The following is a 72,089-nucleotide window of genomic DNA, read 5'->3' as shown; positions in this document are numbered from 1 at the left end:
CAGACCATATGGCATCATGCTCAGTGTGTAAAGCTGAGGAAAGAAATGTGTCTGTGTGTCTGTCATTCAGAGTGCTGTCATTTGTCTTCCCAAGTCACTGTTGCAAGTGCTGGAGCCCTGCTTTCCTGCAGGTGGCTGGATCCCCACCTGCTGATGGCGAGTGGGGAATTGATTCCTTGTTTTCTTTGCTTGTGTGCCCGGCTTTTGCTTTACCTGTTAAACTGTCTTGATCTCAACCCAGGAGTTTTCTCACATTTAGCCTCCCAGTTCTCTCCCCCATCCCACTGGGGAATGAGTGAGTGGCTGGTGAAGGGAGGGGGGTTGAGCTGCCTGCTGGGGCAATACATGAATTCTTTTTCTGTCTTTACATTAGCAAGCCCACTTTTCCATCATATCCATCATTTTACTTGAACAGCCTCAGTTCTTTTTTCTTCCTCTGGTTCTATCTGCAGTTAAGCATCTGTTTTGACAGCTTTGGATCCCCAGTAGTTAAGCATCCTATGACCTGTCTTCAGCTGTCACATTTCAGGTCCTTCAAAAAGACTCATATCATGCACTACTTAAAGCTTTTGTTTAGCTTGTTAGTTATTTAAGTGTAGCTTAATGGTACGCCAGATGCTCTCCAGTCAGAGAACTGCTTTGCTTGCACTCCCCCATCTGTGTGTGACTCTCCTTTTAAATCTGCTTTCTGCAGCAGACTTCCTTAGACAGATCAAATTGCTTCATGCCCCTGAAGAACTTGTGATTCAGCATCCACTTTTGTCCCGTTTATGCGGCTTTCTTGCCCCTTTGCACACTCCTCCTGGTCTCAGCCCAAAAAACCATTCTGCATGTTGAGTAACGTGGGGCGACAGAGCAGGTTGTTACATGGAGATCCTTGGAGGCTCTTAGGAGCTTTGGGGAAGATGGATGAAATACAACTGCAAAGCAGCCTCTTGCAAGGGAATCTCTTGGCTTTCAAGAGCACGGACAGTATCAGCTGTCAGAGATACTGATTTCCCTGAACATCTCTTTGCCCTTGGCATCACTGCCATCATGATACGCTAAATGTGCTACTTGCAAAGCATCCTTTTCCTTCAGCCCTTAACCAATGTAGTGGCTCCCTCCATATGCTTTCCTAACCAGAGAGAAAAATCTTGTCTTCACAGATTGATCTACTTAAGGAAAAGCAGTGCTGCTTCTTGCTTATTAAGATTCAGATCTCTTGTAGACTGCTGGCTTAAGCTCATCTCTTCTGTGTAAATTTCTGGGGGAGTGAATGAGAAAAAGGACTAGGAGACGGAAAGGATATTTTAGGCAGCTGTTCAGCAACCTGTGAAATAATCTGAGGTCTTAACCCCACAGGTGTCCACGTCACATACTCCTTATCACCATTTATAACCTTTCTGGCTTTACAAGCAGAGAGGACAGGAATGTGCACGGAGATGAAGCCAGATATTATCCCATGCCTAGATGTGGTTCTCCAGTGGGTGGGTAGAGATACTGGGAAAGAATATTGTGAAATGTGTGCATAGGGAGCTGGTGCTCTCATGCCTCACGCTGCACCTGATTTTTGAAGGGAAGGTGGGCAAAGGGCTTTCAGCCTTCAGCTTGCTTACTGTACAGCCTTTAATGAGAACTGTAATCAGTTCTGAATATTCCTCTTTCCAAAAGCCTTCAGAGATTATTTTTTTTCTCATATACAACAATAAAATTAATGTAAAAAGAGTTCATGTATGGGATTGAGCACCAGATTTTAAAGCTAAAACAGTGCCAGGGTGTGTGTGAAATTCGTTTCACGAATTTTATTCAGGAGATGATTCAATCAGATACAGCTTTTATATCTGCATCAGGTTCAGTGAACTGTAAAGTGAAGTGGTAAATTGGTGTGGTAGTACCTTTTAATTTATGGAAAAATGGACATTAGCTGCAATACTCAGTATGAGCCTGCTTACTGCGGGGAGATGAATAAAGCTGCCATTTTCAACCAGGTAACTGTTTAAGGGGTTTATGTTGTTAACATGGAAATTTGATCAACATTTGCCAATGCATTTAGCTATTTAAAGGATGTATTACTGATGGAAAATATTATCATCATCTGTTTGACAAGAGTCAGAAGTATAGCTAGTACTTAGGATATGTCGTTTTTGATAGCTATTTTCTGTGTACTGCACCTTTGTCTGTACATGGGCTATCATTTAAAAACCCAGAGTCCATTGCCCATCCTGGGTGCTGTTCCTTGACTTCTTTGGCCTCTATTTCAAAAGAAGGATGCTATAGCTAAAAACAGAGTGGACACCTCATTTGCTCCGAAGTCAGAGAGTCTTAAAAAGGTGGAGGAGGTTGGTTCATCAAGGTGTAAATCCGGGGTATGCTCTTCCAGCGAGACCAATACAGGCTGAACTCTATGAGAAGGCCAGGTGAGACTTGTGTGCAGCTGCACCAAGTCACATGTAGCAGTCCCCATCCATGGCTGTGGTGTGTTATGAGCAAGAAGATAGCTCAGAGATGAAGGTGGAAATAAAAAGACACTCATCTCTAATAAAATGGCTTCTAAGCCCTCCTCTCATTCCCTCCTTAGATGAAGGCATGTGGATAAAGGAGAATTAATAGTGAGTTTTGAATGATTCTGCATCAAATTTTATTTCCCTGTTTCTTGCAACTAGCTCCTACTTACTTTAATGCTCTGCAGAAGAGTGCACTATGGAAACCAGCCGTACTAGCTACATTAGGCAGTTTGTAAGACTTTGGCTTGAGCAAAACTGGTACTTGCAAAAAGATGTTCCTCTTCTAGGTAAGAAGGGGAACATCTTGCTTAATGGAAACAAAGTCCTTTGCTTTTTGTTCGCTTGAGTTGTCTAACTCTTGTTTGGAGAAGAGTGACTGTCCCCTAGTAATGGAGACTGCCATTGAAATATTCCATGACAGCGATGCTCCTGCCTCTCTCCCAGGCTACAAGACCAAGCCTGCTGGGTGTTTTGCTGGGCTGGCTGGGTTCTGTGAAGCCTGTGAGGGGAAAGACGTTGTGGATGAGAGGAGGGATGTGTCTGCTGACTTTCGTAGAAGGTGGAAGCTGGGTAATCTTCCTTCTTGTGCCCTTCAAGTATAGGACTTCCATACAGGTGGCAGTTCCCTTCAAGAGCTCAGCTGGCTGTCCTGAGCAGCAGCTGAGCTGTGCCAGCACAAATCCAGTGTGCTTTACTGGTAGGCACTTGATAGAGAGTCTGAAAGGAAAAGTGAGATCTCTGTGCATCTTGAGGACCCCCTCCTCCCTTTCCCTGTAAGATAACGCTCACAGGTTAGCAGAGTAGAAGCAAAGGTATGGCATGCAGGATAGATACTATTGTCACTGGCATTGCAGAATTCGTGGTAAAGTAGCACATAGATGACTGTAAGTACAGCATTATCACTGTTCTGCTGCACTGCCACTGTGTCTCTGTATATCGAAACACTGGGAGCATCCACATTAGCGTTGTGGTTCAGGAGATCTGAAGGAGTTTCACTTTGAGGTGAATGCCTTCATCATCCCTGTCTACCAGGCTTTCCTTCCCCTTGCCAAGTGGTGTGACAGCACATGAGCTGAACTCCTGGCAGCTGAAACTTAACTATAAGATGCTCTCCCAGCAGCTAGTGTGTGGTTAGTCCGCAGGAGCAAACTAGAGCCAATTAAAATCTCACCAGAACATGTATGAGCTTGAGTCCTTAGCACCATTCATTTAATTCTTTATATCCTCTCCTATTGGGATGCTCTACTTGTGGTCATCAGGAGAATACAGTAGAAACTAGCTGTGTTTGCCCGCTTTTCCTTAGGGAGCTGATTTATGACTCATTGACCAGCTCTCCGTTGTTTCTAACTTGCTTTTTCACTTCTCTTTTCCTTCCACTTACTACTTTGGCTAAGGGATTCTAGTCAGGATAGGAATTAAAAGATTCCTGGTCATTGTGTGGCTGTATGTAAGTGAAAGCTGAGTCATATGAAAAGGCCAGTCAGTGAAAAGAATCAATTGCTTCTCCACAGTTAATGTGGTTTTCTCTGGCCTTGCAAAATCTGTGCTTACTTTCTGACTTGAAACACCTTGTGTTTTATGCCTCAGTGTGCAATGATCATTTGGTCATAACGATTAAGCCAGGGATCATCTCCATCAGTTTTCACAATAATCTTCTATCTTATTTTAGCAAATGAGTTGAGAAATAAAATGGCCTTACTCTTTATTAGCATCATGCAGATGTCCTTTTAAAGTTCTAAATTGTACAACGCAGCATAATAACTATTAACTGCCTACAAACGCGTGCTAAGGAATGAGGACGTAAAAGCAGAATGCACTTGTTTCAGCTGACAAGATTTTTGAAGCAGGAGGAAAAAAGCCCTTATGTGAAGGTGTGGAAAATCAGTTTGTTGAAGTCTTATAACCTTTCTATAGGTTTGGGAAGGATGACTTACATGAATCCACCATAGAGGCATATCTTAGTCTTTACCTTTTCTATTACAGAATTTACCATAGGAGCTGAGAAATAGTTATAGCCCAGGCAACATAGATATAGCATGAACACAAAAAGATAAGCATCCTGTAAAGAGATAATAATGCTGTAGCCACATTACATTGTTCTCTAAATCCTGCCAAGCTGCCTCAGAAGTGAAATCAATAAAACATTCCTATCACAAGCAAAAGGCTCATTTGTATTACCCAATAAAATTAGCTCAAACTAAAATTGCACATTCTAATGGCATTGGTGTAGGTTCCTTATAAACTTCCTTATTGGATATTTCTTGGATCACTTGGGATATTCACTAGGGAATGACTAAAACATTTTACCCGTGATGTTAAAAGATTTTCTTCTGCTACTATCAGGGAGAATTAAGAATTTCTAGGCTCTGAAACACTGAAGGTGTTGATGCTCCATGAGCTTGGAGATCCCATGGTCGGCAGTATGGTACTTATACCAGTGTCAAAACATGTCTAATGCTGAAGTAATGGAAAAGCAGGAATTCTTTCTTCAGTAAAAGCACACGTTCCTAGGTAATAAATTCCCTTTTGAAAAGAAACACCTATCAGATTCAGGCAAGTTGTCCATTACTTTGTGATCTTCAAGAAAGTGATTGATATTTTCAACTTTACTTCCCATTGCAGTTTCTTGAGCTCACTTGCACTTGGCTGCTCCTTGTGAAGTTCTGTAGGAGTGTGGCACCTGATTAGGTTCTTGCTTTACTTACATGGTTCTGAATATGTAGCCCAACCAAAGGCTGGATGGGCTCAACTTGGCCACTTGCTACTTTTCAGTTCTCACATTTCATTTAAAGAAGTCAGTGTGTTTTCCCCATGTCATGCAATGGGGATGATTAGAAGTAGGTAACGTTGCTTTCTCGTCCCACTGAACAAGGAACTTGGTTCTAATAGGGCCTGTAAAATGAATTCATAAACCTCTGGGCAGGTTTGAGGATCAAGGCGATTTTAGTTAGAATCAGAGATAAGGTAGAAGCGTCCTTCTTCCTAGTTCATTACGTCTCTGAAGGAAGTTCCATGAAGATGATATTCAGGAGGGTTACTTTAAAAGAGAGAAAAAGAATGTACCAGGGAAAACTGGGTTTGATGCTTTGCGCCAGAGCTGTCAGGAAGATCTGTAGTGACAAACCTGGGTCCTTGGGTAGACACTGATGCGAGTCCCTAGCTGTTGTAAGGGCTTCCAGAGCAATCTGTGGGTGAGGGCCTGATGCCTCTTTGGTTTTAGTGGTGGCAGACAATGGGAAAATACACAGAAAGGTGATACCCTAGGTAGAGTGTCCCTGGGAAACCGATCTTCACTTTGCACCTTGGTGGTGAGTACTGAGCCCATTTCCCTAATAGTCCTTCACCCTAGATTGAGGCTGCCTCTTCACTGGACCAAAAGCAATGTAAAGGAAGAACTGAGATCCCAGATAGACAATTGTGCTGTAGCTCCAGACTACGCGTACTATTGCCCCTACCTCCCTACCCTGAGCCTCAACAGGGGGCAACAGGAACAGGCTGTACTTCATGACCAGCTGATGGAAATACCAGAGACTGAGCTGCTGATGGGGACAACTGAAATCATAACAATGAGTTCTGATCTGCTATAGCTGAAAAGCAGACAGAAGGGTGGGGAAGAAGCAGGTTTAGCTACTGTTGCAGCTGGCTCCAAGGGACTTCATTTGGGGGGAGCCTCAAGTGTTTATTCATGACCGGAATAGGTGCATTTTGATATCGAGCTTTTAAAACACATTTGTTGCCACTTTTCCATTTTGTTCCCTGAAAGGATTCTCTACTCATCTGCATGCATCTACTTGTAGAAGGCTTTCTCTGTTTAATGACTATGTTCCACTTCATTCAAAGATGAATAGCAGCACAATTATTAATTGCATATTTATAGCCTTTTGCCAAGGTGGGGAGAGTGTAACTTCTCATAAACATTAGCTCCAGCTGAAATGCCATGTTCAGGGTCTCAGCTGTGGAGCTATGCTTTTAATTAACATTCAGATTTCCCATTTGTTCTGAGAGTTATCACAAGAATCTGCAAACACACTCTTAATCTCCATGGGCTGCTTCCTGCTTTCATCGGGGGCGATGGTTTGTTTGTATGATGATTGCATACTTGCGCTCATCAGCACAACAGCATCAAAGGCTTTTGAAGACACTAGAGGTCCTTTCCACAAAATCCGAGGTCAAACAGGACCTGCTACCTCATTGGAGGATTTGATTGCAAAGAATGCCAGCCTAAGAAGCTGCGGTAAGGAATATGGGTTAGGGAAAAATGCCATCTAGAAAAGTTCATGCTGAGAGTGTCCTTGAGCCCATAACGTTAGCAATTCCAGTGTTTATATTCCTGTTAGAAATGGCTATGGAATAAAAATGTGTCTGCTTTCAGGTCATTTTTGCACTCAGATGAACATTTTTTGAGTCATTCTTCAGTAAATTGAGCTATAAGTTTCTGAAGCCACAAGTTAGAGGGTTTTCTTTTCCAGTAGCACCAGGATTTTCTTCTATTTAATAGTACAGCCATCTTTTGGGCTTGCTCCAGTTTTCCATGATTTATTCTAATAAAAATGATTTATAAACATTAGTGAACTGAAGAACCCTTCAGCTAAGCAATTTCAAGCTTTGTGTGGGTGTGGATAAGTTAACCAGACCTGTCGATTATTCCTGTCCACATTTAATCTTGGCAGATGTGGCCTTTTAAAAGGTTTTTGTGATGTTTCATATTAGATAGAATAGCTACATTCTCATGTTATAATTCTCATTATAAAATGTAAATAGCTGATGAACTTTTTAACTTCTCTCTGGTGTTATTTATGAATTCTCTCTGCATATCTTGAAATGTATTTATTCCTTGGTCAGACACCTCTTGTTCTTGAAAATTCCATATTATTGCCCTGAAATATTTTGCCTGTTGAGGTTTTGTTTGAAATTGCCATATGAGTTGCTCACCCCTCTTAGCTACTTCTTCAGTTTTTCCCTTCTTTTATATTCATTTCCTCTATATTCCTGTAACTAGGTCTCTTTTTTAGTAGCTTGGTTCTTTTTACTGGCAGTGCATGTTGTGTTCCTCCCCAGCACTCCACCTAAATGATGGTGGCTTTTCCAGGTTTCTCATAGTATCTGAGCAATTCGAATTTTATAGCTTTTGAAGCTTTTTAGTAGTCCTCTTAGCAACTATTCTAAACGAGGAAGTAATGGATTTTTAAATTTTTCCCTAAGTTATATGCTATGGTTGATTTTGTATTCTGAGTATACAGAGTGGGGACGTACGCCGACTGTGATTTTCTTTCATGGGTGAGGACCAATTTTAGCTAATGCTTCTTTTTTGCACATTACGGTGAAATTCAGTTTTAAGTCACCTTACATTAAAAAAAAAAAACAAGTTCTTTTACTAAGAAATTTGTCTCTTCCTCTTTTCTTTTCCTTTTTTCAAACTTGAAAATTGAATTCCAGCTTTTTGAGATGCGCAGCAAAAATTCTTCAGCTCAAAATGAGCCACGGCTTGTTCATTCTGCGTGCTGCAATTGGAAGTTTAAGGACTACTGTGTTTACTTTTCCAGTGGGATTTTCTCAGCTGGGATAAAGCTCACCCGTATCTAAATTTTATTTGAATCAGTTGCAACTTTAATCCTCAAACATTTAAAATGTATTAATCTGATTCAAATTAAGCAGATAAGTGCTAAAATAGGGGGCCCCAGCTTGCAGAGCTGCATTGGAAAATGGAGATGCCATGTGCCAACTTAATGGTATGTATTGTTGGTTTACTTTTTAGTGTGTGGTCTCTGTTGAAGCGCAGCATCTTAATGATAACGGTTTCTCTGACATTTATAAATTGTAATGAAGCTATGAGAAATGCAACAATGAAAGTTGTGGTGTCTGCGACATGGAAAACCATGCAAATTCCAGATTAGCTCTTTCTCCCCTGTAGCATGAGAAATCAGTACATCAGGTCTTTGTGTAGCCCCTAGATGAGGCTGAGCAGTATTTCTTTTTGCATGTTCACAGATGAGGCTCCTCACACTTGGTGTTACATTCCCCTAAAATGAAATAATGGAAAAAAGTGAGGGGAATGTGCTTGAAAATTAATTGATACGTGTTGATATTCTGGTGGTACTCAGATGTTGCTGCAGAAAAGGTCCTTTAGCCTTACCCTTGTCTGATAGGGAAGTCTGTACTTCATAGATGCCTCTGTGGCGCCGGTCTTGGCTGCTTTCAGCATTCTCTAAGCCTTGGTTGCAGGCAGAAGTTAAGGATAGCCTCATAGTTAGTACTTCTGCCTTTTTTGTGTGTAACAGCTTCCAGCTTAACCCCCTTGTTTTCCTGGAATTAACTTGCTCTTAATTTTTAAGCATCCCAGAATGAAGCCTAACAGGCATAAGGGCCCCCTGTTTTCTTCAAAACAATAGTCTCAAATACATGAGGGTTGCAAACAAAGCCATCAGGGTGTCAGCAGTTCCAGATGAATTTGGGCATCCCAGAAGCTGCAATGTGTTTCCTTGACGCGTTTCAAGAATCAGGGGAAGGCTCATAGCGTGGCATGCCAAAGGGCAGTGAGGGAGAAGTTATATAGCTCATTCCCTGGCACACAGCAGAGCATGGCAACTGCAAAAACAGCCCCCTCATAGTGGCAGGGGGTTCAAAGTAATGAAGATGCTGTAACAGGTAAAAGACCAAGACCCTTCCCTCTCATTCTGTGCCATGTGTGAGCCATTCATTTTGATCTTCCCATCATTCCAGCAACTTTTAGTTAAGTCTAATCAGATTTTTTTCCTCATGTGTGAACATTGCTAGGCCCTTTTGCTTGTTGTGTGGCCTCAAGCCTATATATACATGTGTGTGTATATATATGTGAATATACAAAACCCACATGTATATACAAGCATATATATATGCGTATGCATACATATATTAGAAAAATACATTCCTTTGCACTTAAAGTTACTATACATATAATGTTGTGGGCTGACACATGTTTTGTGTGACTGGACTGGTGGTGCTATATCCTCATCTTTTCCTTCAAACAATTGCTTCTGAGACTACAGTCCCCAGACTGGCCCAGCCATGGTTTAACCCCAGCTGGCAACTAACTAAGTACTGCACAGCCACTTGTTCACTCCCCACCACTTCCCAGTGGGATGGGGAGGAGAATTGGGGAAAAAAAGGTAAAGCCCATGGATTGAGATAAGAACAGTTAAATAATTCAGATAAAGTGTAATATAATACTAACGCTGCTAATGGTAATGCTAAAAGGGAGATGAAAAGAGAAACACGACAAATCACAAGTGATGCCCAATGCAATTGGGCATCCCCTGACTCAGCATCCCCTGACTGATACCCAGCCCAACCTGAGCAGTGATCAGTCTCTTCCAGGTAACTCCTCCCAGTTTATATACTAGGCATGATGTGCTGTGGCATGGAATACACCTTTGGCTAGCTTGGGTCCGGTGTCCTGTCTCTACTCACTCCTGGCTTCTTATGCCCCTCCTCACTGGCATGAGAGACCGAAAAGCCCTTGATCAGAGTGAGTGCTACTGAGCCAACAATTAAAACATCAGTGTGTTGCCAGCATTGTTCTCAGCACTGCACCAGCTATGAGGGAAAAATTAACTCTATGCCAGCCAAAACCAGGACATCTCCTTGTGACCTCTCTAGATCTGTGTCAATTGTTCTTATAGGTGAGATAAGTGCTTATAAACTGTGGTAAATGTGGGCACAAATTCCTTCTCGTTGCACTCAGATCCTCACAGCATTCTGAGGTGTCAAGGTGTATGTGAGGTTGCTGTGCTCTGCTTAACGTGAGGTGAATGAAGTCATTTTCATTTGTACTTTAGGGAAGGGTGGCAGTGCCTGCCCGAGATTTTTACAGTATGCAGGGTCAAAGACAAGGCTGAAATTAAAGCACAGTATGGATAACCCTTGATTGCTCTCTCCCAGTCCTAGGAAAGCCCTTCACTGGGGAGGGAAAATAGGTTTAAAGGAAAGTGATAGGATGTCTCCCTCTTAGAATAGATAATGATCTATTTATGAAAGCTTCTGCTCCTGGATCACAAGCACAGACCTTTGGATTACTTTTGGATGCAAATCATGCAGAAGTCAATGCAAAAAGCTGAGTAACTCCTCAAAATTGGCTTATTAAAGAAGAGCTCTGCTCATTGACTCAGAAAAACCAACAACAAACCCCAAACCCACAGAGCTTTAAAAAAAAGGTTAGTCTTATTTATCACCAGTGGTTTGTTCTGGTGTTTTAGTTTTCTCACTCGGTGCGCTATTGCCCCTCTTATCTGTCACTGTAGGTCATAGCTCCCACCTGCCTTAACCTTGGGACTTGTGTGTGCACATTGAAGCATCTCGTCTCTTTGGTTTTGGTAGCTGGCTTGCTTTGTGGAAGAGCATAACTTAGCTCTTGTATTGAAGCTGCTGCCGGACAAGTCAAACTGAGGAATAATCTCTTAGAACTCGAGTCCTGACCTACATACCTGCTTTTAAAATATCAACACATGACAGTGACTGTGAAAAAAAGCCATGCAGAATCCTGTTGCTGAACGCTTCATCCCTGGGCAGAATGACAGAGACTAGGGAGAAAAAGAGGGTCAACGAGGTTAGGAAAAGAAAAACCTTGAGGTTTTAGTGCTTTTGTAGATGTGATTCAAGGTCCTGCCCTTTCAGCCTCAGTAGCAGACAAGACCTCGACGACTGGCTTATGTTTTATAGTGCCCCCTGTTCTTGAAGCTCACAGCTCTTTTATTGAAGATGAATGATACTCAGAAGGGTTTTCTGAAGGCACTTACCAGCATCTGTTGATGTTAAATGGATTTCTTCCCTTTAAGACAGTGAGCATCGGGGAGGGGGGAGAAGGAGGAGGTAGTGATAGCAATTTGATGTTGAAACCCAATTGTATGCCTGTGCAATCATTTTCATCTCCAGGCTTAGTGAATACCAGCAAGGGGGGGGGGGAACAAAATGCTGGACAGTGAAATCCGCTCTGCATTTGGCACCACATTTGCCCAGCCCTGTGTACTGGAGCTGCTGCTATAGGGTTGGTGGACCAGCTTCCAGAGCTGTTTCTCTTCTCTACTGTGCATCTTGCACATGCTCTCCATGGTCACTTGCCAAGGCAGGAAATGGAGAAGGAGGTGATTTATTTGTGAGAAAGTAGAGTAATGCCATACATTCAGCTGGGTACGATCACTCACTACTAAGGAAGTATTTCCTCTCAGACCTGTCAGCAGAAAGCAAGAGTGTTAGATTCACTTTACAGGCAGCAGGCCTGGAGTCTCAGTTATCCAACGGTTTTGGTGGAGCTGGGCCAAAACTGTGCATCTCAGTTTGCATGGGCACGACCAGCCCTCCTATCTCTGCTACCCGGAGCTCTTGGCTCTTGTTTTGTGTTAAAATCTGGGTTCGTTTTAGGCCATCGTGTGCAAGAAACACGACAGCTGCATCAGTGTCTGTCATTAAAGTCTAAGAAGTTGAATAGTTTGTTGATGTCAGCAGGGTTATTTTCTATTTTCAACGCTATGAAAGAAAAGTCAGATCAATTATGCATCCCACTCCTACGCTCCTAATGGATGGACAGACAAGGGTGTTTTTCAGCTGACATCTAGTATGCTAAGTAAAGAAATAATTCCTCTCAGTTTGCTTCCTTCATGTAATGAATGATAAATAGATGAATCAGTGAGGTAAAATGTGTGACAGATAACAAACATGTTACAAACTGTGCAGTTCTGAGGGGATGTCCTTGCATGGGGAAGGTAGGCTTGTGCTGGTGGGCAGGCTTGGAGTCATTTCTGATTATTTCCATAAGCTGTACTTCCAGCTGATTTCCTAAATGCACAGTCTTTCCAGGGCCCCAAAATCCTTGGATAAAGTTTCTTAATGAGCTGTAAAACTAAATTTAACATATCTATTTTTTTTTTTTTCAAGGGATAAGGCTTTATTACAAATTCTAATATTCATTGTTAACTCCTAAACTTCTGAGCACTGCTTTGGCTCGAGGGGAACTGCTCTCAGGTGGCATAGGGGACAGAAGGAAATAATAGGTTATACTCACAGGAGGTCATTTTTTACCTGAGTTTATGGATTTCACATGTATTAAACATTTTTAAGTTTCCAGTTTGTCTTTGCTGGCCAAGTAATATTAAAACTTGCTTCCTGTATCCATATGGTTAAATTTAACACAGCCATTGTGTTAAGTGAAAAATGACACAGCAAAAATAGCACTTTGAGCAAAGGATGGACCTAGAGCATCTAACATTTAAATGGGGCACTGTCTTCCCCTAGTAGCTCCAACGCTTTGAATTCTGGATATATTATAGAGGCTCAAGGCTTTATTTTATCACAACCATGTCACAATGTGTTATATTGCCCATGGCAGGGGGTTGGAACTGGGTGGTCTTAAGGTCCTTTCCAACCCTAACTATTCTATGATTCTATATTTGTGTTATCTTTCATATGGTAAATTGGAACAATCTTATGTATGAAAGGATATTGTCCATCAAAAGGAAATTTATTGAATCATTGTATTTTATTTATTTTCTGTTTGTATTTTACTTATAACTATTCATTTGTTTTGAAGGATCAAAAATGTAGTGAAAGTTCATGAGGCCTATAGCTGTGAATGCTGTTAATAAAGTTATATGGAATAGTTTTTTGTTCCTGATTAGCTGAAGAAAGTAGTAAGAGGAAAAATAAGGCTTCCGAGACAGTCACAGGACATTGGCTGATGTGACACAGAGCCTAGAGAAGACCCTTACTTTCCTGAATCAGCAGGTGGAGAGGCCACAGGGTACACTAGGTATACACTATACTTAGAAGATAGCTTTCCTTTTGGTCTAAGTGCAGTCTGTTGGGCAGTGCAGCCTAGGATGACAGTGTTATCACTTTAAATTTAACACGAAGCAAATACTGTGTTACCAGAATCTTCTGTTAATTTTGAGGTTTTTTTTTTTTTACCAGAATTTATAAATACTAAAATAAATAAATTTAAATGTTTAAAATGTTTAGACATAGTTCATGGTGAGCACTCTTCATATTGATTATTTATGATTCCAATGCTACATGCTGATCCACTTCGCTATTTGGTTGAATAGGGTCTCATCATGTCTCATATTTAATCTGGCGTGCGTTACTGTGCTCTCTTAACCTGACAGCTTCAGATATATTTATAAAGAAGATGTGGTTGTGTTATTTTAGCAGCAGTATTCTAAAGGAAAGAGGTAAAACCAGATGTGCACACTGAGATACCATCTTTTATTTCATCAGCCAGCAGGCTCAGGAAAGGTAGATGGATTTTCAGGGACACCAGCCTTCCTCAGGTCTGAAATAGAATTAGCAGACTTCAGGGCTAAGCGCAAAATGAAAGCAGGTGCACGCAGTTATGTACCAGGTAAACTGCCTCTGAAAGAAAAGGTAGTTAGTATGTGTAGGGTAGGGAAAGTTGGTAAGGCAGTTATCTCTCTAAGGGAAAGGAAGAAAAAATAACTTACAGTCTGTGGAACGTAGAAAGGTTAGTGGAGGGGAAAGGAAATTATATTGTGCTATAAAATCAATATCTCTATTGAATCCCTGGTTTTTAGTGACCAGCAGAGCTTAAAATGCTCCGTCCAAGCTTGTCTTTGGAAGGCAATTTGGAGATCTTCTTTAAAGATCAGGACGGAGAGATCAGAGGTGGCGTGGTTGTGAAAAGCGTTCCTTGTAGAAAATGGGGGTATTATGTTTGTGTCAAGAGTCTATCACAGAGCACAATCTCCAGAATATTTCATTCGACAGTTCTAGTCCTTTGAGGGTGCTGTGCTGCGTCCCACAGGATGAACTTCTGAGATTGGAAAGGATCTTTGAGGTCAGATGTATGTTTGCTTTTGTCTGTGCTGCAGAGATAGTGTAATGTATCTTGTTAAAGGGGATTTACTCTTGCTAAGTCTATTGACGTCTCCCTTTCATCTGTGAGAGAGCTGTGCCTAAGTGCTACTGCTGGTGTGTTCAAATCCTGAAGTCTATACTTAGTTTTTATTGACTTATCTCTGAATTTCCAGTATATTCTTCTTAAAACCTGTGTCAGTCTGCTACAGCGTGACAGTGCATCACAAGTGGGCAGGGGAGTCCTAGAACACACACTGCAGCCCTGGATATGAAATGTCCTGGCGTGCTCTCTCAGCTCTGGAAATAATGTTTTTAGGTGAATAAGGACTTTTCAGCCTCTTGAAATCATCTTGCAGTTGCAGCCGTGTGCAACAAACCTGACATTTTCTCCTTCTGCTAGATTCCATGCTACCCCTGTAGCGGTTTGCTTTGCCTCCCACTAATCCTGACTCCTTTAGCCTGGAGAAATGCCAGTAAATGGGACCTTCTTGCTGCTCAGGGGAGTCCTGGGGAATTCTCCTTTCCAAAAGCCCATTGCTATGGTGGCATTTGGGATTTCAGAGGGATGCATGAATCTCTGAGGGTGGATACTTCAGTGTGGTTCTGTGGTTGCCACATGGGACAGGTGTTACCCTGAGACACCAGCCAAGGAGCAGGGGTAAGGTATTTCCCCAAGCAATGGTGAAACAAAAGGATTCATGTTATTAAAAGGTTGTTTTACTACTCTGGTGACCCCTAGAGAGTCAATTGCCATTTTCACATTAAATAAGGCACAATTAGGTCTGACATACAGTCTTTCTATAGAGCTCCTACCTGAGCTGATGACAAGAAACAAGTTGTTCCCAGCAGGATCCAGCCTAATTAAACCATCTCAAAGGTGTGGTGTTGCTTTGGGCGTTTTGATTTTGTTATTATTTGTGTTTATTGCAAAACTATACTATTCCTGGTTTGCCTTTTGCCAAAAAATAGGATTATTTAGTTAGTCAAAGTTTATAGTCCTAAATAAAAGAATGTGAGACTTTGATTGAATGGCATTACTGTGTATAGACGGTATAACTGAGGCTGATAGAGATATTTCCACCCTAGATTTGCAGACATTTTCATTCAGGCTCTTGCTATTCTGTTCCTTGGGAAAGTAAGCTTAGAATGCCACACATGGAAGGAGCCTTTCTTGTTCCTTCATTCAAGGTTTTTTTGTGAGCATACCTTATTATTCTTCCATTACCACATAACTACAATTGTACCCTATTCTTGAATGAAAGTACAGGATTATTTTATTGGACTATTTTATACAGTTTTTCAAGGATGGAAACCTTAATAATGAACTAATCACTCTGACACATTCATATGGGTTAATTATTCAACAGTTCATTAGTTACGCCTGTGTTAAAAGAATTCCTTTCCTCTCAAGTAGCAGAAAAGGCAGACCGTGGCCAACTTGGTACCTTTATATTTACTCATGTCTTGGTATTTGTATGGTTATTATAGTGCCTGTAGTTACTGTAGTGCCTTATATGTTTAGAGCAGTGCTTTTTGAGTGCCCTGAAATCAGGACTGCATGTTACTTTGATGAAACTTGTGTGGTTTTGTTTCCATTTTATAGACTGAAAAACAAAACATGACAAACCTGTATTTCTGAGGTGGCCCAGCACCTGCCTCTGTGTCCTTACCAGCTCTGCCATCTGGACCACTCTTGATGCTACAGGACAAATAAGTTGAAACAGCTTTTTATTCTACTTAACCCTACTTACATGTTGGACGTGCAGAGCAGGTGTCCTTGTGTGTGTGAGGGATAAGTTATTTGCTTCCCGTCCAAGGCAGCAGCAGCAGTTCACCATCTCTGAAGACACTAGTTCCCTTCTCAGGTGCAGAAAGCACTGCTATATGCCGAAGGTTATCCCTGTATCTTGGTTTCTGAGAGGCACATGAACAGTTTCCTTAATTCTGCTTGCAGAGTTTTCCCAGGGGCTGTGGAACCGCAGTCTGGTTTTCCTCACTCAGACTTGGAGCTACACAAGAGCTATGACTCCGGAGCTCGTTCCAGTCAGTTTTGTTTTGGTTTTCTTAAATCACAGAATTTCATAACTTCATTTAGTTTGGATGTGCAAAAAAAAAATAGTGAGGCTGAATTATTAAAACAAATCCAAATATATTGTTTGACCAGAAGCACATTGGTTTGCTCTGTGTTAGTTTTCTACAGTTTCTGTTAATCCTGCTTTCCAAAAATATTACTTGACTAAATTTAACAAAATTGAATAATCTTACTTTAACATTGTCCTGTATAACAGCCTTTTCTCTAAACTGGAGAGGCATGGATCTGATGGATGAACATCTCACTGGATAAGGAATTGGCTGCATGGTCACAGTCAGAGTTGTGGTCAATAGCTTGATGTCCACGTGGAGATCGGTGACGAGTGCTGCTCCTCAGGGATTAGTATTGGGACCAGCATCGTTCATCAGCTTTGTTGGTGATGTGGACAGATGTTGCACACTCAACAAATCTGCCAACAGCACCAAGCTGTGTGGTTCGGTTGATACGCTGGAGGGAAGGGATGCCATCCAGAGGGACCATGACATGCTTGAAAGGTGGTCAATGCCAACTTCAGGAAGTTCAACAAGGTCCTGCACCTGGGTCAGGGCAATCCCAAGCACAAATCCAGGCTGGGTGGAGAATAGATTGAGAACAGCCCTGAAGAGAAGGATTTGAAGGTGTTAGCTAATAAGCTCAACGTGTCCTGGCAGTGTGTGCTTGCAGCCCAGAAAGCCAACCGTACGTGGGGATCCATCAAAAGGAGCAGAGCCAGCAGGTCAAGGGAGGTGATTCTCCCCTGCTGCGAGACCCCACCTGGACTACTGAGTTCTGCTCTGGGGACCCCAACACAAAAGGGATGTTGGCCTGTTGAAGTGAGTCCAGAGAAGGGCCATGAAGATGATCAAAGGGCTGGAGCACCTCTCCTGGGAAGACAGGCTGAGAGAGTTGGGCTTGTTCAGCCTGGAGAAGAGATATCTCCGGGGAGACCTTAGAGCAGCTTCCAGTGCCTAAACAGGGCCTGCAAAAAATCTGGAGAGGGACCTTTTACAAGGGCCTGTAATGGTAGGACAAGGGTGAACGGCTTTAAACTGAAAGAGGGTAGATTTAGATTAGACATCAGGAAGAAATTCTTTACTGTGAGGGTGGTGAGACACTGGAACAGGTTGCCCTGAGAGGCTGTGGATGTTCCATCCCTGGCGGTGCTCAAGCCCAGGTTGGATGGGGCTTTCAGCAGCCTGGTCTAGTGGGAGGTGTTCCTGCCCGTGGCAGGAGATTGGAAATAGATGATTTTATTTTACTTTTTTAATATTTCTTCCCCCACTCATTGTGTTTGGAAAATATTTGGAATTCTTTTAAATTCATGCATGTCTTGGTCTGCTTAAACCTGCCTATTTTGGAAGATTTTATTGCCAGAAGTACTCCTCTCAGGTCAAATTGCATGAGTCTGCGTAATCTCTGTGCAAAGAGCAACCTGCGCAAGTTCAGGGGAACCACAGCTTGTTGGAGGCCCCTTGGTAGACCCTCAAGAAACTGCCTGCTACTGCTTAAGTATTCTCATTTAAAGGATCATCACAATGCTCTGAGGAGTGCCTTGCTTTTAAACAACTATCCAGGAGTCACCCTCAAACTCAGGTCAAGCTCAGACGGATGCAAACAGGAGCTAATTTACAATGTCCAGAATAGACAGTATTACAGAAGATGCATATGTAGTAAAAATGAAGCTGTTCTGTTAATCTGTTCATGCTGAAACCAAACTAGAAAGTCCCCTTTTATATTAGTCAACTTGTTCACACTGTTTTTTTTGGCTCAAATGCTCAGGAAGGCATTATTATCCTCATGGATACCAGTAGATGCAAGACCTTCCAAGTCAATTGCATTAGATTTTTTTTATCTAGTTCCATGGAGTCTCTTGGGTTTCCACTTACTTTCAAATCTTCCTTTCCTTTCCTTTCCTTCCCCATGAAGCATACACTAACCCAATAAAGAAAGAACCTAGCCCTTTTTCTTAGGAAACAATTACTGGACATCTACCCCCTTTGGAAATAGTAATATAGCTTTTGATGGATCAGGTGCTATCTCCTAAACATGACTGCCTCTACTAAAATCATTAAGGGCTTAATACCTTCCCCTCATTCCCGTTCTCACAGCCTCTCAGCAAGCACATTTCACTGTGAAATGTCTCAAACCATTGAATATTGCATTTTATCATCACTTACAACGATGCAAACAATGAGCACATACCTTCCATTACTGGTTGTTGATTTAGAACAGATACTCTCTTGATCAGCTCTTTTAAAATGACAGTGAGTGGGTTTCAAGCAGACAGTCTTACAGTTGAGGGAAACCATAACTAAGGCTTTGATGCCAAAAGACAACTGTTGAGAGAACTTTGGTGGTCTTAAATTGCTCTGTCTCTCTTTCTTTAGGAGACTGGTCAACATGCAGAATTGGAGCATTACAGCAACCTTGTCAGATTTACACACTCGTAGGGTCTATTAATAGTCATAGAATCATAAAATCATCCCATTTAACGCAACATCCCATTTGACACCTGAAGCAGAAATGCCTGTGACTTCAGGGTCCCCTTCACTCCACGAAAGTGGAATCATACTGACTCACAAAAACATACCTAAAGAAGATCATTCCAGCAAAGCATGCTCTTGAAGAAGTCAACAAAGTGAAACACCAGTCTCATCTTCTTGTCTTCATGCTAAACCCTGAAAGATTTGTAGGCTCTCCTCTGTGCGAACTGAAGTTTCAGTTCTGGCTGTGACTCTGCTCATGTCAGTTTTACAGCAAAATGCCTCCAGCAGAAGATGATTTCACCGTAGTTCCTAAATCAAAACAAACTGGGGAATACACAGCTGTTTGTTTCAATGTCTAACGCTACGCAGCATGTGAGAGTGCATGACATTACGTTGCATGCTGGCACTTGAAGCGGATCAGACTACAAAACAATTACCTTTACTATAAAATCGTGCCTTCTTCTATAGTGTCTTCAATTTTAACGAAGATCAACCGTGACAAAACTACATGGAGTAATGGAAGTACGAGGGAGAAATCACTTCTTGAAAGCAAAAAGCTTTTCAAAAGTCACAAAAGGACTGGGGGAGCCATGAGTGTATTTTCTTCCCTAACATTTTGGCACTGATCTCTGGAACCTTCTACTATCAGCAGGGAATGAAACATTGCAGTTGACATCTACATCTGCCATTTGTCTCCATTAATGGTTAATGCAGCAACTGTGTTCTCTTGGCTTAGTCTCCAACTGTCAGGTACTCTTTAGGAGAAAATAAAGTAGGGAGAAACCAAATAGATTTATCCTTATTTTGATCCGGGTTTCCAGTGAAATCTATAGGCAAGGGCCAAATCTGCATCCTTTAGAAAGCAATGACATTGTGGCCCTGCTTGTCTCAATTCCATGAGATCTGCTGTTCCATCCACCCATCTATTATGGAAATTTTCCGTCCATCTTTTGATATCTGGAGCTAGAAATCCATTTTTAAACTTGCCCCATCCTTCAGCGATTATGGAAAGCCTGTGCCATAGGTGTGTTTTCAAACAGGGAACCTACTTCTATGCCTCTGACACAGAAAGGAAAACTCTGCTGAAAGCTAGAGCCGAAGACTGTATAGATTTGCTACGGGAACAACAGCTCCATGGCAGAGACTTAGTGAAGCAGTAAATCTGAAAGGTGTTTCCTCTGTGTGGTTTCTTTCACCCTCAGAGAAACGTGCTGCAGGCAGTGGGCCTGGCGTGGACGTAATTGGTCTCAGATTTCCCAACTCCTCCTAACTCAGAGACACTCTACTACACCCTCAGGGATAGCCTGCGGCATGGTCAAGTTCAAGAACTTTATCCTGAAAACTCATGTCTTTTTTCTTGCATTGAGCAGGAAAATGACTGCATTTTAAGAAGGCAAAGCAGAAGTATCACACTGGCTAGCTTTTAAACACATTGATGTTGGGGTTATCCATATCATCCTTTTAGCAAGTTAGGTTCACAGACTCCATGTCTGCTTATTGCAGCTTCCTCAGCTGCTAGATTTGGATGCATTAACCCAGCTCCATAGATATCTAGGCAATCATCCCCACCATACAATGGAAACCTAAGCCTAGTTCTTCCAAGGGAGCTGGGTCCTCTTCCATGGCTGAGCCTTCTGATGGTCCAATGAAAGGGGATAGTTTGCTTTTCCACCATGGCAAGTTAAAATGTCTTTGAAAGATAGCACAGAATGCAATAAAAGAAATAACAAGGCTAAAGTCTGGGACAGCGCTGTTGCTGAGTAGAAAGTCAAGAGAGTTGTTATAGCAACAGATAAAAGAGATCTTTTTTTAATCTGAACCTTAGAAAGCTAATGTAGCTGTAACTGTGAGAAAGTCTAAATGGTACCTTTCAGGCTTATGTGCATTTGCTATGCTTGCATTTCAAGCTGACCAAATGTGAGTGCCTTATATTACTGTCATCACAGGCCCAAGCATTTAGGATCTGTTGAGGAGCCAAGCGCATATCAGCCCTGCCCATGGACTGCTTTAATCAGGACATGTGGCTTTTGGACTAGGGCTGTTTGCACAATGCTCTGGAGCACAGATGGACCAAGCTTGCATGTGCCCATGAGGTGCTGTACATGCCCTGACTGAACTTACTTTTGGTGAAATACATCCCTCTTGTTTTGCTGTAGTCATTGCAAGCAAAGGAGTTTTTACTTAGTTACTACAAGAGTAGGAGTTTTCCAACTCGCACAAAACCAGGGGAAGGGATTAGAAACAGCCACAAACAAGGCCTAGATGAATACATGTACTGCTTGGAGCCAATCAGTTATTTGACCTCAGGTTCTTATTTCTGTAAACATGTACCTTGGCAACGTATCTTTCAGTCTCTCAACATGATGCAATGCAAGCCCTTTCTCATTTATCTCAGTTGTCTTGTTGTGTTATGTTACAAATGATTACTGTTAATTCTGTGTTTAATTGCGCTTAGCACAATTTATTTGCTATCCAGTGATTTTAACTGTTGGACATAACAAAATATGGTTGTTTTCTCCCCTGCTTCCTTCTGCTCCTCATTTGTGGATACTGAAAGCAGCTGGACCTGTTCCATGTGAATGGAAATAATTACAGGCATGTATAACAAATTCATTAATGTCAAGAAGGCGTCTTGTGTGGAACTGTTCCTGGAGTATTCTTCATGAGTTGTCTTCCTCTTTCCTGCCCCTCTAAAATTGCTTCCTTTTAACTTCTATCACAGACCTGTTTTCTGTGAACCTAACTCCTTCCTTTTCCTGATGGGAATTGGAAGCAAAATGTGTTTCCACTAAAACTGGCAATAATGACGTCTTTCTTCAACCAAGGTGCCTATCCCAGATGTTCTGAAGGAAAGGAAAGCTCTGAGTCTTTCCAGCGCCATTGGGACCACTGGGATCATTTCGCATAATAGGAGCATAAAAGACAGCAATTTTGTTCTGGGTCATTGCCGTTTACTTTATAAATACAGTTATCCTGGGTTCCGAATGCAGAGCATTCAGAACCCGTGTATTTTATATTGTGAAGTTTAATAGCCTGAAAATAATCCATTTCCTCTGCTATACTCTTTTATTTTCTTCTTGATTTTGCTTTTTAATCCCTGTGAACAATATGTCAGTCCTTTAAACAGACTATCAGTAAACCTTCTTCCCTTGATGCCTAAAGGTACTGCTTGCCCTTAAAGTCAGTGTCTAGCGAGGGACAATGTGTTCAAACTTTATTCTCCAAAGGTCTTAAAGCACTTGAGCAGGAAGAGTCCCCATGTGCAGTCCATCATGCACAGCCCAATATGCTGTAGTCAGGCAGCGACTGCGAAGTGTGCCAAGATGGCTTTCAAGGAGGATGGCAACAACACAGCCAGCATGGCAACAGACGTGTACATATTTCATTACATACACATTAATGAACATGTTTCAAGAGGTTGGTTACCCATGCCCTTTCAAGTCTGAGCACAGGAACTTGTGTGCAACACTCTGTTGTACAGTTAATGAACTTCCCGTGATACACAGATGCAAATGGTTCCCCCATCTCAAAATCAAAGCCGATAAGACCTGCATCATTTCCTTTTAAATACAGCTGGGTTTGATCATATCAATCCATATTCAGTGTGTGTTACTTGTATTTCTTATTCACCACAAATACACTCATCTATGTGAAAAATGAGGCCAGCGTTTGATCAGCGCTTAATGGAAGCCTGTGAGTATCTCTCAGGTATTGCTCACTGTTGTCTGCCAGAAGAATAATGACAAAGTAGAAGACAGTGCATGCATTGTATCTAATGTGATTAGTCTTCTGTTTCTTGGATTGTAGGGAAGAACAAATTCAGCAGTTAAAATACACCTCTTTGAAATACATAAAGAGTGCAAGGCCAGTCTCAAATACAAAACCCATACAAAATCAGTAGTTTCTTCTGTTGTAGATTGTGGTTTTATGTATCTATAGTACTAAATTGCCATGGGGAAGAATTGTGAGAGCGCATACAGATGGAGCGTGAAGAGAAGGGGCATGTAAGGAAGTTTGATTAGTATGGTTATCTTCACACCAATTAGATTTTGCAAAAGTACACTTCAGGCAGTAATCAGAATTATGAGAGGTGAATGACAGTAGGAATTCAAGAACTATTAATCTTATGTTCCACTGTACACCTATCTGCATCACCAAAAACAGTGCAGCCAATGAAAATTGGTTGAAACTCAGTTAAGAGCTGAGCTCACTTCAGCCTTGAAGTGAGATTTGGTGTTTTATCTGAATTCTGAGTTCTTACCCGCTTTCCTATGAAGGGTTTGATGGTGGAACATAGAGCCTTCCGTTCGCTTCTGTGAATGTGCTTCATATCTACACACTGAACTTCATCAGATTGTCAGGGCTTTCTTAGGCGTGCCTGGGAACTGGATTTCATGCTGCAGGAGCTCCACTCCAGGTTCATACGAGTAAAAAAACTCCAAACCATAATCCACTCTCTGTATACGGAGATTGACCTTCACAACTTCTGTTTCCCAGAGGATACTTCCTGTATTTGCAAATTGTCACTATTTCTAGGGCTAGTCAGAAACTTCTCAATTTTTAATTATTGGAAATTGTTGGTATGAGTTGTTTTTAAAACCTTACTGGATTTCTTTTTTCCTGAAATACTCCAACATTACTGCTATTGGTAAAGAACTATCAGTCCAGAATGGAATTTTCTCTTTAAAAAAGATGTCTGGGAAATCAGCAGACTTTAACCAAGTCTGGTAGAGAGGGACTTCAGTCTCTGTTCTTTCTGTTTCTAGTGACTGGCCCAGGTCTGGCATACAGACTATTCTGAGCTGTGGATGCACATAATGGTCATCCCTCTTAGTGCTCCTTATCAAAAGGAAGAACTGTTCTAACTCCTTGGTTCATATGAATTAAAAACTCTCTGCAGTTCAGAAACATTTGAGGATGAAAAGAAATCTTGTTGGGAAGAATTCAGCTGCTCTTTCTTGACCTAAAGTCCTGTCACTGCTTACAGCATGCCACTGTAGCTTTATTTTAAACTGAAAAACACATTTATGAATTGCATGGTGTCATGGTCCTGAGTATACCCCAGTTTTGGAACTGTGGAACTAACTTACTCCAGACCTGCAAAAATCCATGCGCAAACTTTGAGGGTTTTGTTCTCCGTATTTTTAACTTTTCTGGTGTCTCTCATGAGTAGAACTCACTGCAAAAATCATAAAGAAGTTTCATAGAAACATCTGAGCTCTTAGTTTAACATTCTGTGCTTTCTGTCTAATCCAAAGAACAGATTTGAGTTGGCATTCATTTCTAAACCAAACCTGGGAATGACAAAAAGCATGCGTGTATAGGTTCACACCAGGAATTAAGGCAATGCCCTATCACGTAGATGATGGCTGGCTAAATATTGCTTTCTTAAAAATGCCCTTTCACTCCTTACCTGTGATAGCTCTGGCTAAGTTTGGTATTGCAAAGTGGGAAACATAAAAGTCAGCTACCTGAGTTGAGACACACATTAATTTAATTGCTGTTATTGCATATTTCCGTATCAGTGAAGCACAATCCGCATTACGTTTCTAGTGTTGTAACTTTTTCTAATATCCTTTCCAGTTCACTAGCATTTTCCAAGGTGAAAATCTCAGCTGTTTTCTGTTATAGTCTCCCACCTAGGAAGAAGATTTAAGATCAGCCTTATCAGCAGTTTGTTCTTGCTGACATTGAGATTATATCCCTCCCCCCCTTGTATCTTAATGCCTCTTTCTGTTCCCTGCCACAACTCTGCTCATGGACCAGCCAAGTAAAATTAAAGCTTTTGAGCCTTCTAGCAGCAGGAGTCTCCTAGAAACAAAACAGTCCTGTGTTACCAGCAAAAACCTTCCCATCTGATTAAAGAGATCTATGCAGAAATTTGGTTATGGCTGGGTTTTGCACTAAATCTGATACAGAATGAGAAAGCCATGCGAAAAAAGGGTCATGTGAATGTAACAAACTTCATTCTCGTTCTTCAGTGACTTTAAACTTTATGACTTAAGAGTGTAGAACTTCATGCTCTCCTCATTAGGATGCCAGGGGAAAGAAATTATTTAGCTCTTTGTTTAGTATTCTGTAGAAGTGGTAAGTCCTACAGGAGTGTCAGCTAGATCCGTGGACCTCTCTAGGGAAGGAGGAGAGCTAAGGAAGAATGATGGTAATTTAATGGGTACAAATGCTCGCCAAGAATAGTTATATCTAATGAAAATGCTGCTGTAGTGCTAGGCACTGTTTTAATTTGGCTCCAGTTCCAGATGGCATCTCCTGTATTTGTCCTCTTTGAGAGTGTCTTCTGTGGAGTTGTAAATGTATAATTAATGCAGCAGAAAAATATATACTTACCATATTATTACAATTTATCATGGCATTAGCTTTCAAAAATGAGTTACAAGATGAAGCTAAAGCTGTAAAAAGTGAGTTTTCTGTGAGAAGCTCCGTCATAAAAAGCACTGAAATTTATCTTAATATCATCTTACTCGACCTTTTTAATTACTGTTGCAGATAAATAGAGCTGGCCATTATCTTTGCGGAACATTTGTATTAATACTGTCACACAATTTGCAATGACTGCTAGAGAATATGCTCTCCCTATTAAGAGCTTAGTTTAAGCTGACCTGCAAAAGCCAGGTTCTCCATTCTCTTCCACTGGGCTCCCAAGTCACAGCCATTTTTCACACCTGAACAATAATTTTCCCTTAAGCAATATGACCAAAGGAAACATAAAATAACTCCCTAAGCACAGCAAGAGTAGCAAGTTCTGCATGCATGCGTGGTAGACAGAAAATTAGTCACCTTTTGTGTTTTGAAGCAATCCTGCTGTTTATAGAATGCAAGAGGATCATTTTGTAATTCAGAACTATGTTTTCAATTACTTATGAGATACTTTTTTTGGGTTGGATTTATTTGTAGTTTGGTTGGTTGCTTTGGGGGTTTATGGGGTTTTTATTTATTTTGGTTATTTTTATTATTGTTTTAGCTCAGATACATAATGTGAACCCAGCTATTTATTTCAAAGTGCAGCTTTGATGCTTTGCTTCTTAGCAGGATGCTTGTAGCTATAATAAGGGATGAAAGAAAGAAGAAAGAGTTCACATGCTGTATATTGTGCTTAACTATCACCTTCAAAAAACTTACAATGTCCAGTACTAACACTGGATTTGAATTAGAAGTAGCCACAGTCTTCTCATTATGGTACAGAACTCACGGAAGCCCTGTGTGTACTGTTCCTGGTTTGGAGTGATAGCCACGTATAAATATTTCAGGCAGGAGTTATTTTAGTTTTGTTTTTTTTTTTTAGTGAATAAACTAACCAAATAATTATTTATGAATATCTTGTATCCTGCATGGTTCTGCGGTTTATCTGTGGGAAATCCCATCTCTGTATTCAGAACACAAATAATGAAACGGGAAGAAATTCATCGGCTGTGGGAGCACTACGAGAAATAATGCCCATTGCAGCTCGTAATGAGATTTTTAAAGAACTGCTGGGAAAATTCCAAATATCTGTATTGGCTGCAAACAAGGTTTTGTCCTTGAATTATCTTGACTTCATTCAATTCAGGATAGTTCAATGTTTGCATTATAACTTCACAGCACTTGGAATCAGATGCAGGAAAGGGTCATTAAGATCCCCTTCTTTGCTGGTCAAGGCAGTATTGTTCCTTAAATTATATTTATCCTGGCCTAGATAAAGATTTATTAGGCTGGTGTTAAAGTAGGAACAGGTACAGGAAACAAACCACACAGCATGAAGATGAAAAGGCTTCTGGTTTGGAAACTGATGGATTTGGGTCCTGGTATTAATGCCAAAATATAGCAGGGGTGTCTTAAATTACATGGGTACATGGGGGCGACTTCTACCAATAAGTGTATAATTGTTAGTAGGGATATCCACTTACATCCTTCAGGCATGAAAATGTAAGTATCTAATGAGACAATCTAGTTTATGACCTTAGGAAGCTGCAGTTGTGTCCTGGGTTCAACAGTAGCAGTCATGTGTGAGCCATGAGGAACGAGCAATCCTTTGGGATGCTGATACAGAAGTGAGAGAATACTAGGTTGAATTCCTAGGTGTGTCAGTTCAGTATTTTTCCTTTGAACTCCAGGTCTTAGATCCTATTCAGACAGTTGAATTTTAATCCTAATTTAAAAAGTAAAAGAGATTGTGGTTTTTATATGGAAACTTATGAGATTTACTTCATCTGTTGATGGAGGTCTTTGTTAGAAGGAGAAGTTAGGAATTCTACAGCCAGCAGTAGAATGGTGGAAAATTGGAATTCTGCAACTGAAGATGCCATTACTTGATAATTATAGGGCAATTATTAACAAAATAATAAATATGAGGAGAATTTAGCATTTACCAGAATTAGCTAATGCTATTGGTGGTTGCTCGAACATTTATTTACGAAAGCATCGCTTTCTGGTGGCACTCTGGGGTCACAAAAATGATTTGCAGGCCAGTGTGAAAATGGCACAGTTGAGGAGAAGAAGAGGTAACAACTGGAAACTGCAGATTTTGGTGCTGTCAAATGGTTTACCCCAACATATGACTGAAACAGGTTGAATAGTTGCTGCTGTGTCTTTACCTAACATTCCCTCCTTTCAGTGTGGTTTTTTGATATTATTACGCTAAATTGGAGTAGCTTGGTTTGAAATAGTAGAAACTCTCCACACTGACCTCCAAAGTTCTAAAGCCAGAGCTCCTTCAGTGAAATATTAACTAATGGCATCTCCTTTCATGTGTACCTGTTGGCTTACAGTTTTATTCTGTCTTTAAAGACTTCTTCTCCTTGGTTGATGCATCCTTTGTCTTCCTCTCCCCTGTTAATCAAGTGTCCCTGAAGATCTTCACGGTCATCTTTTAGTCCTTTGATAAGCACTAGAAAAGGGAAAAGGCTTAAAATACTGTCTAAAAGCGTCATTGATGGCATGTGAGGTAGTGGTCCTTGAAGTGAGCAGGGCTACTCATGTTTGAGAGCTATGCTCTCTTGTTAAAACCTCAGAGGAAGCTCTCCATAGCTGAAATCCTTCTTTGCAACCAGAGCAGTTACTGACAATAAACTGCAGCATAGTGGGTTATTGTGCTTCAAGTTACTCTATGCCAGCTATGCTGATGTAAATCCTGCTTACACACAGCATATGCAAGGTAGTGCCACTTATTTTGGGCTTTTATCATCTGGAGAATCCTGGGTGCATGTCTGCTGAGTTCCTTTGTTTTTCTTTTTCCTTGACAGGGAGATTGGCTCCCCAGAGGAGGATCCATACCAGTCTGTTAGCTCAGTGCAGCACTCCATATGGCCACACGTTCCTCGCTGTTTACATAAAGTTGCCACAAACGAGATGATGTGCCCATCCATTTCCTCTGAAATGCTGTGGAGAAGCCCTCGCGCAGGTAGGATGTGCACGCATGATACGTAGCTTCTGGGTGAAGGCGATGGGGCTGCGGCAAAGGGTGAAACACAACCTCAAAAAAGGAAATATTGTCACAAATCCAAACCACGCCACTATATGCTATGAAGAAAATTAACTCCATCCCAACTAGAGCCCGTACACACACCAGGGATGTTCAGCTCACAAAGAAAATAAATAAATAGCTCATTCCCCCTGACCCTGAGGCTGTCTGCAGTCAGCTTTACAAAGGTCCCTCTGCCATCCCCAAACCAACCTGTCAGTTTACCCTGGCACGTACAGCTGGAAATGTTCTGCAGGCCAAATCCTGCCTTAATTGGTGACACCCGTACAAGCACACTTGGCAGTGAGGTTTGGGTGGGACTGGTTTCCTCCTGATGTTTACTTATGGCCACGGGTGGGTGAGCAGTGACAGCATCCTTCCCTCTGCAATGTGGCCTCAGTTAATTGGCAATCCAGAAAGAATTAAGGGAGAAATTTGTAGTCACGGCAGTCTGCAGTGATGGTTGGCAGGGTGTGGGTCTGCACAGTAAAAATAATCTTCAAGCAGCTCTTCAGAGATGCAACATACTTGGAATCTTCTTCTTTTTTCGCCCTATTTTTTCTGTCTCCACAGGAAGCCTCATGTTGAAAAGCGTAAAAATGCGAAGCACATGTAAATCTGTGCATTGGAAATCTCTGGTTGTAGTTAGACATTTAAGCCAAAAGAAGTCCTGTAGGGAAGACAAAATGAAGGTAGAGCAGCCACTGTCAGAGCATACAGTTTGCCTGTTACTAATATCCTTGAACACCTTTATCTTTCCTGGTTTTTGGTCAAGCCTGCCCTCCACATGCGCCTACTATCCAACAGACTTCAGTGGAAGGGATCAGAAAGATGAACTAACATGAGTACAGCCAGCTGTGTGTGGAAGGATGCTTTATATTCTTTCTTCCCCAGCATTTGAGAGGTAGCATGTACCAGTTAATATCATGGAGCTCTTCCTTCAATATTAATTACTGCTCAGCTTAAAAAAGGATTTCCCTGACTAGGAAAGAGAAGAAGGTCATGAAGCCCATGCTTGCGTTCAGTGGCTTACAAACCAGCTGTTTTTTCTGGTTTGGACTTTTTTAAGCTATCTGTGCAGCACCAGTAGCTGCAGTACACCTCAATTTTAAGCTGATCTCAGTCCCGCTGTATTCTTGTCCTGGGTTCAGCAGTAGCAGTCATTTTTCTTAGTAGCTGGTGCAGTGCTGTGGTTTTGACTTTCAGCCTGGGAACAGCGCTGATAACACCGATGGTTTTAGTTGCTGCTCAGTAATGTTTACTCTGACCAAGGACTTTGTGAACCTCATGCTCTGCCAGGGAGGAGGGGAAGCCGGGAGGAAGCAGAGACAGGACACCTGACCCAAACTGACCAAAGAAGCATTCCATACCACAGCACGTCATGCCCACTGTATAAACTGAGGGCAGTTACTCAGAAGGGTTAGATCACTGCTCGGTAGGGCTGGGTATCGGTTGATGGGTGGTGAGCAGTTGTATTCTCTTCCCTTGTTATTTCCCTTACCATTATTATTGGTGGTAGCAGCAGTGGTTTGTGTTATACCTTAGTTACTGTTCTTATCTCAACCTGTGGGAGTTGCATTCTTTTGATTCTCCTCCCCATCCCTCTGGGAGCCGGGGGAGGAAGAAGGGGGAGTGAGCAAGCAGCTGTGTGGTTTTTGTTGCTGTCTGGGCTTAAACCATGACAATTCTGTAACTTTAGAGGTGATATTTGCATAGAGCAGGATGAGGAATGGTACTCGTAGGATTAATTCTGTTCTCATGTGTTCCAATGTGTCCATTGTAGGGGAATTAGGCAAGGCTGGAGAGACTGCAGACCAAGGCCAGATGATGATTCATCTCTGTTGCCTTTTGCCTGCTTTTGTCTCATGTTCTATAGCTCTTCAGCTGCATCACATCATCTCCCTAACATCTTCAAAGCTAAGGGTAAGCCTTCGTCAAGAACAGTATTACTTCACTTTCTTCACCTGTAACTTTATTACACAGGTGTGTCTAAACATGTATTGATGAAGCCATGCCCCTGATAAGTGTGGTTCAGGGAAATGCCTCTTTTTGTTTGCAGTGGATTTGGGTCTGTTGTGCAGAAGTCCTCAGAACTGGGGGGAGTAGATGTAAGGGCTGGATGGGAGGTCAAGGGCGAAATGACTTTTCAGGAGAAACAGACCACCATGAGTCAATCAGAGTTTGGACAAAAGAATGATTTGAGGTTAGTATTCTGTATCTTCCTTTGTTGTTGCTTGAGGCCGTCTTTCTGTGAGATGTTGTGAGGAAGGCTCGCTGTCTTTCTGGGGTGGAAATGTGGTTTGGTGGAGGAATTATGTATCAGAAGTTTCTACTGTGATAGCAGAGAGGCGGGGGGGGGGGGGGGGAATGAAGTTATTTGAATTTGGGGTTGTTATGGGTGGTTTTGATCAGCTGATCCCTTTGGAACAGTGTGGGCTGATTTATTTGCTTGAACTGACATTGGTATTCAATTTTCTAGAGAAAAAAAGCAGCTGAAGCTGCCACAGGTATAAGAAAACCTTTTGTATTTTAAGCACTTGCCCATCAAGTGTCTTACCATAAATTCATTTCAAGTAGAGAGATCACTGGCACCTTTTCCTCCCTATCAAATTAGATTTGGACAAAGGATGTTGACATAAGACCCATTGACTTTGCCATCACTCCTAAATCACAGACCTTTCTTATGTCTGCACATGATTTAAGGAAACACAGCTGTGCCCTCAAATATAAAATGCCTTGTGTGGTTTTCTTTAAGAAATATCATAAGGTTTGGATATCAGCTGCTCTTCCTTCTGTGTGTGAGAAACCTGCTTATCAACAGGGTGAAATAGTTAAACTGGCTCTTGCAGGATAGCCGCACTGGTCTGCAATGCCTTTTATATGTGTTTTTGATAAAAGCCTGGTAAGCCTAACTAGGGTATCAATGAGCGATTAGCGCAGTGCAGGCTTCTTCACCTCAGATGTTTGTTTCTGACGACGCGCTGATGGGACTGTATATAAATAACATTTGGAATGCAGAAGCGATGCCATCATTTCCTAAACGAGGTATGGGAAATGTAAATGGCAGTCGAGGACAAAAGGCAAGCGTTAGCTAATTAAATTTTACCTGTGCGTGGGGTGTTCTACTCTTGTTCATGTTATAGGTAGAAGACTAGACACGGGTGAGTTGCTTATGATTGAATAGAATCAATATAGTGCAGCTCTGTGCTTCAAACTCCATCAGAAGTAGTTACCATCTTTTAAAAACTTTTGAAAGGCAGGGAATGGCAGGATTACACTTTTGCATCTTCTTACAAGTTCCCTTCTCTTGGCATGCAAGCAAGTTGCCAGTCATCAAAGAAAATGTTTTGGCAGTACCTTTCTGACATGTCTGTGTGGGAGGTGTAAGAAGAAATAGGGAGTTTGCTCTTTGCCGTAACCGCTCTTCCAAGTGATTTTTGAGGTGGAGTTGCTCTCTGAGAGATAAGCAGTGGGGGTTGTCAGAAGTTTCCAAAGGAGGGGATTGCTACAGATATAAAATATCCCTTAGGAAAAAAACAAGAGTAATTATTTTTACTACCTGAGCAATAGCCTAATGTGGAACCCAAGTTCAGAACCTCAGATGCCTTCAGGGGGGCTTTCTCGACCTGTGCATGGCTCCTTGGAGACCTTTGGCTGGGGGACATCAGGGAAGCCAGGAACAGAAAGGAGTCATGTCCCCAACACAGATATCTCCTCCATGATGACACCTAAAGGCCCTGGTGAGCTAGATTTCTTTAGAAACAAGACTCTGCACAAATCCCATGTGTTCAAACAATGGATGAGACTCTCTGCCTCCTCTGACCCTGTGGGTTCCCCCAACCAAAGGCTAAGCTGCCTCTCCAGAGCCATGGCTGGCTTCTCCCTCTTCTCTGCTGGCTGTTGGTGACACACACCAGATCACAAACACAGTGCCTCTTGTTTAAGAAACATCCCACCCCTAATTTGACCCTACCCAACTCTCCTTTGCCCAAGCATGTGAAGCAAAACCCTACAACCTTGCCCTAGTTTCATTGGCTTTAGCAAAGGGTGATGCCAGTGCAGCCAGGTGAGTAATCCCAGAGCACAGCCTGAGCCCTTTTCAGATAAAGGCTTGAGTCTCCTCCGTGACCTTTTTTCAGCTGGTTTACCTTCTTCCATTAATCCTACTTAAGGTAGGAAGCCACACAGTGATAACACTGTTAGCATTGTTCATGTAATGGTAAGCGCTCTGCTGGGTGACTAAATTGCTCAGACTTCCCCATGTTAGCACAAAACAAACCCTAAAATAAACCCAAACCGAAGCAATGCAAGTCACAAGAGGCAGGGGGACAGAAGGCTTATGGATGTGCAGCATGCGAATCAATTTCCTGGTAGAAGTGTGCGCTGTGTGCAAGATCTTTAAACTGTGAAGGTTTTAAAGGGCATGGTCACAACCCTGCTGTCGAGGAGCTGTCGAGCTGTGGCAGGCTGCAACAAGGCTGTGCTCAGAGGAAACCTGGAGTCTTGTTTTGAGCGGGTGTGAAATTAAAAGCCAAAGGTCAGCGCTGTTTCACTGCCTTAAAAAAGAATGAAGGGGTAATTTGGATGCCTGGCATTTATGAAACAGTTGGGATGAGGAAGGGATTAGTCAAAAATTCAGCCATTTTGGGGGGAGTTTTTTTTCCAAACCTTTTAATTTGGTTATTTTTCTTATTTAGTTTCTTCTGTTTGATCATTGTCAAATTATAGTACAATAATAGATTAGTAAGGCAGTTTTGGGGGCTGTTGGTTGGTTGGTTTGTTGTTGGGTTTTTTTTGGGTGGCCAGGGGTTGATTTTAGTTTTACTTTGCAAACCATGAAAGCTAAGCCTTGGTCTAATCTTACTGCTACCAGTTTGATGCTGGTGCCAGTAGGAGATGCTCATATCTGGGAAAGGCATTGCAGGACAGCAAGGGGCACCTGAAGAGCAGCACAAGGGACTTGCAGCCATTCCTGCCCATAAGCCAGCTTCACCAGTGGCACAACTTAAGTGCCTCTTTGCCAGTGCATGCAGCATGGGGAACATGCAAGAGTTAGAGGCATTCCCACACCTGAAGGACTACAGCCTCACTGGCACAGGGACGTGGTGGGACGCTTCCTATGGCTGGAGTGCTGGAATGGAAGGACACAGGCTCTTCAGGAAAGATAGGCTGAGGAGACAAGGAGGGGGTGTCATCCTCTAGGTCAATGTCCAGCTGGAGCGCATGGACTTCTGCCTTGGGATGGATGAGGAGCTGACTGAGCGCTTATGTGTCAGAATTAAAGGGAGGGCAGGCACGGATGACATTACAGTGGGCATCTGCCATAGGCCACCTGATCAATAAGACCAAGAGGATGAGGTCCTCTATAAACACATGTGGCCTTGCATTCACAAGCCCTGGTCATTGTTAGGGGCTTCAAGCACCCCGATATCTGTCAGAGGGACAGCACAGCAGGACACAAGCAATCCAGGAGGTTTCTGGAATACACTGACAATCACTTCCTTCTCCAAGTGGCAGAGGAGCCAACAAGGACAGGGCTATGCTGGACCTTGTCCTTACCAAGAGGGAGGGGCTGGTGGCAAAGGAATCTTGGGACTGTATGCGTTTCCAAATCCTGGAATAATGGGATCAGGATCACCGTCTGTCCTGTGACTGCTGTTCCCCTCCGCCTGCATGCCACATTCCATTTCCAGTCCTCCCTGCTCTCTCACTTGCTGTTGTGCTCTTTTGCACAAGTTGCTTGCACACTCTCCTGCTATCTAGCAACTGCACAAACCAGATTCAGTTGAACTAGTGCTGAATGAAGGGATTTGTTTGCAGCATCCAAAGTGGAGAACGCTGGCACAAACGCTCACAAAAGCCAATTCTGAGGCAATGCAAGGAAATTGCTGCAACTCTGTTGAAACTGAATCTAAAAGGTCACTCCCCCCTTTCCCGTTTCCAACCGCCTTGTGCAGACCCTTTCCCTCCTCTGAGGTTTTGTCCTCATATGTGCCCTGGGCTCCAGGCTGCATCTGCTGGAGATGAGCTCTTGCCAGCCATGCCCACTCGCTCCCGTGGCCGATCTGCTCTCCTGGAAGGAGGCACAGGCTTATTTTTGATTCAGTTTTTACCCTCCCAAACCATGTTTCCTTCTGATGTGTTAAGGAGGATGTGTTTCCACTAAATAAAAACTCATTCTCCTTTCAAGAAGAGAAGCTCGGGGAATATTCCTGCAGCATGCTATGTCCCCTATTTGGTATTTAACTCCCTTATGTAACCATTTCTGGAGTTACCAGGGAGTAACACCTCCATTTTCTTCTGCTCTCTTTCCAGATACATCAGCATTAACCTTGCATTACGAAATGTCTCTACCTGCTGTATTTCCTACTGGAAACCAGTTCAAAAATCGATCCCACTTGACCAAACCCCTACAGCTCAGTACTAACTCTAGAGGTGAGACATGATGGTAATCAACTGGTTTAGGCTGACTGCTGACTGATACTTACTTCTGAGGGGTGATCCCAGTATTTACAGAGGTCTAAGGGTTAAGGCTTGGGTTTTATCAGATGACGTGTAGAAGAATGACTTTCATGAGTGACATTGTCTTGCAAGAAGAAACTCCTGAGGCTTCCCCTATAGTCTGTAAAACTTGAGGCTCTTTTGGGAAGGATTTTTCTCTCTCTCAGCTATGATAATACTATGCAGAGCAAGAAAATGTCAGTCACGTGGTTGATTAAAACAAGTTGGAGCTTTATAGGGCAAAACAAAACTGTCCAGAAGCTGCTGTAGCCTGGAGAGCCACTGGTGGTGGTGGTGGCTGGCCTTTCTACAAGGCCATTTCCTATTAAGTCGTTTTTCAACTTTAAATTAATTTTATAGCCTTTTGACTAAATGATCTCCTTTAAAAATGCTTGAAGAAAGTCTTTACTGTATACATAGGCCAAGCATGGCCATGGCTGTGGGCTGCTGCTGAAAACATGGGCTCCTGCTAGAGCATGGATGGGAATTTGGGTAATTCAGGTGGGTATTTATGCCTACTTAAGTAAAAACTCGAGTAGCCTATCTTCATTCTCCACTTTCAGCTGGAGTTCAAGTGGAATGAGTGTCCGTGCATGAGTATTTGTGGGCTGAGAATTCAAATCCTTTTTCTGCTGGTCAGTAAAGTGAATACCCAGTAGGAGATGTGCTCATTCCACTTAGAAACAAAGGTGACACAACAGGATCAGCAGGAGAAATTGCAGCGAGGCACTCCGCATTAAAATATGACTGTGTGGTTTGAAAAAAACTTTAATATAAAAAAAACCCTGTAAAACAAAAAACTAAATGAAAATCCCAACAAACAGCACAAAACCATCTGACTAAAATCATAGCTCTGATTTCCTTGAAATTAATGACCACCTTGCCAGGAAAGAGGTGAAATGGAAAAACTGAACTCTGGACACTGACGATACACTGCTAGCCTATTAATATAGCCATCTATTGCAATGATTCTTCTAGTCTACTTGTGCAGCCTTTGCATGGGTTCATCACTCTGCAGTGTTTCTACGGAGCAATTGCTATTGTTATTTCTGGAAGCACAGTCTGACACTGGCGTATCAGATTAGCAGGACATCTATACGTGCTGAACCCCCCCCCTCAGATCTCATTACCACCTTGTAATTCCATGACACTTTCCAACCTTTTTCTGGAAGGCCATGTTCTCACTGGGTACTGTTATACCATCTTAACAGCCAGCTTTTCTGGCTTTGAAAAACATTGTGTGATTATGCATTCACTTGTGTTAATACAAGCTTGGAAAGCTATAAAACCAACATTTTAGCAGTCACTGAGTGGTCCTTTCCATTGTGGCCGTTTGCTTGCTATGCAATTTAAGCAATGGGGGGAAAAGGAAATTCATCAGGCATATATATAGCCTGTCCTCAAGGAGTCTTTCTATAAAACAGTTATGTAATCACAAGTTAATAACACTCCTGTCACAAGATAATGAGACAGAAATATTTGTAATTCATTATTTTCATTAGACATAATAATTGGTAGTGCTGTTACACATCATAGGATCTTCAACTAGAAAGATAATGAATTAGCGGCTGCACCCTTCATTGCTGTGAGCCATTCTCTGTATAAACACACATGCTTCAGGATGTCCAACTTTAGGAATGGTAAAATCAGCTCTTTAACTTGATTGAGTCCTGGTGCTGCAGGACTTGTAAAAGAAGACATATTGCTAGTATCAGGGCTAAATGCAGTGGACGGAATCAGTGCTTTGTCAGTCAGTACTGGCATAGATGAGCTACTTTCAGTCTTTGCTCAGAACCAAAACTGGCTATTTCTGATAACTTCCCTCAGAACTCCCATTCTGGACTAATAATAACAGGAGTCTTGAGCTACCTGATTTCAGGGCAGATTAGTCCAAATTCAAATGGATTCAAAGAAAACTTGGCTGTCAAAGGCAACCCAGTGAGCTTCTGAGACAAATGCACTTACCTATTCCTGGCTCCTGGGACTCATTTCTTCCAGTCAACCAGCCACAATGCAGATGATGCAGCTTCTTTACGTGTTCATTTCCACTTACCCATTAAGTGTTCTACATGCAGCTGATTCTAGGAGGGTGTGCCTAATGTTTTCAGCATGTATGCTGGCTGCCCCTTCATTTCCAGGCATGCAACTTTACATGTTAGTTTAGACCTGGAAAGAAAGGCTCTTGCCCACCTCAAATAGTATCCTGACCTGCATTGTCACTGCTCCCACTAATAACATAGCTTTGAAGCTTTTACAGTGGGGAAAGAGGGAGCTGTCAGACAAGCAGCTCTCTGGAAAACCCTCGCCTTCAACTCCTGGTTTCAGACCTGCATGTCTGAATGACAGGGTTTTTTCAAGGAAAGAGATCTTTTTGTGAGTTCCTTATTTTGCAGTTGCTGCTGTGAATGCCGGTTCTGACACGGCTGACCTGATGGATCAAGGCAGCCTGCACATTTTAGTGAGGCACATAGTAATCTGTGGTTGCTATAAACAGTACCTGGGGATGTGCTTTGGCTAGATCTAATCCTTTGGCAGTTACGGGGGGAATGAAAATAAGCCTTAGCCTGGGGGAGAGGATGAGAAAGGAGCAGGGAGCTGTGTGACCCTGAGTATCAAAAAAGAAGATTATTTTCTTATAAGCATTTCTATACTCTACATAGTGACCCTGGTTGAATTGTTTGTACGCTTACCTAAAGCATCCCAGACGATGTATGAGTAAAAGCATGAGGGTCTTTTTGTCCGCAAACGGACTGTGGTAAATGCTTATAAATTGACTCTTTATTTCTGTAAGCATTTCGAAATAGAGATAGAGGGAAAGGTCAATACATGCAGCTTTGGTATAAGGTAATGGTAGCTGTCTTAGATGCTGTAGCGGAAATCAGACTGCATCCTGCCCATGGTGTAACATGGGGGGGGGTATAGGTCCCATTCTGCCAGCAAGCTTGTGGGAGATCTCTGGGTACTGAGCCTCCTGCCTGAATTCCACAGCAACAGTAACACCATAAATACTTGCGTACAGACACCGAGAGGAAGCAGCACTTTATAGTTCCCTGTGCAGTGTTCACCCAAAGCATGTCTGGAATTGCAGACAAGATTCTTTGTAACTCATTCTTCTAAATAATTATCTAATCAGTTATTTTGCAGTGCTGAACATCCATGATTGTCTTTTTTTTTAGCCACTTTCTTCCTATGGTTGTTTTCTCCTCCATAGGCAGTTCTAGCTGCATTTTGAAGCTGCCAGACTAACTGCTTTCTCATGGCACCTTGCACAATCAGGCCTTGCATTTATGGTAATAATATTGACAGCAATTGTGAGGATGTTTTTAAGCCTTTCCTGAGCTAGCTTCCTGCTGTGCAGCAGCTTTCAATCACAGCCAGGACAGAGCTGAATTATTCAGACAGGATATCAGTTGCCTATTCAGTCCTGCCAGGGAGGCAGGTGACTGGCATGAAATCACCTTAGCACTGATTGTATGACCGGGAGTAAGTAGCTGAATAAGAAGTGTCTCTTCAAGCTGACTATCTTGTAACACCTTGTAGAGAAAGAAGCTTTCATGGGTTGATCCTGGAAGGCTGGAGTGCACCAGCCTGCTGCTTCTTCCTCCCCTACCCCTGCATGGACTGATACTGGCATAGGGAAAGCTTGCTCCCCTAGGGAGGTGATAGTTAAATTCACATTACGTGGTTCAGTGAATATCCTTTTAATCTCTAAGACAGCCAGACACAGCACTGAGCCTGCCTGGTGCTGGGGTAGGATGTGACTTCAGTCCAGGCTCAAAGGGAACAGACACAATCACATACAATGAATGCTTATTTCTTTTCCTGGGTAAACTTTTCAATTTTGGATACTTTTCTACCTTTACATTCTAACTTCTGATCTCACTGTTTCCTATGGACGATGCGAAACACTAATAATTCATTTTCCACTTTACATGAAGTGGTTATGGCCATGCATCTGCCTCTGGTGGGTGGTTTGTATATTTAATCAGCCAACATAAAATTGCTTTGAACACAGCTCACTTTTGCTGGCATGGAAGGTTACAGCAGCAGCTATAGACTAGGTGAATATCTTGTCTTGGCTCCTTTGGTTTACATTAAGACAACAGAAGATCAAGTGCATAACAAGTGTGATGCAAGCTCAAGAAGTGTATGCATTAAAATCGTGTTGCATAATGTGCATTAAAATCACCAGGTTCAACCCTATGAATTACCACAGTAATGAAGTAGTGTGTAGATCTGTCATTGAAAAGCAAATGTCACTGTTCTACAAGTCGTAGAAACGATTTCAGCTCACAAAAGAAATGGTTCTTTCTCATTACCTCTATATACTCACCTGTTCTGCTGAGCTTATAGATAACAGGGCATCTTAGTACCTATAAAGCATTCAGTGCTTGTAATGTGGGTTATATATAGGCTATTTGGGTACTACAGCTTCCCCTGTTTGCTCTGTTTGGAATGACTTGTTTTCTCATTCAGAGAAAGCCAATGAAGTATTAATCTTTTTCTTTAATTATTATTGGAGAGCTGGGGTGTTTTACTTCTCCTCTCGCATCAGACTACACTTGAATCTTTCACCTGGCTCTCTAATGAAGCAAGGATCTTATTGTCATAATGTCTACGTGGGTAGTCATGTGTTTATCCCCTATGTCTAGCTGCAGTAATTTTTAACCTGCGGGTTGTTTTCAGTTCAGCTTGACAAAGTAGCAGAGATCACGAAGGTAATTTGGTTCCTCTAAGCTTTGCAGAATTAGGGAGCCAAGAAGGTGAGGGAATAGGCAAGTTCTCTGTCTGAGGAAGGGGCTGCAGCATGATTGAGATCTGACTCAGCACTGGAGAGCCCCCATGGGAGGAAGACCCTGTCAGGGCCTTGCTTAGGGAAGTGCTTCTGCTGGACCTAGTAATCAGGAGATAACTGGGCATCTTTATTTCCATCATTCTGTTGACGTCCTTCTCACAGCACTCAGAAAAGAGTTGGAAACTCAGGAATGCCTGGCAGGTGTCGTGCTACATCTGTCCTGTTAATGTCTATGTGCAGACAAACCTGACTTAAGCTTTTCCTTTCTGCCTGTATCCCCTTTCCCCCAGGACTGCTGCTGGCTATGGCCTCAGGGAGTTTGTGTCATTTAGGGTTCAATTTGTTTTGGGTTTTTTTCCCCTCAAAACCAGTCATAGTATCAGAAACTACATAGCAGAACTGCTCTCCATTGTGCTAGAAGCAAAGATCCTGTGTCCCGAGGTCTCTTTTCCCACCCTCAGCCCTGTTCTTTGGATTTTCCATCAATAAGGCACTGCATGTGTATCCGTACTGCGTAGAAAAAGCAAGGACATAAAACATGTAGGTGGCAACACGAAGATGTGTGGGAAAAGGCAGTAAAGAAGGGTCACAGAATCACTGTTAGGCCTGGACGGGGGACCTCGGTCCAAAGTTACTTGTGTTAAGGAGCTGAAATAGTATGTGAAGATAAACAAGGGAAGCAAATTCACCTAGTAAATATTTTCCCTGGTTATTAATAAATGCAGAGGAAGGAGTTTCACAGTCAAATCCTTGTGACAGCTATTTGTTCGTTGTCATGAGTGGCATGTATTTTGATAACATGAAATAAGCACCTCATCTTCCACTGCTACTCATGCATGCACAATTCTTCCCATTTAATTCGGCAAGACTAATTATCTGAATTAGTGACATTAGCTTGAAGCTACGGCTTTGCAGATTGAGGCTCTGGCTTTCAGAACAGCTTCTTTAAAGGAATTAGTCATGTCTAAGTACAACAGAACTGTCAGATTGCATCCCCTGGCTTTGTCTGATGTTTTGGTTACAAAGCCAGCCACACAAGCCTGTCATTGTGGCAATAGATTTAAGGTAGTAGTTATTCTAATTATAGGGCTCTGACAAGCATAAAACGGTTCATAAAGGTTGCGGAGTTACCTCACCAGCTGACAGTAGAGGTAAGACACACTTCATTTTACCCTCCACCTTGTTAGTGGACTCTCGTCCACACTCCAGGGATGCCTGTTGTCTTTCTGAGAATTAACTCCTGAACTAACTCCCATTTTGGTTTAACTTGCCATGCAAGCATGACCATTGTAGCTAATTCTCAAGCGGATCCAAAACCCCTGCCCTGGCAGCAACACCATCGGTTAGAGAGGTAGGGCTGAAAACAGCAGCACTTCAGGAGCTGATGCCCAAGTGGCTTGAGCATTGCTGCCTGCAGAGTGGCAATATCTCTGGAACCATCAAGGGGACAGGTGGAGGGAGCAGATCCCTTTATTTTTACTTTATATCCATTCAGAATAAAAGTCAATACAGCCCTGGCTTTTGCTATAAATTGAAGTGTTTTGGTAACTCTGTTATGCCTGCACTGTTACTGATGCAAATAATATAAGGTTTAGGATCCAGAGCACTCACCTATCCAAGGTCAAGCAACACAGGGAAGGGGGACAGAAGGGCCAGGCCATGACTGTTCAGCTAGTGAGGTCTTTCAGTCTATACATCATCTGTCGCCCATTATCTTTGAATGAACGGTTCATAATTAAGTAGTGTGACTGAAGATGTGAAATTCTACATGGCAAATACCGAACTTGCACCTCATTTATCTCTTTCAAGTGTTTAATGAATTTTCAGCTTAGCTAATGAATAATGGCAATTTCAGGCCCATTGTCTTATGCAGGCAAATTAATAACAGCCTAAGGATAGTTTCATACCTAGGAGTATGGTAGAGATTGCCAAAATGCCAGAAGGTGCATTTCTTTTTAGGAGGTCCAGCAGTGATAGGACAAGGAGGAATAGGTTTAAACTTAAACAGAGGAAGTTCAGGTTAGATATAAGGAAGAAGTTCTTTAATGGGAGGGTGGTGAGGCACTGGAACAGACTGCCCAAAGAAGTGGTGAATGCTCCATCCCTGGTAGTGTTCAAGGCCAGGTTGGACAGAGCCTTGGGTGAGATGGTTTAGTGAGAGGTGACCCTGCCCATGGCAGGGGGGTTGGAACTGGATGATCTTAAGGTCCTTTCCAACCCAAACTAGTCACTATATGATTCATATTCACAAAGAACTCCGAACACAGAGAACCTGCTCTTTGGGGATAGAAAGTGAACAAAAATTGCCTACCTTCGGCTACCCTGTCCTTAAGGTTACTGTACATTTTGGTTTCCCAAACAGGTCTTCTTTGTCCATGCAGAAATTTTGACCAGGGTTAAAAGCTTTTAGTTGCTAGCAGTGTGTTAATAACATACAAGAGAAATGCGGGTGACCAATTGTTTATTCGAAGGTGTCTTGAAATAAGGCAAACTAATGGATAGGAATGGGAAAATTTCCAGACTCAAGAACTTGGCATAAAGAACATTTTAACCTAATCGCTTTTATTAGTGAATAAGTGTGTCCACCAGCTCCTACTTTCCACAAAGTAAGAAAAAACAACTCGCAGTGGTAGATGTGGCTTCAGGTGGTTTTGGCATTCAAGACCAAGTACAGAAGTTTAAATGCAGAAAACAAAGCATAGGTGTGATACAGATGTATACCATAATACCTGCCAGTTTGTCCCCAGTACTTGGAAGAAATGGAAATGCCCTTGAGTACAGAAGTATACCCTTCTTCCTAGCCAAACCTGAAGCAAATGTGCTCTACTTCATTTACTGGCCTGAAGCGACTGATTTCCATTACTTAATTGCCTCTCAAAAATGTAGCTGAAATACTGAGAGATAAAAACGAGGTCTTCAGTCATAGAAGCAGGAATGTACATTTAAAAACAATTGTTTAGTCAAAATACGTTTTACCTGAAAACACTGGGGTTTTTAAACATAATCTGCTGAAAGCTAATGGTTGCCTTGTCTTCAGCTGCTTATTCAATTTACCATGACTGACATCTCACTTCTACTTATGAATATAAAACACGCAGTATTGAGAGGATTAGCATGTTCATTTTGGTTTTAGACAGTGGGATGAGAGAAAGCCATCTTACCAAATGCATAATAGCAATAACAGTAAATACATAACACGCCATTCCTAACATGGTCAGGCACAAGACATGTAGGATTTAATAGCTCATCCTTGTCTGTTGCTGGAGGTGAGTCCCAGACTGCTGTGGCATATCCATGTAAGATCTAATGTCACTGGAAAAGATGGAATAAATTGCTTTTAGAAAAATTTTGCAAATTTAAGGATCCTGTCAGCAGCTCTATCCTTCAGATTTGCATGCTTTTATAGAATCATAGAATAGTCAGGGTTGGAAAGGACCTTAAGATCATCCAGTTCCAACCCCTCTGCCATGGGCAGGGACACCTCACACTAAACCATCTCACCCAAGGCTCTGTCCAGCCTGGCCTTGAACACTGCCGGGGATGGAGCATTCACAGCCTCCCTGGGCAACCCATTCCAGTGCCTCACCACCCTAACAGGAAAGAATTTCCTCCTTATATCCAATCTAAACTTCCCCTGTTTAAGTTTTAACCCGTTACCCCTTGTCCTGTCACTACAGTCCCTAATGAAGAGTCCCTCCCCAGCATCCCTATAGGCCCCCTTCAGATACAGATGCTTTCTTCCGAAAGTACAGCCCAGATTCCTGTACATGCTGTGTAGGTTTGCTTGGCCATCTCAGAAACATCACTAATCACGAGCCATTAAGTCGAAAACAGTTATTTTACTTTATCTATAATGGTTTTTGTAACCTCAAGCTTATGTCTTTTCTGCTATACAACTTGATAAAGGTGGCACTCCAGACCTTAATTTCTGTCGCACTAGCATTGGGAAACAGATTTCAGTCTGAGAGTTAACCAGCCTGGCTCCGAAGTCATAAACATGCTTCAGTGGCAGTGCCTATAATTGTGTTCCTGTAAACTGGCTTTAGTCCTGTCATGTGCCAATCATAGGCATTGCCATTCTGAAGGGAGAACTCCTCTTGCAGTATGCCTAACAGTGGTCAGGATCACAGCCTTCAGACATATGTATTGAACAACTAATAATTAGAAGCAGTTAGGCATTTTCTATCTGAATAGTTTTTCTGATGGAAAAGGTGGGGTGGGATTTGTCTGGAAAACTGGATAAAGAGTCTTCAGGTAACTTCACATTCATCATAAGGCAGAAGTAACTGCTGCCCATATCAGCATTAGAAATGGTGCTTCCTTCGAGTCACACAAAGACACCAGCTGAAGACTTGGCAAGAGGGCAGGGAAATCACGACTTTTAGCTGTTCTCTTCCACTTTGCTTCTGCTCAGTGAGTGAAACTGGCATCACCATTCAGGTGGAACAGCCTTAGAAAGCTCAATCTGAGATCTCCAAATCAAATTCTTATCTCGTAAAAAAGTGCTTTTGAAAAGCCACATCTCAAAATGAAACTCATTTTCAAAAGGAAAGCTAATTTTAAGTCAATAAAATTCAAAGCATATTATAAGAAGAAGCCTACCCATTTTCCTATTGGTCGTTACAATTAGTCCAATCAGATTGCTGTGTCTTAGTAACTATTTTAAGTACTGAAACTTAAAGTTGTATGAGTTTAGTTCTACCCACTCCTGTCCATTTCAACGGGCTGAAGTATCTTGGTATGAAAAGTGTTTTGCAGCAATAATGTGTGTATTCTGTGCTTGTCAAACTGAATCAGTTAGTAGTCCTTCCCTAAATTTGACAACAACATGTCCCAAAAATGTGTACATTTTTGCAGTCTTAAATTCTCATAGAGAAATTGAGACTTCATTTCATGTACTTGCGTGCTCATCTATAAATATGGGTTTTTCCAACTGCTGTGCCTCATTCTCTGTTTTGTTCTGAGGTCTTATTCTACACTGAATACAGTTTTGTCACTGAAATAGATGAGGGTTTTATCTTTTTATTTTTCTCCTCAGGAATTGCTTTGTGCCTGCTTTTAAACTCAACTGTGTAGGATATATACCTGCAGTTTAGGTTCTGTAGATTATTTTTAAAAGATACATATTCTTTAAGCTTTTAATGAATTCTTCCAAAGCAAACTTAAAAAACAGCTTGCCACATTTCAAATGACTATAAAACTTGGACAGGAAAAACAAATCTCCTTTATTTTTTCAGGGCGTCTCTTATAATGGGGTTTGGTCATGTGCCAAGTTATGCCACTAGGACCCTATTGTCCCAAAGCACTGTTATATCGGTCAATTTTACTTACTTAGGTAAATGAAAACTTGGAGTTTATGAAATGCTCTGTTGAGAAATCCCATCGTGCTTAGCAGTTGACAGATCAAAGGCAAAAGGAGCCAAGCCCATGTAGTATTGTGCTGTGTCGCTTAAAGCTCTCCATGATTTCCTAACCTGAAGTAGATCAAAATAGAAAAGAATATTATGAGCTTTGATACTGAGTCATTGACAGCAGTCTTGCCTGCTTTGATAACTCAGATCCCCCCCCTTTACCCAAAGGGTTACTGTTCGGTGTTAATTCCAGACCTGTAATTGTGTGGGCTTGGGGTTTTTTTACCCCAATAGGTGCTGCAAGATGAAAGCAAGTACCTGTTCAGCTACAGCATATCCCCATGCATCCTGGCTGCTGCTTGGGTCCCAGTAGTTCTGAGAAAACAGTATCTGTCGTTTAAGTCGTATAAATTGATTTGCTGATTCTTCTGTCAGAAAAGGTGCTCCAAGGACACCTGAAAAGGAAGCCGAGAAAGATTTGTATTAGCAGGAAAATGTTTTAGAATGTCTGCCTCAAAAAGCACACCCAAAGAGCGGGACCTGCAGTTTATTTATAACCAGGATGTTTCTACATTAGATCTTCAGCATACTTTTTTCTTAGCCTGAAGTTAATAAGCCGGCTGCTATAAATCACTATTTTGCTGTTGAATCCAAAGTAAATCAAGTTACAAGCAAATTAAGGAACTAATTTATTTTGTGTTGTGACTGAAAAGAAACTGAGACTGGATTTCACTAGTCTCAAGTGTACTGAGAAGCCTAAAGTTTGGGGTCTTTAAAACCTTAAACCTACCCATAAATTTAACTATGCTTTCCAAAGCCCCTAGTTTAGATGTAGTAATTGTTCTCATTAGTAGCAGAAGAGAAATTGCATGTGTAGAAATTACTCTGTGTAAAAGACATTGCGCCTCTAATCTTGCTATTGCACTGCTTTAGGCAGCTTTCGAGTTCACCCCAGATGCAGAAGCACTTCTTGTAGGTGATCTTGAAATAAGCATTCTGCTCAAGAAAGATAGCTGAATTCCTCATTAACTTTGTATGAAAGGTTCTGCTACAGGAAAAGTCGACTTTTTTAATGAGCCACTGATTAAGTTGACACTTGGATACATAAGCCAAGCTGAGACCAGTGTCTGTAAACAGCTGGACTCCAATTTAAGTGGGTTTAAATGGACACACACTTGGTACAGATGGACCAAGAACTTGAACCCTTATCTATTGTATCTTACAATAGCAGCTCAGCAGGGCAAGCTATTGCCTCACTGCCAGCTCTCCAATGGCCTCATTCCTGAATCTCAAGGGGGAAAACTCTAACTCAGGATGTCAAATGTTTGCTTTCATGTACAATGCTCAGTTGAATCCAGTTCACTTGCTATTATTGCTGGCTTTCCTCATTATCCACAATATGGTTGCTCTTTAGCTTTTAAATAGACAAAAATGTACACTGAATGCATGTGGGCGGCAGATATGTGAGTTAGAGTATTTGCTGCTCCTTTTCACTTTGTTTCTTTTCAAAGCTAAAAAATGCTTGAAAAGAAAGTGAGAAAATGCTCGATTGTAGAGTAATGGACAAAATAAATCAGTGCATGTGGTTGCCATCGTCAATCTTAAAAAAAGACATGAAAATGTGCATTAGAAAATGTACTTAGCAAGCAGTGACACTCCTAGTAGCTCCTTCCTACTTGAGTTTCTTCAGGTTCCAAATTACTATTATCAGAAACCGGAGGCAAAAATTTCCGGGTAGGGAGTTTTCAAGGAACACCATCTTTAAAAATGCCAACAGCTCCATGTTAAAATCTAAGCTCAGACATTTGGTGTGAAGATTCCTGTTGTGTGAACTGCTCTCTCCCTTAGGGAACTGAGAAACAGCTATTTCTGTACCTCAGAAAACAAGTAAGATTTTGGCCCAGGGAAGGAAAAAAAAGATGTATCTTGCACTTGTCTATTAAGCTGCTACCCTTCTGTTTGAGAGCTGCGCGGGATAAAACTAACCTCATGCTGAATTTCATTATTACTCTGGCAATTTATTATTACTCAGTAGAAAAATCCATGAGCTGTTAACTTCTTCTTAGTGAATGTGGAGAGGGCTTTTTGGGTATTAAATATTTTCTAAGCTCATGATTACATTTCTGCACTGAGATATCTGAACTGGGACCAGAAATTGGCTCAGTAATAGGCTTTACTTTTGTTTAAATGTATATAGAGTTACTAAGGGCCATTAAACATTAAATTTTATCACCAATATGTGCTCTCGCTTTCCAGCTTCATGGTGAGCTAGAAAATAGCAACATTAAATGGCTCTGCTTTTTGTGTTTCCTCTTCCTGCTGCCAGCATCTTCAGAAACTGAGCTTGTTCTGCTGGTGGGACAGTGAGGTGTTGTCTTGGCTACTGAGATGCATAGCGTTGTGTCTTGAACGTATTAACTTTCCATTTTTAACATGCAGTCTGCTCTGACTGCACTTGTGCAAATGGCATCCAATGGCAAATGCCATCCTTAACCATACATGTTCACTTTGACTAAAGAAGACTTTCATGTTCCAAGGGAGGTGGGGGTGTCAGGTCTGCTCTTTGCTTCTTCTGTCATTGTTGACACCCAGTTCTTGTTCTTTTCTGGCTGCTATCACAAACACTTCCTCCTCTCACCTTTAGCACCAAGGAGCCAACTTTGCAGGGCTTGTCCCTAGCTGCTGGGGTGCTCCAAAGATGCATAAGTATCATAAAAAACATCAGGTAAAAACCTTTATATTCAAGCTAGTCCTTCAGGCTTAGCTCATTGTCTCTCCATCTTACTGCAATGATCATTATACATCTCTGAATAGGGCCAACTTCATTCACCTCCAGAAGAACTCTGGTGAGACCATTTCTAGCGAAACCAAAAATGATCCTCTTGGTCTTCCACTGGGGCTAAATAGGCAAGCAGGGTTGTGAACTTGCTTGTGCTCTGGTAGAGTTCAGAGAAAGTCAGGTCTTAAAGCTATATTGTATGGAATCATAGAATGTTTTGGGTTGAAAGGGACATTAAAGATCATCCAGTTCCAACCCCCCTGCCATGGGAAGGGATATCTTCCACAAGACCAGGTTGCTCAAAGCCCCATCCAACATAGTCTTGAACACTTCCAGTGATGGGGCAGCCACAATTTCCCTGGACAGCCTGTTCCAGTGTCTCACCACCTTCATAGTGAGGCATTTTTGCCTAATAGCTCATCTAAATCTACCCTCTTTCAGCTTAAATCCATTCTCCCTTGTCCTTTCACTACATACCTTTGTGAAAAGTTCCTTTCCAGCTTTCTTGTAGGTCACATTTAGTTACTGGAAGGCTTCCATAAGGCCTCTCCTGAGCCTTCTCTTCTCCAGGCTGAACAAGCCCAACTCTCTCAGCCTGTCTTCACAGAAGAGGTGTTCCAGCCCCTGATCATCTTCATGGCCCTCCTTTGGACTCACCAGACTTGGGGAGCATCAGAGCTGATCTATCTGAATAGCCCCTGAGCAGCCCCTCTGAGTGCATAGTGTTCAGCAAACAACCTATGTCTTGCCTCAGTTTAAGTTTATCAGACCAGGTGTAATTTTCTTCCTGCCTTGTGAACAGCTCGGGAAAAGACTGTGGAAGAGTTCAGGTAGGTGCCTCAGACTATGCCTGAAGGACTTCTGAATATCTCATTTTAGATTAGTGCGAACTGGTATAAGACTAAGCTTGAGAGAGTCTCAAGACGGGGTATGGTGACAGAACCTTGTCATCTTTGTCAGAATAGCAAATGTGTACTTAATCCCAGCAATGACTACTAAAAACGAACCAGCAACCTGATTATGAAAAAGACATATCAAATAGCTTGGAATGTCAAGGTAATAATATCAACCTGCGTAGATCTCGAACTATTTGCATTAAAATCTCTTCATGCGTCCTCGAACGGAAGCTTAACCCTCTCGTAAGGTGATAGGTTTCTAGAAGGCAAGGTGGTTGCTGGGAGCAACCATAAAATCTTCCCAGGAAGACATCTTTTTCTATCACCTGAATGATCCACTTCGTAACACAGTCAAAAAGGTGAGAATGGGATTAAACTTTGACACCTTTGCCTGCTTTAGGCACCCATTTCATTGATACGCTTTTTCTCTTTTAAAAGCTAAGCAGTATAAGCCATTTTGTGCTTAGCAGTCTTTGGGGAGAGTAGGCAAGCCACCGTTTGCATGACTAATAGCTGAGTTAAATGATAAGAAAACAAGGCTTCAAACTTGCTATGGTACAGGATATGCTTCCCCCCACCCCTTCCCCAGGGGGTGTTTGAGCTAGATCAGGAGTATTATATAAATGGTAAGGAGCAATCCCAAGGCCTGGGAGCAAAGTTTATCCCTGGTGTGTATCTGTGACAGGGAAAAGTGGTTTAGCTCTGATTTGCTGTGGTATTTACAAATAAATTGACAATTACTTAGCAGCACTTCAGTCAGTCTGTGCGCACTGTCACAGAAGCTGGACCTATTTTTTTCTCTCCCTAGCTTCTGAAGACTATTGCAAGTTTCTGACAAATTGAAAGCCTATTGTTAAAGCTGTTCATTTCAGTGGAATTTAAACGTCAAAAGTTGGCAATTGCTCCGACTCCTTTCCTTTTAGTCTAATAACTTATTATTATCAGCTTTGCTGATTGACTGGTCAGAATGTCAGCTCACAGGGATAAGGATGCCAGTCTTATCAGCGCTTTAGGACACAGCTTGGACAGAGGCTAAACTTGGACAGAGCTAAACTTCAACCTTGGACACTTTAACCTTGCTGAGGTGGCTGGTGCTGACGTGTTGGGAACTTTGAAAAGGCAAATCAAACGCTGCAGCTCAGATGTGCTTCTTAAGGTTAGAAATGAGCCATAATGGGCACCCCCACAACACCCCCATACGTCCACACTCCGCGGTACTTCATCTGCCTAACATTCCAAGCCCAGAAAAGATTCACAAAGTTAGACCCAAGGACTCAGTCTGAGGATTCAGAATAGCACAGTGCAACAGTGCAAGCACTGAAAGAGTAGGGTGGAAGCATCTGGTTTTCACCAGAGTATTTCTCGCTGTTACGTGGCACTCCATGGAAATCAGGATGTGGTTATCTGTCAGCACTTTGCATACGCAGGTGGATTGCAGCAGGTATAGGCTTTTGGATTCTGTAGGCCACCCTTGGGCCACATATCACCTTTTTTTCAGTTGAAAAGTACAGTTACATTGAAGTCAAACACCTCTATATTGTTTTTTCAAAGGGTGAAAAGACCTGTGCCTATGCACATTGGCTGTGTATTCTAAAGTGTTCGGATGGTAACAGGCCTTAAATCAGTTAGATTTGCTAATATCTGTTGAAGACAAAATTCTACATCACTGATTGTTAAGTTCTTCAACATTGCTCATATCACCCAGCCCCTGAAGTTTTGGTCTCATCTGTTTAAAACCTCCAAGTACAGTAGTCTCTATTCTTTGACAATCCCTAATTTTACAGCACAGAACATGAGAGCTCTGTGGTCCAAGGCATGAGAGCTCGGTCATTAGCAATTGTTAGAGCTACAGCATCAGCCTTGTTCCCCCATCAGCAAAAGCAGACAATTTACAGACACTAAATGCAGAATTAGGTATTGAATGCATTGCTGATGTATGCCAGGGGTCAGGAAAGCTGTCAGCTATGGGTAAATGGCGAGGCGATTGTCAGAAATCCTAGATAATCCTAGAGAAGGAGCTGCTTTCCCTGCAAGAAAATATTGGGAAAAGCATTGGTCCATTGGGTCCTGGAAAATTTCCTTTCTAAATCCAAATGTGGCCATAAGTTTAACCTTGTGTGAATGGGCAAGACACCCCTATTAGTCATCTGAGAGCCTTCAGTAATGATCCCAGTGCCAGGACACCATGCTCTTGTACCCCATCCCTTGCTGCTGCACTCTGCAGCAGTCCAGAAGGCCCATTCCCAGAAAAGTTAAGATGTTTATTATTTTATGGAATGATTTACAGCAGCTGAGTAGAGGTTATGATGTGGAATCAGGCTCTCACTAATGAATCATATGGCCTCTGTTTTAATTCACCACCACCTTGATCATTGCTGAAAGGATGGACAATGAAAAACTGAGCTGTTTGTGATCTGTTAAACTTTTAAGACTCATTAAAAATCAGTAATAAATAGTTCTTCCTGCCCTTTGAAAACAGGAACCTGGGAAAGAGGGCAAACGAGGCTGTTAGGGAAGATAGAGAAATAAGGGAGAGAAAAATCAAAGTTTAAGCCTTCCAAAAAGAGGGGCAGCAGGCTGTTGTGATCCCATCTTGGCATCAGGCGACATGGTTTGTGTCATGATGGTCTACAGTGGGAAGGAGGTGAGGTTCAGGAAGACAGAAAAGTGCCTAGGAGTAGGCCAAGCTCAGGTGCACAGCAGATTAGGAAGTGCAAATAAGGGGAAAGGAAGGTTTCTAGGTGAGGGTTAGGGTTAGAAAGGCCCTTTCCATCTCCTTCCCTCCCTGCAGAGCCTCACTGCAGCCAAAACTTAGGATCATATGGCAAGGAAGAGAATCTAGCTGCTTAGAGAGAGTACACCTGACTGTGGTCCCAGTTCACAAAACAACTTACTTATGATTAAGCATTGGTTAATTCTGTCTGCCTCATTTTGCCTTAGCTCTTCTCATGGTGTATTTACTGCAAGTGTGCTGGACTGCTCAGATCTAAGAAATGCTTTTAATGCACACAGGTGGCTGGAGCATCTTTCCATGATGCAGGCAGCCACCTGAGAAGTCAACAGTAGTTTCCTGCCTACCTGGTTTGTTTTAATTTAGCGAGGAAGAAATTTATCTCGCAACATGTGCATCACTGATGGCTGATTGCATCAGTTTGTGCTGCTTTGGGAAGAGCATCCTTTCAGCCTCGCCGGTGCTGCAGCCCCGTCCCATTCATTTACACTCTGGTCCAGTTTTTACAGGGTGAGTCTAGATTTTAGGTGCTGTGGTTACAGGGCGTTGTGAAGGTTCACTGATCAGACAGACTGAGAGCTTTAAAAGAGTGTCTCCTTAAGCAGTTCAAATCAGATGTCCTGAAAATCACTTATGAAATAGATCTTTTAGATCCTTATAAATGCATATGAAATTGTTTCTTGCTACAATAAATGTGGAGATCAGAATAACGTTCAGGGAAGATTCCAGAACAACAGCATTCAACTCTTTCTACAATTTAAACAGTTCAGCAAGTGATTCTGTAAGCATCCCTTTCAGACAGAAATGCATCCTCGCTCCTCATACCTGAGAGTTTGAGCAGTAACAGTTCAAAAGCAGTCAGAAGGAGCAGAATCAAGACTATTTCACAGAACCTGCTATGCAGTCTTGTGCTCGCCCACTCTCCCGTATGTCCCTGCTGCAGTGATTTCCAGTTAATTCTCTTCCATCAGTGCTGTTCTGGTGGTTACGGAGGCTTTTTTTGCCAGCTTGACTGTTTAACAAGCCAGAAGGGAATGACATGAGACAGGGTGCCAGGCACTTACCTGTAAGCAGCAGAGCAGACACCAAAATTTGAGGCATTTTCAGAGACATGGTAAATTACCCAGCGAGTCTCTCCTTTGTAAAACAGAAGCAGTCATAGGGTTTTATACTTTGTTATCTTTAGGTCTATAAATCATTTACCAGGTACTTGTAAATCGTTGGTGCAGGCAGAGGGCAGGGTACAGCGCTTAGTTCAGATTTGTCCTATATGCCTCTCTGTTTGTACACTTTGGACTCTGCAAGCTGAGCCTCAGATGAGCCATAATGCCGTATTATTGTGCGGATGGATTAACTTCTCCATAAACCTTATAGCACAGAGTAGCACTGTGGGCTTCTTCTGGGCACACTGAACAGGCAAGTGTCTGTGAGTCAGTCTCCTGCATTTCCGAGCATTGTTTTCCCCTCGTCGTGCTAATGGGCACGAGTGGTTTATGGTCTGATGTGAATATGAATGGTGGGAAATGGTGTTAAATCCCCCTGCTCCGAGAGCTGTGCCTAAGTATATGGTATATTTTAGCCGTATAATGCTTGGATTGACAAAGATAAACCTATGACAAAACTAAGTACTAGGGCACAGAGGTCAGGGGGGGTTGGGTTCCTGCCCTGAACTAGGCACTGGTCACAGGGTCTCTCATTGGTGTCTGGACATTGTAGCGTGGGACATCCCAAGTTTACACTGTCTTACCTTTGCCATCTCTCCAGTTAGATGCTGTCTTTTCACCCACAGCTCACTGTCAGTAATGGTTGTCTTGCTGCAGACCAGTTTATCTTCATCAGCTCACCCACACCGATGAAAACGGGTCGTGGAAAAGCTAAGCTTTATTGGTGGGCTCATTGAGGTGAGCTGATCCGCAGCTCACCAGCGCAGGCGCGCGTGTACTCAACAGTCCTTACGTCATGGAATTAGACCTTGCCGACGTTACAGGTCAGGGACCAGACTCCGTGCTGACAGGCACTAGTACTTCATTCTTGCATTCGCAGTGAGAACCATCCACAGTGGCTGGAGCAAAGGTCTTTTGGGAGGTAAAAGAGCATTTAGGTATGCAGTACAGAGCCTCGCAGCTTTTGTCGATGCACACTGGTGGGCAGGAGGGGAGAATATCGAACAGCAGGTCTGAGAGTGGAATCCTTAACCTTGCAGTAGGTTGTTCCAGAGCTTCAGTATTGTTTTAGTCTTGTTCTAAAATAAATAAGTAATCAAGCCCACCTAGTAAATTATGGATGGAGGCAAGTGCTCTGCTCTCTGGTGCCACGTTAACAAGGAGTATTAATTACCCAAACTCATGATCAGCTTTGCCCATCTCTGAGCTACTAAACTGGATGTTAGATGTCAGCATTTTTGTGCATTAGCATGGACCTGCCTTCCTGTTGCAGTTTCCATAGCAGAGGTTTTTCCTCCCAGTTCCTAGTATAATGCATGGAAAAATAGGTGTCATTTTATATTTGTTGCAGTTACCTCTGCTTCAGTGTGCAGTCTGCTTGGAGAGAAAAGCGCTGGTGATTTGGCCTAGGCCAAAAGAGTTTATAGCAGCCAGTAAGAATCCACTGCTACCTGGAAGGAGAGCACAGGGAGTCATGCTGGACTGGCAACAGAAACCAAAGACCTAGGCTCTGAGTTCAGAAGGATGCAAGGGTTGCTCTGCTGTAGAGTGGGATAGTGATCAGCCGGATTACGCAATGATACAAGATCTGGAAAACAGCTAAACTGCAGACAGCATGTCCTGGGTGTAGAGATCCATGATACCTGAAGACTTGTACTGCTTTTGTTTCATCTCCTTTCTTGCCACCCTCCCTTTCCTGTCTGATTTTGGTCTCATGAGATTTGTCTTCCTTCTTGTTGCATGCTCTGCAATTTAACATAAAATAGAGCCATGCCCATAAAACCCAGCTTCTTTAGACTGGACAATTTATAAGTCTCTTATAAGGAGAGTGGCTTCTCAGTGTGCTTTTCCTTTCCTCTTCTCATGTGTCCTACCCCAGTCCTGCTATCGCCCAGTCTCACCTCATCTCAGAATAGCCCGTGTTCTTCCTGAAGCCCTGTAATGTATATTTAGTCCGGGGCTTGCAAATGTCCAATTGGCTCACGTACAAAATCTTTTAGGAGACAGATGTGTTCTTAGCTGTTCTTTGAGGCCATTATATAGGCAATCTGGATGTCACTAAAAACTCATGAAAAGCATGAATGTGTTCGCTGAATGTAGAATTTTAGCTGTTAATCACTAACAGTTATACAGGCTGCAATTTTTGGATGATTTATAACTTGGCCCAGTGGCTCAAATTTTCATATGGAGGAATGAATCATCGTATCATTTTCATTTGATGCCCTCCCTCTCTTGTCAAGTTTCTATTCCCTACTTTAAAGCACAGAAAACTTGTTCAAAGGAGTTGTCATCAGGATACTCAGTGCAAGTTAAACTCCCCCCCCCCCCCAGCACATCCTTGTCTCATTTGCTGAAATAGCTGAATATTGGCTGAAATGCTGCCAAAAAACTGCAGCCTGAGGCAGACACCTGAGATATTTATTATTTATTTTAAATACTTTAAAAAAGTCAGACCAAAATATAGAAGTTTGATTGAGTTACAGACAAGTGAGAGTAGAATCATATGAAGGGACGTTTCAAACAGTCTTCAGTGGTACCAGTCTTTCAATAAGGTGTAAGGCAGGCTTCAAACAGCAAAGTCTATGTTTAGGGAAAAATCAGAACATTCTCTCTTTTGCATTTCATAATCTTAGACAGTAAATCACCAGTTTGGGGGAAAATCAATGTTCTTCCCCTACTAGCATCATTTTTATTTTAATTTTCTTTCAGGAAAAAAAGAGTAAAACCCCCAAACTGTCGCTGATTATAGCTGAAAGTTTTAGGAAGAAGAGGAAGAAGAAGAGGTTGGGCTCACCTTAAAAGCATTCTAGGGAAGATGATGACTTGCTGTGCAATGAGGGCTTTGTCTACTTGCGTATTTTTCCAATGCATTTTTCACTAGTGAAGTAATAAAATAGCTAATTTGCAATACAAATGAGAGATAGGGGAGCTGAATATCCTTAAGATCACTTATGAAGTCAGCTAACATAAAGTTATTGGGAAGGAGCAAGCAGGTAGGAAATCATATACATAGTCTGGGTTAGGGGACAAAAAGTAAGATAAAGTTGAACATTTTGAGCTGGAAGATCCACTTTTTTTTCTCCCTTGGGACCTGCTTCACACTTATACGTGTGTCTCCCAGCAGGAATCTCAATTCATTTGATCCAATTTTGCCATCTAAGTATAATGTTAATCTTTCAGACTTTGTAAGCTGTTGAAAAATGTCACCTTTTTCTGGTGTATTTAATATCCAATTCCTCATTTGTTTCGGCTTGTCTAACATTTACCAGTTCTGTTTGTTCATCTCTAAGACATCTTTGACTTAAGTGGATGTGCCTACACCAGTGTCGAACTTTATTCTTTAAGTATCTGAAAGTGACTGTTTTGCTGTGGTATCTTTTTGGAGCAGAGGTGAGACAAGAGTAAGGTAATATTTAAAGGAGCATAAAACGTGCAGGATATAAAAAAGCTCTCTCAAAACAAATCAAGCATTCATAAAACGTTGTATCTGGAGAGTAATCTACTCTAAGGACTCAAACCAGGATGCGTATAAGCAGCGTAAAGAGCCCACAGGTTTCTTTTACCTTGACTTGTTTGGCGTTCTCTGCTTGATTTAGTATAGTTAGACTGAGCAAGGAGACAGTGCAAAGGCAGACTTGAGACACCGAAGTGAAGCAGACCTCTTCCTGCAGCTATGCCTTAGGAGTACAGCGTTAAGACCTGTCTTACTGGGTTAAACTTTAGGCATGGCATCACTTGCCTGACTGCGGCCAGCAGCAGAGGTATGCCAGCATACCTTGTGTACAACGGTCACATTGTGGTTGAGGACTTGAAGTCAGAGGCAGCAGCTTAGTGTTTAATGTTTCTTGATAGATTCTCAATACCTTAGGTTTGTAACCAGTTGTAAACCACACCTGAACCAGGTGCTGTGCTGAACCCTGCACCTGACAATTGTTTTGGCCATTACTTTTGTCTTATAGGGAGAACCTGGCTATGTAACTCTGCATGGTGTTTTTTACAAGGGTAAGAAGGCTGAATTCTTGCTGCAATTCAATAGAAAAGACAGGAGTTGGCAGGAGTTTGGGGAAAGTACTGGGGTTTTGTTTCAGTGGTTTTGGTCAGTCACTGATTCCAGCTACTGTATTCTATATTCTGCTTCCACATAGCACAAGTCTTGGAAGACGCCTGCCATCAGCCTGGCACTGAGGGTATGTATCCACACATGTCCTAAGGGAACTCTAGTTCCAGCCACCACAAGCAGTCCAGGGGACGATGCCTCTCTGAAGTCACCAAGGCCCTAAGAAAGCTGAGTGCACTGTGTGGATTAACCTACCTTTACGAGCTTTTCTTCCTTATAGGATTTCATTATTCATTATTCCCAATTTGTATAAACCTGTGTGCAGTGGAATTGAGCTAAGACCTACAGAGAGGTCTAATGTGAGCAAGTCAGCTGGTCCTTTATTGGTCACTATTTCAAATGCCTTGCATGCTTTGAAGTAAGCCAATTGGCATACAGCAAGGTATTTAGCATAGCAGGATTGTGCCTTTTACACCTTCTGGCTTGGAGATGTGCTTTGGTTCGTTTCTTTATTACAACCAGCTACAGCTCTTGGTAAGCCCGTGTTTGCCTGTGCCAAACAGCAACCACCAGTGCCATCCTGTTTCTCTCAGGCTTGAGCACTTTATTCCTGTCACCTTTATGACAACCAAGGGCATGAGTAGCTCCATCTCCATGGAGGGAAGAAGGTAGGACTGCTTTAACTTGCCTTCTTATTCCAGAATTGCTCTGTGTAGAGCTCTCCCCTTTCAATGACGTCCTCCTTAGCTTGCCAATTGCAGGAGCAGGTGCTGGAAGTGGCCCTCAGCTCACCCCTGAATACCTCCAGGCTGCTATCTGCAGCAGGGGCTGCTCCCACAGATCAAGAGGAACAGCTGGGATCAAGGACAGGAACCATCTGTTTAAGCCTCTCAGTCTGTGAGTGACTTGGAGCCAGGGTCAGAGAGCATCCTCCTCCCTTTGGTGGTCAGAGCGCCTAGCCATGTACAGTGGGAGTTCAGTTGCTCTTTGGGTGCAGTGGGAGGACCTGGGCTGGGATGATGCCAGAGTGAGCATCTGTGCCCTGGTATTTGGGCAGCATGGCTGTGTCTCAGAGACACCACATTGATTTGCTCTTCCTCTGGATTTCTGGCATGTAGATAGCACTCAGCAGGCTTGTTCCTTCCATGCCCCCAGCCATTCTCATCAAGTCCCCTACGGGCATAATGCACAGGCTCAAAACTCATAGTTCTTTTCTTAACACATGGCGGCAAGTGACCAGCACAACCAGTGACTGTGGTTTCCTTCATTTTTATTGGTACAAAGTTTAGGAAAGGATGTCAACATTCCAGTAACTGGCCTAGAAAGTCGGATAATCATTGCTTTGAATGGTCATCTTGTTTGCAGAGCCATGACCTTCATACATGACGGTAATGTCCACGAAATACATCTCTTGTTGCTGAGACTGAAATAGCCAAACTTTTAATCTCCTTTGCAGAGCATTTACTATGGTACATAGACTGTTTTTCTGCATTTGCAGCAACTTCATTATGTTTTATGTTATGACTGATTTTGTACATATTAAGTGTCCTATTTTAAGGAGAAACTGGGTGTATTCAATGCACAGAGAATTTGGAGGAGCTACAAGCGTATGGATTGTCTAGAACTGTTTCCTTTTTAACCCTTGAACTCAAGCACATGTCCAAGGGTGTAACTGAGCTGCCAGCTCAGTCAGCACCACTGATAACTCTGACACTTGCCTTGTTCTTAGTTCATGTGAATACAGCCTGCCCCAGTGTAAGGAGAAAACAAGGTGGCATCAGGCTGCCAAGAAGCAGGAGCAGTGTGAAGAATCTCCAAAAGAAAGACTGTCAGTACTTTATGTACTGAATGCTTGCTTCCTATTCTGTGAAAGATTGTGCTGTCTCAATGCCTTTTTTGGTGTTTTTAAGCTTCAGGTTTCTGCTTTAAAATCCCCTATGGTGGTATGACCTGTGGTTCTCGTGGTGGCAGCCAGAAAGTGTCATGGCATTCCAGACAGGTTGCTGCTGTTAGATCTTGCTGCAGTGTAGATATTAGCTGACAGCTCTTGGAGCTGCTCTAATCCATCACCCCTGATTCACAATAGGGCAACCATGGCTTGCAGAGAAAACAAACACACCACGCTCTTGATATAGTATAAGGCCACATCCACAATATTCTGCATGTGTTTCTTGCCTTTTTTGCCAGCAGTGATTTAGAAACTGTGGTAGATTCAACTTGAAGCAATTTTAAATGCAGTATTCTTTAAGTCCCTTCTCTTCTGGAAATTAATACATATTGCTGCCTCTGCACAGATTTGGGACAGTGTTTATGAAGTCAGGCTGATCTAGCCAGGCCAGGACCTGCTGGTTCTGCTCCCACTAACACACATACTTAGAGGGAGAGCATCTGGATGCCAGTTCTCAGCTAAGACAATAAAGCTGTTGGGAGTGTCCTCTGCTGACACCCTTTTTTACTTACATAGTGCAGCAGTTTCTAACATCTATAAACAAATAAATGTTTTAGCTTCTTCTAAAGTCAATTTTTATTACTTCTTCTCAATAGCTGAATAACATAACCAAAAGAATTTACTTTGACGTTTAGGATTGAGAGTCAAACCATAGCCTGCATTCTTGTAGTCCTATCATAAAACTGGGAAATTAATGTCTCTATGAGAAATGTGGGGAATTCTATAACTAAAGCAATCTGAGGAGCATTTTCAGTGCTGTCACAAACCATAGTGGGGAATTAACTGCTATTGGTGTGACTTATACCACAGGTGTATTTAACAGAGTCAAGTTAAATCCTTGTTCTGTGAAGTCCATCTGTTAATCTGGCTTCGATCCTCCTGTCACCTGCTGTTGTTGAATGTGGGATGAACTGATCCTTCTGTGCGCTTGGAAGATAAGGTTTTAAATCTCATCATAGGGGTAAAGCAGGGATAGATGCACCAGGAATGGAGCTACCCAGGTATAAAACCTGGTTTGATCTCTGATTACAAAAATACACGTCTGCATTCCATTACGCTATCAAAAAAGTGGGTTGTTGGGGTTTTGTGGTATCAAATTAAATATATATATATATATTAGCTTTATGACTTGGTAGCAAGCACCACTGAGAGTGTTTTGCATCACTACTGAAAGTGTTGAAAATAAATGTACAGAATACAATATAGAAAAAATATGAAACCATAGTTTCAGAAAAGGGTTAGGTGTTTTGGTCAGCCTATTGCTGTTTAGAAACCTTTAAGAGAACCCTTTGCAATTGTGTGTTTGAAGCACCAGAAAAAGCTGCTTTCATCTGACTCTGCATGCCTGAAACTGATACTGCTCCTGATGATTAGCACTAAATCAAGTAAGCAATCTAAACCTGTGTTGGCATGATGGAGACATAGGTTAAAGTCTCTGAGCCTTATGATTTCCATGTTCCTGTTTATTGTGGGTGTAGGAAATTAAGGTTTCTCTCTCACATTAACTAATATACCATATATCATGTTATCTAGTTTGGATTTAACACCTTTGAATGCAAAACCTTGGGTTGAAACTGGCACATTTCTTTGGGGGGAAAAATGTCATTTTATCTTTTATTTGTTGTAATCAATTAGTTTCGCTCAAAATTTCCCATAGTCATTTCAACTAGTGTAGAGAGGATCCAGTATTTAGCTTGTTGATGTTGACTTACTTTGTCCTTTTAGCACAGTTCCTCGAAGAAGCGCTTGTGGCTGGCTTTGTGTTATCATCTCCAATGACCAAATAGAACACGCCTCTAAAACTCCTTTATTGGGCATGCAGATTTATTGCCTTCAATTTCATTGATTAATGGGATGAATACTTTAAAATAACTACCAAGAATAAAAGAGAAACAGTACAGTGGGCAAGCTGCTGGCCAAAGTTACTTCATAATGTGAAAAAGCCAATAGCTCGGTAGTAGTATGTGGGGAAATATTCCTTTTTAAGTTTAATAATCTTTAATGGAAGTACAAAAAAAACCCAACAAAAAGTAGTTCAAAATTTAATTCTAGAGATTTTCTTTCTAGCCAAGTTGCCTTTTCCAAGAACTGAAGCAATTTTTGGTAAAGTCATAAAGGCTAGAAAGTCACCCTTTATAATTCAAACATTCTTAAAGTGAAAAGTGCCTGGATGCAGGACTGAAATAGCACGTCAAGATAAAAGGGAACGGCAAGCATTTTTTCAGCTTTCACAGTAGAATATCTGTGCTTCGACAGGAGGTGGGAGAGAAATTTCTTATGACTATTTCCAGAAAGTCATTAAGTAAAACGCGCCACAAAACCAGGGTAAAACAGAAACAGTGTACTGGTAAGGTGTTAATTCATTAATGTGCTCCATGAGCTCAGATACAAAGTACGTTGAGTTTCTTGATGACTGCCTGGTAGGCTGGAGACAGGGCAGTGAAGGAAGGGTCATTTTAGATGTACTTTGTGAGTTAAAGAGTCCTTCTCTACCGTGCAAGAAATTAATGTTCTTTGAGTTGCCCATTGGTAGGCTGTGTCTTGAAGTTTATAGGTGAGATTATTGTAGCACAGAATGAAGCAGTTACAGAGATATTCCTGCCATGCCTTTCCTCTTGTCATTGACAAGGCTGCAGGAAACCTAGGCTTATCTCTGCCTGGTTCCTTTGCTGCCAAATATTCTAATGCCTTGTAAAATTCTGCTTTTTCACTTACTTTGCTTTCCCCCCCCAGACTACATGGTCTTGATGGTGATGAAATGTAATGGAGAAGATCTCTTTAACCATATAATTACATATAAACATATGTAATTTGTTTATAGAATTATATATGCGTATAATATAATCAGGTAGGAAGGGGCAACTGTGACAAGGAAATCTCTCAGCAGTTTGGATCTTGCCAAACCCTTGGCAGTTGGAGATGTGGAACCTAATCCGCACCAGTAGGATTCAGATGTTAATAAAAATGAGCAATGAAATGACAAAGTATCAACCTTCAGAGGCACTCTCAAATGTCAGATCATTCCTGTGATGCTGTAGATGCATCCCAGGCAATTCCCTTGGCAAGTGCTATATGTCACTGACGCACGTTCAGCAAAGCACTCCCCTTGGTACAGATATCAGATTGAAATACTGGGGCCCTAAAAGTTGCATGTCAACATCTGGAATGCCTAATGGCTATTTTGTGATTTCTTAACTGTCCCCGAGGTGTTTAAGCTTTCTGACCTTCCCCTTGCATCAGTAGCACTCTCGGCTTCATTTCTTGTGCAATATTCAGTAGCTTGCCTTCGAAAGCTTTCCACCTCTTAATCCTCTTATTGTCTTCCTTGATATCAACCCTAACTGCTGACATGACAGCTTTTTCCAATATGCATGTGAACTAAATGGTTTGGATAAAAGCCAAGGAACATCTTTGCCTCCTGGAGAATTGCAGTAAACAGATATTGCATTAAGACCTTGCAACCCAAAGTCTAAAAAAAAAAAGAGAGAAGCCTAGAAAACTATTGCCTGAAAGAGAACTTAATTCTATCAAGCTTGTGAAGGACACAAAGGGCTCACTGCTCTTGGTGAGACTCATTTGCTGTGGGGTGGTCAGCATCACTGAGCTTGCCACAGATGAGTACAAATGGCTTTGAAGCCTAAATCACATCTCTTCCACAGAGTGGCTTTATTCTGCTCCTGCAGATGACTTGCTAAAGCAAAAACTAAAGCATTTGGCCTTTTTGTTTTGTTCTGGGGTTGTTGGGGTTTTTTGGTTGGTTGGTTGGTTGGGTTTGGGGTTTTATTTTTTGGTGTTTTTTTACCTTCTTTCTTTTAACCAAGAGCTTATTCAGGACTCCCTTCCCTGCTGTGCAAGTCAGCCACAGGGCAGTGTGGTCCAAGGCAGTGGCTGGAAGCACCATGCCACTGTGCCAGTGCCACCTCCCTGGGTGGCTTGATGTGCCAGGTAGCTGGCTCAGCCTGCTTCCTGCCATTGCCTCCATCAGTTTACTGAGGGCAGGTCCAGGATGGTGTGTGTGGAAGGAGGCCCATTCTGCCCCTGATATTGCTTTCCTCTTCCTCAAAGGGGAGTGACCCAGTCATCAGTATTGGGCTTTAAAGGAAGAAATAGCTTTCTTCTTTTCCCCGTTGTTTGCATCTCAGAAGGAGGGGGGGAAAGGAGGGAGAAATCTGTTGTGATTGCTCCTGTGTGGGAGAGGCCTTCAACTCTGACTCCCCTTGCTAGCAGGTTTTTTAGCGTTGCCATCCACACAGCTCTGCAGAGGCAGTGTTTCTCAGAAGCCATAAAGGGATTCCTAAATAAGAGTAATTTTAAGCAGTTCTGCACATTGCTGAGAGTTTGAAGACCTTTGGGGCCATATATGAGTGTGCTCATGCCACGCAGCGCTACCTAACGCCTCCTCCAAGCTGCCTGACATGGTCCTTGGGTGCTCTGGAGGCTGCAGTGAGGAAAGGGCATGTTCCCAGCATCCTGCTGCCTTGGAGCATCTTTGCCTTGAGTCGGTGTTTCCACAGTCCTCAGGAGGGAGCCGGCTGCAGCATGGTGCCTGTGTACAGGAAGGGGAAAGCTTCTGCCCCTGAGGCAGGAATCCAGCAGTGCAATAGGAAACAGGGGAGAGAAAAACCTTGATTAAGGCAGCCCTTGAAGCCCTTCTGCTTCTCTGGGGATGTCACAAGGGAGCGCAGAGTCCTCGCTTTCAAAGGCCTGTTCAAGCAAACTTCCTTTTTTTAGGTTGCGTGAGTTGGAAGGATTCATTTTTCAGCCTAAAGGTCCTGTCAGTGACTTTGTAGTGTTGATTTTCAGAGACTCGCGAGTGACCAGACTTGACGTATCCACTGGTAGGCACAGTGAGCCCCTTGATAGGGGAAGTGATGCTAACTGCCCCAGGGAAGCATATGGAGAGTGCTGGTCTGTGACCAGCTCTTCTATTTAACGCTTCTGCCTGCACAGTCTCAGGAGTTGAAAGCTCAGCTTTGGAAATGTCAGGTGATGACATTTTCATCTCCCTTTGAAAACTACCCCACAGTCAAATGGATCTTGCCTTTTAGGAAGCTTTTTTTCTTTTATTTTCTTTTTTTTTCCCTTAAACTGTCTTTACGCTTCAAATAGAAGGCGTGCATGATCTGCTTTTGGGTGTAAAAGCCTATTTCTTGGCGTTACTGGCATCAGTATGCACGTTAAGGTACTGTCAGCTCAGTTTCCTTGCAGCAAAAGGTTTTTGTGTTTTCAGGTGAGCCGTTTTCAAGTGACCTTTCTGTTCTTGGTCACCGATAGAAGAGGAATAACTGCTGCACAGAGCTGAGCCTTCTCAGGTGTTTTCTGGCAGCTGATCTTACTAGGAACTGGACCTAGGAACTGCTCTAATTCCTCTAACAGCACCACTTTCTGACAACAAGGCTCCCACTATTATTATTACTGTTATTAAATAGGAGACTTCTAAAATAAATGTTTTTATGATGCTGTGATGTCTCAGAAGCTGGCTTTCACTTGTGCTTCTCCCTTCTTCCTCCATGTATATTATTTGCTTTGCTTGCTGCCAGGAGCATCAGATGCAGCCTTGAACGAAGGCCAGCATTTGCATAGCTCTCATCAGGTTTGAAAGGGATGCCATGACAAGTTTCCTTTCTGCACAGCTTGGAACAGAATGAAATATGGCCATATGTAGAACACAACCGCAGTAAATGGGGTGGGGGGAATGGGGTTAGAATAGCACATCAGAATATTTGATCAGCTCTCTTCTGGGGGGGTGAAGGAAAACTTCCAACCAAAAGACTTAACTTCCTGACTGACACATTCTGTTTTCCAGCTGGTAGAGGTGAGCTAAAAGGAAAACGTCTACTGTGTTATTTGGACAATAGGTGTGGTGTGGACCCCAAGTAAGGTAGCTATAGAAAGGATGAACTGCATGGCTAAAGGAACTTTCCTTTAAACTAATGAAATACCATACATATAGGATCATTTATTTATTATAAAAGGAAAAAATACATCTAGATCAATAAAGGACATGTGTACGTTATTTTATGAGAATAAAAAATTAATAAGAGGATTGGGGGTTGCTTTTTATTATTTCTAAGATGACTGTGCATTTTTTCTAAATGAATGAAATACGAAATTGATCTTCAGAGAAGCCTATCTGACTTGCTTTAAGCAGTAGCACCACCACATGTCAGGAAGCAGCCAGAGGTCCCAGGCACAGTGTTAACTCTTCATTCTGTGATTAGAAAAACACTCATTAAAACCTGCTTTAAGGAAAGCATCCAGTAGTTTTTATTAATCTTCTAAAAGCAGGATATTAGTCACAGTTTGCAAGTCAGATCCATTTTCCAGCTAAATATCCTTCCTACAACTCTTCATCCAGCTTTGCTCGGTTTTAGGGCATTTCTCATGCCATGTCTTAATAGTGCAGGCTTGCAGAGTCCTCCCTGCCTGCTGCATTGCCCTCTCTCCAGAATTCCCATTTCATTACTCATTTGCTGCAGCTCTTGCTGTGTTGTCCCTTAGGTTTATCAGTGCATGTTGGGATCCTCTGGCAGAAGAAGGTGAAAATCTAGCAGAAAATAATCACTATCTTGCTGATGTCCTGAAAACTGCTTTTCCCTTTAAATAGCTAGTATGTAAGAATTAAGTTTGGGACTCTCTTGCTCTCTTAGACTTCTTAGATAGTCACATTGAGAAATCAAAAGTGCACTTGAGAGCTCTTTTTGCTCTGAATTCTCCAGTTTCCTTGTCCTGTGTAGTTAGTTCCAGGGAAAGCTGACTTACAGCAACGCAGTTAAAGGATCAAAAACAGTAGTGGCACAGATGAGTGTATATGACCTTTTGCTTTGAAGCTAATGAAGGAGGAACATACAAGGGATAATCATTTCCTTAAAATCTGTAGAACTTTCATTGAAACATCGTTCAAGCATTCTTTAATGTGCACTAATTGTTACTGAGGTGCGGCTGGCACCTGAATACCCAGTCCCTCTATTGCGTTTATGTCCGGTGAAGAATAACCATTGGCGGTCAGTTATCCGGAAAAGGCCATTTATCCTCTAAATCAAGTATTTGAAGCAAACTCACATCAATGCCATCTGCTTGGGAGAAAGCAGTGAACATGGGCTCGCACTGCTGCATATTGTGCCTTCCTACGTGGTCACACAGGCAGTTTTCTAGAAGTACTGGCTCACAAATGACTGTCGTGGTAACTTTGATTGGAGACTCTGTAGTAAAAATTCACATAGTTTTGCCATTGACTTGCAAGTTGGCATACAGATAGCGTTAAATAGGGCCACGAGGATGATCAGGGGACTGGAGCACCTCCCGTATGAAGACAGGCTGAGAAAGTTGGGGCTGTTCAGCCTGGAGAAGAGAAGGCTGCGTGGAGACCTCAGAGCAGCTTCCAGTGTCTGAAGGGGGCCTGTAGGGATGCTGGGTAGGGTCTCTTCATTAGGGACTGTAGTGACAGGACAAGGGGTAACGGGTTCAAACTTAAACAGGGGAAGTTTAGATTGGATATAAGGAAGAAGTTCTTTACTGTGAGGGTGGTGAGGCACTGGAATGGGTTGCCCAGGGAGGTTGTGAATGCTCCATCCCTGGCGGTGTTCAAGGCCAGGTTGGACAGAGCCTTGGGTGGCATGGTTTAGTGTGAGGTGTCCCTGCCCATGGCAGGGGGGTTGGAACTGGATGACCTTAAGGACCCTTCCAGCCCTAACTAATTTATGATTCTAAATCATTCTGGTATGACAATGCTCTCATTTGTAGCTAGCTCCTCTCCAGGGAAGAAGATACAGGTGGTTGTAGTGGGGAGTCCTTAACTGTCTAAAGAGTGTTTTCTGGCTTTCTCTTGCTGTGTTTATATTTATATATTTCTTTTTAAGACAGCGTTTGCCCTTTTTTCAAGTAGCCAAATAGCCTTGTAATCAAAGAGATTTCTCGTTTGATATATTTGTTGTTTCATGGCACTGCCAAGTAGATAATGTAAAGTCTGTGTCCTGGTACCTTTTAGTTTGGCACAGACTGAAAATAAGCTGTTCCTAAAATGGGGTTGCCAGGTATCCTTGCAAGCCTGCTCTTCATATTTAAGCTTTTGAAAGATGGGAACACGTGGATTTTCCTGAGAAACAGAGCTCTTTAGCTTCAGTGGGTATTAGTACCTACAGGATTTGCTGACTCTGTGTGTTAGCACAGTTGCAATGGGGCAGTGAATCAGCCCGGTATCTGATATGGCCAGCCAGCTGACTGATCCCGGTTGTGAGATGCCACTTGCTATTAATGGTGTTATTTCTTATATTAGACATGGGAAAACTGCCTTTACCGCTTCTGAATGCTGAAGGTCGATATAGTCACGCTTCTGAAGTATCCAGAGCATTGTATTAAATGTAATGCAAATATCAGCTAAGTTTTAAATAAATCTTAATATTTATAGTTTGATATGAGCAGGGAGTGGATCAGGACAGTGGAGTTTCATCTCTTGTCACTGAAATCTCTCTCTGGCTTCTGCCAGTGACTCCAGCTGAATTTCAAGACAGAAAAAGGTATGCATGTGTTGGCTGTATCAAGTTTGTGGGGCAGAGGAAAAATGTATTAGATGCCTACCAAGCTGAATAGATAATAACATATACTTGAGTTTTGGTAATTGCTTTGTTTTGAAGTGTCATGAATTATAATAGCACTGAGAAAAACACTGTATGTTTTTGAAAATATGCATTGCACAATTTAGGGTATTATCTAATGAATGCCTCATAGGCACAATTCAGTAGCTGAAAAGCCTGCTCGTGTTTCAGAGAAAGCGAATGATTTCATTTATTGGGGAAGTTTTTCTAAATGGACTAAAGGCTCCAACATTATTAGCTGCTAACAACAGATTAGGTCTAAGGATTTGCTTTAAATCATTGGCTTATGACCAGTTGTATCTGATTTTAAGTAGTTGTTCATTTAATGACAAGTTCCAAAAAGAGGTGGGGTAAAGTTATATGAGCATGAGTAGTGAAAAGCTAATGACTTAGCTAACCTACTGTTTAGATTACAGTTGTTACTAATAATGCAGATGAAGCTCTAGAATACTTATTTTCTGGTTATCTCTAATATTTCAGAAATGCTTGTGGATTTTTAGCCATCCTGCCTCCTATTGTCTCAAAGGTACCATTTCAGAACAATGTTACCAGTTGCTACTCATATTCTTGCTTTATATTGAGGTAGTTTCTAACTGATCTAGCTAGGAATAACAGACTACTTCCTTGGTACCTGAATTCCACAGGACAACTCTGGGACCAAAATGATGGTTTCCTTCTCCACAAACTTTGTTTATCCTCAAATTATCATGGACACAACAGCACTTGTACAGCAAATTTAACCCGAACATGTTATAGTAGAGGCATCAGATGTGTTTCCATTGTTTTTAAATAGATGAGCATCTATTTAAACATCTTGACAAAAAGCTTTTGAGGGTAATCAGCTCTTTCCTTATTTTATTACATGTGAATGGGAGAAGATTTGATGTTATTCACTGAGAAAGAAGCAATAACACAAGCACTGCTCTTGGAAAGGAGGTCTCAATGAGACTGTTTTTCTTTAGCTGTCACAAAAGCAGTTTAGATAAAGCTTTGAATTAACTCTTTCTTCAGTCTGATCAAATTTAAGTCTTGTGGGTATTTAAGTGAGTGATGGCTCTAAATCAACTGTTTATATTGTATTGAGTAACGTGTATAAAACCATGCTTGGCAAAAGTGAAAATTGTCATCTTTTCTTTACAAAGGAAGTCTAAGATCTTGCTTCAGAAATCACCACCTATGTTTCCTAAGTGCACTTCATGATAGAAAAGGAAGTTTGTTATGTGGAGGGTCTTTGAAACAGCTGAAAAGTAAGAAGATACCTGACTGTCAGTCATACTTTGTGCTGCTTAATGTCTTATGGTGAGCTACACGTCCTACTTCATCCTCCCATTCCAGCCGTTCCTCCTGCCCCTCTGACCACACTGGACAGCATAAGGGAGAAGCCACATGCAGTCCTCCTTTACAGCGTGAAGAAAGAGCTTCACAGAGCTGGGATCAAATAACCCATTTCTTGTGTGACTCGATGCAACTGCAGATTTTATCAATGCATATAAATATCTTAAAGGTGGTGTCAAGAGGATGGGGCCAGACTCTTTTCAGTGGTGCCCACTGACAGAATAAGGGGCAGTGGGCACAAACTGAGACACAGGAAGTGCCATCTGAATATGAGGAAAAGCTTCTTCACATTGCAGGTGGCAGAGCACTGGAATGGGTTGCCCAGAGAGGTTGTGGAGTCTCCTTCTTCGGAGATAGTCAAAACCTGCCTGGACATGATCCTTTGCAACATGCTCTAGTTGAACCTGCTTGAGCAGGAGGGTTGGACTGGTTGGTGTCCAGAGGTCTCTTCCAACCCCCAACCATGCTGGGATTTCATGTGTTGCAATATACCAAAGCACAGATTTGAAATGTGCTTTTTATGTGTTGTCTCTAGTGACTTTCCCCCACCAAATATATAACTCAATAATAAGGTTATTGCTATAATAAACTCTTACAATAGAGGACTGTGGACAGCAGTGGTGTTCTGTGAAATTTTGTTTTATTAAGAATTGTAATAAGAGCTCATGATGACACCACAGACTGTGAAACAAAGATAAGGAACGTTGTACGGGCTCTGTTTGTGATTGAGCTTTTTCTGATGGAAAACACTCTGGAAGCACGCTGTAGTTTTCTTCCACTGCTCATAAGAGAAAAGGGTTGCTTCTGTGGGAAAAGTAAATTATCTTTGTCAGCTGTTTGCTTAGTCATTTCTCCTTGAGGTTATGAGGCAGTGCAACGGTTCCAAGCAATCCAGATCTCCTTATCTTGGTTAATGACTTACTTATTTTGAGAATTTGGCAGTGAAGACCAAATAGCACTTGAGTACATTATAAATTTTAGTAGAATCTTCCAAGGCTGCATCCCCATGATAGGTACAGTGCTGTCAGCTGATCTTTAGTCATACACTTTATTCCTTTCATAGAATCATAGAACAGTTAGGGTTGGAAAGGACCTTAAGATCATCCAGTTCCAACCCCCCTGCCATGGGCAGGGACACCTCACACTAAACCATCTCACCCAAGGCCTCATCCAACCTGGTCTTGACGGTCCGGTGAATGTGTGGTTCAGCATGGATCTAGACCCAGTTCTTTAGAATGTATGACTGTGTTAACAAAATAGTTGGGGTATTCCATTACAGGTCTATAGCTGATTTCCATAGGTTGCTAGCTGGATGATCAGCTGGTTTTGCAGTCTTTTTGAGATGTAGTCCTTGAAAAGATCTCTGCAGAAATAGCAGTCGTGTACATTTCAGAGCTATTGATCCCAGGTCTTGGAAACAAAATGAAAACTAACTGTTAGCAGATTCTTCTGTGGTTTTAATTTCGCTAAGACAAACTTAATACAATTGGCACTGTTTTTATCCTCTGTTTTGTGAGGCTAACTATATCTAGAGCAATTCTTTCATTTATGATTTCTCAAAGAGCTCAGCAGTCTGAGAGTAAGAATATTTCTTCCTGTTGTTGATCAAATGGTGCAAGGATTATATTTTTTATTATTTTAGATAGTTGTCCTAATGCTTCTGGGGTGATCGAGAACCAGAGAAACTATCGCAGGTTAAGATGCCTCTATGTGGTATGGAGGTGCCACTTGCTTCAAAACACTCTTTCAACTACTGTGACTGAAACGATCCAATGGCTTGTTGCCTTCTGTAGTGGAAACAATAAGTGGAAAGTTACCACTTAATGGTGATAGTTTTCTAATGACCTTAAACTACCATTTACGTGCAGTACCAATGAAATATTACTTTGGACGCCATGTAATCATTGCTTTTTAGAGTCCAGTTGCTTAAATTTCTCTTTGGCCAGGTTTATCGTTGTCAAAATACCTCAAGCAAAAGCCACGCCAAGTGACTCAGGCTGTTACAATATAAATCAATAGAAATTGTCTTTGGGGGTGGGCGTATTAGTGTCTTTACAGAGTTTAACTCATAATGAAAGAACCTTTGTTTTTAGCTTGTGCCTCACACATGACGGAGCTGCTTGGTTTGTTTCCCCTCACCTTTTACAGTTCTGATTTTACACAAACACTTTGCAGTTCTCCATCATTTCCCTCAGTTTTTCTACTCATTGTCTTGGCCTGAATCATCATAGGGCATTATCCTTTGTCATGGTGGTCCAGGCAGCTAAATGGCAAGATTTGGAACGAGAGATCAGAGCACATCCCTCCCCCTGCAACTCTAATTCCTGCAGCATGTCCAGTGAACATGTATTCGCACCCTCAGTGGTATTTCCTGGTAGGACTGGGGTGTAAAACTACTAGCTTTACTTCTATAGTTTTGTGTGAAATTAAGTAAAACTCAGAAAATAAAAGCCTTCTTTGTGTGTGTTTGGAAAATGAATATTTTCCTCTAGGAACTTTAATTTTATTTATTTATTAATTATTTATTATTTACAACTTAAGTAGAGCAGAGAGCCCAGCTATGCACAGAAACACTTTGAATGCTGGGCTGCAGGACAGGTGACATGTCTCCATTGGGTTAACTTCTTTAGCAGACACAGCAGGAGAAGGGTCTGTTATTATGGCAAGCTAATAACAGCTTCAGAGGTGGAAAATAGCACGGAAATGATTGTACTATTTTTAATAAAAGGCATATAGAAAGGCAGTGACAAGGTTTGTTTGCTGAAATGAAACGGGACAGGGTATGGCAATGCCCAGTCATTTTTCAGTGACTGAAATGGGTGAAAAATACAGGAAAAGCTTAAAAAAAAATAAAATAAAATAAAGAAATCTGCCTTTGATTATCTAGGAATTTTTGACAGGAACAACCCGGGGGAAAAAAAGGCAAGTTCAGCTCTTAAAAAGAAGAAAGCCCTCCTGGAAATAGAGGATGCTTTATTTAGTGAATAATCATTGCATTTATGTGGCGTTTTGAGTCAGCGGTGTGTGCCCTCAGAATAGACTCAGAAGAACTGCAGTTTCATTTAGTTATGGAGTTTTAGTCAGTGAAGCATCGTTAACACACTGCTGCATACACCATCCAGTGACATTTGGAGGGGAAAGATCAAAATTGCTGGGATTCTTTTTTTTCTTGACATTTGTCTGGGGAGAATATCAGCTGTGACAATAAATCCTGAATTTTTAGAAGGAAAATCTTGATGCCACAGGGGCCTAATAGACTAAACAGGATGTACCCGGGGACCAAGTGTGAAAAAATGAGAAGAATAAAGGTTAGGAACGATGAATCCTACAGAAAAGCTGCGGCAGCTGGTGGTGTTCCCTGACTACACTGTCTCCCCTTCTGATCTCCCGTGTTTTAGTGCAGATTGCAGCAGGAAGCACTGATGAGCACAAAGCACAGTGAGAAAAAAGGGGTCCTGGAGCAGAGCTCCCTGCAACAGCAGAATGAAAAACAAGGAAGCGGTGCTCATTGGATGGGAAGCACAAAAGACGACCTTCATAGGGAAAGTCTTCCAAAGGCTTTGGCTAAAACGTGTGACCAGGAAAGGGAAAAGCTAACAAA

The 72,089-nt window shown here is 42.0% G+C and overlaps 1 protein-coding gene across 1 annotated transcript; it reads right to left on the bottom strand.

Annotated features, from left to right (window-relative positions):
• Positions 1-44,949: 44,949 nt before the first annotated feature.
• Positions 44,950-52,565, bottom strand: CUNH3orf85 (chromosome unknown C3orf85 homolog). Its single transcript, XM_062623945.1, has 3 exons — positions 52,456-52,565; positions 45,304-45,440; positions 44,950-45,108 (listed from the first exon to the last, which is right to left on the bottom strand). Exons 1-3 carry the CDS (start codon positions 52,502-52,504, stop codon positions 44,989-44,991), a joined length of 306 nt encoding a protein of 101 aa, XP_062479929.1. The 5' UTR covers positions 52,505-52,565; the 3' UTR covers positions 44,950-44,988.
• Between the last annotated feature and the right edge of the window lie 19,524 nt (positions 52,566-72,089).

The sequence above is a fragment of the Pezoporus occidentalis genome, unplaced genomic scaffold (genome assembly GCF_034315485.1).
Source record: "Pezoporus occidentalis ecotype Australia unplaced genomic scaffold, CSIRO_AGI_Poc_V1 ctg26, whole genome shotgun sequence".
In the NCBI taxonomy this organism is placed as follows: Eukaryota; Metazoa; Chordata; class Aves; order Psittaciformes; family Psittacidae; genus Pezoporus; species Pezoporus occidentalis.
The sequence above is the reverse complement of the archived record's forward strand: the minus strand, read 5'-3'. Positions and strand labels throughout refer to the sequence as shown.

Bases quoted from the DNA above. Each gene is read 5' to 3' on its own strand.
- CUNH3orf85 (XM_062623945.1), bottom strand. From the start codon at position 52,504: ATGTCTCTGAAAATGCCTCAAATTTTGGTGTCTGCTCTGCTGCTTACA. The intron at 45,441-52,455 runs GTAAGTGCCTGG...CTTCCTTTTCAG, and splicing joins GTCTGCTCTGCTGCTTACAG to GTGTCCTTGGAGCACCTTTT. The intron at 45,109-45,303 runs GTACTTGCTTTC...GATCTACTTCAG, and splicing joins GATATGCTGTAGCTGAACAG to GTTAGGAAATCATGGAGAGC.